Source organism: Ambystoma mexicanum, chromosome 2p, assembly GCF_040938575.1.
Source record: "Ambystoma mexicanum isolate Mex_15411 chromosome 2p, UKY_AmexF1_1, whole genome shotgun sequence".
Taxonomy (NCBI): domain Eukaryota; kingdom Metazoa; phylum Chordata; class Amphibia; order Caudata; family Ambystomatidae; genus Ambystoma; species Ambystoma mexicanum.
The window spans coordinates 1,312,424,164-1,312,496,252 of record NC_090923.1 but is presented as its reverse complement, the minus strand read 5'-3'; positions in this window follow the sequence as shown (position 1 = coordinate 1,312,496,252).

Here is a 72,089-nt window from a genome sequence, read left to right as displayed (position 1 = left end):
AAGGGGTTTCATCATTCCTAAACTCCATAAAGTGTAGAAAATTTGGTGGCCTAAAAAATGTGTCACAGAGCTCCATATATCCCAAAAATATTGGCAGCCCATAAAGGGCTTTAATCCGAATCCTAGACCCCTGAAATTCCACAAAATATATTTATCCCAGAAAATGCATCCTACACCCCTGAAGGTCCAGAAAATATTGGCAGGCCAAAAAGGTTTTTAAAACACATTTTAGGACTCCAAAAATCTCAAAAACTTTGGAGGCCTGAAGAAGGGGTTTACATGCATCCTACACCCCCGAAAGTGCAGAAAAAGTTGGTGGCCTAAAAAAGTGTCACAGAGCTCCAAATGTCCCAAAAATATGTGCAGCCTGTAAAGAACCTTAATCCGCTGTCAGGAATCGAGGGTGGAAGCTGTGGGATCGATGGACGCTCTAGTCCTCACCCATCATGGCTGCCTCCACTATAAATCTAGGCTCCACCCCCAGCTCGGCGCGTTGTATCTGTGTATTGCCTACACTTCTACCAGCGCTCTGAGTTGCTCGTAACTTTCTTTCAGAGTTTTCCTTCTCGCTCATGTTTTTGGCGTGAGCTTGCCTTTTCTCCTGTGTCCTTCTCTCCTACTGTCCACTCTGTGTTTCATTCTATTAGCCTTACTTGTTTTGTTTCGTACGCCATTTGTTTTTTCAACTAGTCTATGTGGTTTTCGTAACCGACTATCTTGTTCTGTCTTTTCCGCTCGCAATCCTTTTCGCACTCCGCTCCTTGCTCACCTTCCTGTTTACTTTCTCTCCGCTAGCGAAACCTCTCGCACTCTGCTTCTCACTCTGCCTTCCTGATACCTTTTCTCCGCTCGCGACCCCTTTCGCGCTCCGCTCCTTGTTTACCTTCCTGTTTACTTTTTCTCCGCTTGCGAAACCCTTTGCACTCTGCTCCCCGCTCTGCTTTCCTGATTCCTATTTCTCCGCTCGCGATCCCTTTCACGCTCCGCTCCTTGCTTACCTTCCTGTTTACTTTTTCTCTGCTAGCGAAACCTCTCGCACTCTGCTCCTCACTCTGTCATCCTGATACCATTTCTCTGCTCGCGATACCTTTCACGTTCCGCTCCTCTCTTTGTCTTCCAGTTAACCATTTCTCTGCTAGCGAAACCTTTGGAACTCAGCTCCTCGTTGTACCGTCCTGTACCGTATACTGATAGCGGCTCCTATCAGTTTCTGTGTCCGAGGCATAGGGCACTCCAGGCATTCTACAGTGTCTTGACTTTAGAGAAGGCCCTCGCTTTTCAATCCATCATTCCTGAATATTCATAATTTCAGCCTGGGAGAACCTGCCTGATACCTTGTCTTAAGAACCACTCCTTACCTCGCCTGCAGATCTTCATTCAAGGGTTTTTTCTGCCGTTCCGGCTTTTTCCCTTGGGCACCGAGGCTGGCCCACTGGGAGCCCCCCACGGCAGGTTTCCACTACTGCCAAGGTGGCCTGCGGAGGGGCCAGACCTTATTTACACGATAAGAAGGTTCGAACACCTAAGGATCTTATCTCAACCAAGAAGAAGGAACGTCCCAGAATCCGGACTACGGTAAAGGACTCAGTATCAGAAGATTCAGGTGAGGAGAAGGGGGAGGTGGAGCCGAAGTCTGACAGCATACAACGCACAACTACAAACATGGCATCCTTGGAACAATACCAGGATCTAGTAGCAGCTATACAGAACTTGACAGCTGAAGTACAATCCCCAAGGGCGGAAAACATAGTCCTTCGCCAACAAGTAGTATTGCGTCGAGATGACCACGGAGACCTACCCGCGATGCCACTCTCATTCGGTAAGTATGATGGTCATCCAGGAGGTCTCAAGGATTTCCTGGACGCCTGTAAGGTATACTTCACATTCAGGCCTCATGCATATGAGACCAGCCGTGCCAAGGTCGGATTCATAATTGCCAATCTCTCTGGGAATGCTTTATCATGGGCAACACCACTGGTCTCCAATGATGATCCATCCCTGAATGTCTACGACCAGTTTGTGACAGCCTTTAAGGATAGATTCGATAGACCTGAGGTTCTATACTCCTCTTTAGAAGCCATTCTTGATGTCCGTCAAGGAAATACTGACGTGCAAACATATATCTCACGCTTCCTCAGACTGGCTGCAAAGGCGGACTGGCCGGACTTGGCTCAACAGACGATCTTCAGAAGAGGACTTCAGGACGAGATCAAGGATGAGCTTGCGAGGATAGCCAGACCACAGTCATTTCGTGACTTGATGACCTTGTCTCTCCAGATCGAGTTCAGGCTGCATGAACGTCAACAAGAAAGGAGACGCCCACGGGGAACCTCACAGACGATAGGCCTACCCTCCCAGACTCCTGTCCAGAGACCGGTATCGTCCACCGAAGAGTCAATGCAGATTGGAGCAGCTTGTGGACCTCTGACTCCTGAAGAAAGGAGACGGCGCCGAGAGTATGGATTGTGCATGTATTGCGGATCCTCTAAACACCTATTGAGAAACTGTCCAGAAGTTCCTCCTAGGAAGAAAGAAAACTTCCACCCCCGGGCTGCTGCAAGGGAAGTCTCGGGGGACCTGCCAGTTACCCTTGCAACCACTCAAGAACCCTAGAAGAGGGCGAAGACAATAGTTTAATGGTTCTCAAGGTCCACGTGAAGTTATCTGAAGCAACATCAGTAGAGGTACTGGCAATGTTGGATTGTGGTGCCGCGGGTAACTTCATGGACCTTAACTGGGCTAAGGAGAACCTACTCTCTACCAGACCCAAGTCCAGACCCATACCTGTTGAAGGTGTTGATGGGGAACCTCTTTCTTCGGTACCTATCCTGAGGGAGTCGATTCCATTGCAGATGAGAGTGGGCAATCACCAAGAACTCCTGGTATTCGACCAGATACGTGCAGCACATTTTCCTTTAGTTCTGGGGATACCTTGGTTGAGGAGACATAATCCTCTTATCGATTGGTCTGCCAACAAAGTGTGCTTTGACTCCCAATTCTGCAAATCAAACTGTCTGATTACTGCTGCGGCTATGGTGGTGACTGGGGAAGGTCCCGAAGCTCCCGGCTCCTTAATTGTAGCAACAGTTCCGCCCCAATACCATGAATACACCGAAGTCTTTCTGGATACTCTTCCAAGCAGCTACCCCCACACCGGGCTGAGGACTGCTCTATCGACCTGGTGCCTGATTCTATCGTGCCTTTCGGAAGGATGTATCCCCTGTCCATTCCGGAACGAAGAGCCCTCAGAGAATATCTGGATGCTAATTTAAAGAACGGGCTGATTCAGGAATCCAAGTCATCCTGCGGTGCATCATTGTTTTTTATCCCCAAGAAGGATTCTGATGAATTGCGCCCATGCATAGACTTCAGAGGACTTAATGAGATCCCTATAAGGGATAGGTACCCCATGCCCCTGATACGAGACATCCTGGAGGCAGTTTAAGGGGCTAGGTATTTCACCAAGTTAGATCTAAGAGGGGCCTATCACCTCCTTAGGATCAAGGAGGGGGACGAATGGAAGACCGCCTTTCCCACTCCGTTCGGCTTGTATGAGTATAGAGTCATGCCGTTCGATCTTGTCAATGCCCCGGCAGTTTTCCAAAGGTATATGGACAAGGTGTTTGCTGACATGTTATACCTATCCGTGGTGGTCTACCTAGACGACATCCTCGTCTACTCCAAATCAATTGATGAACACAGAGCACAGGTCAAGAAGGTGTTGAGAAGACTCCTTATCCATCAGTTGTTGGTCAAGCCCGAAAAATGTCAGTTTGAAGCTACTTCTGTGTCCTACCTTGGGTTCATCCTTTCTCAAGAAGGTATCGAGATGGACCCAAGAAAGGTTAAGGCCAGTCACGATTGGAAGGAACCCGGAAACATAAAGGAGCTACAGAGTTTTCTGGGTTTAGCTAATTTTTATCGGCGCTTCATCCCCAACTTCTCACAAACTGTGCTCCCTCTTACCTCTCTACTTAAGAAGGGAGTACGGTTTTCTTTTGAAGGAGAACCTCAGAAGGCTTTCCAACTACTTAAAGAAAGATTCTCCACGGCTCCCATCCTGATCCAACCTGACCAGACAAAACGGTTCATCATGGAAACTGACGCCTCCATTGGAGCAGTGGGAGCCATACTCCTCCAAGAATCTGAGGACGATCTTGAACATCCTGTGGCTTATATTTTCGAGACCTTAACATGTAGCGAACGGAACTATTCCGTATTGGAAAGAGAGCTACTAGCCATCAAACTAGCTTGTCACGAATGGCGTCATCTCCTACAAGGAGCTGCTCATAGCTTCCTGATTCGCACCGATCACAGAAATCTCAGGGTACTCCAGCAGATGGAATGCACCAATGCCCGTCATGCCCGATGGGCCTATTTCTTTCTACAGTATGACTTTGTGATAACTTACATTCCGGGGACGGAGAACAAGAAGGCTGATGCCTTGTCTCGAAGTAAGGGGGAAGTGTCTGGATTATATCAAGGGCATGACTTGGTTCTCCCCAAGCTCAGGATTTTGGCCTCTACGACCACTTTTCTCAAGGAGCTTATACCCCAGTATCAGAGTTGCCCAGAGCTCGCGCCTACTATCACCAAGGGAAAGGATGGATTGTATTACCATGAGGAGGCGCTTTATGTTCCCACCAAAAAGCTTCAAAGAATGGTTCTTTCCTGGTGCCATGACTTACCCTTGACAGGTCATCCTGGCATCAGAAAGACATATGACTTATTAAGTAGGGGTTTCTGGTGGCCAACGCTAAGAAAAGACGTGAGTCAATACGTCTCTACTTGCTCTGTGTGTGCTGCTAACAAGTATCAGACGGGTAAGCCAATAGGTTTGTTGCAACAGCCTCCTCTAGCTAATCGCCCCTGGGAACATATTTCCATGGATTACATTGTGGATCTTCCGGTGTCTTCTGGTATGACTGTAATTATGGTCACTTCTGACTCCTACAGCAAGTTGGCACACTTTTCAGCTTTTCAGCAACTCCCTTCGGCTTCAGAGACAGCAACCGTTTTCCTCCGTGACGTAGTCCGCCTGCATGGTTTGCCTAGGACTGTAGTCTCTGATCGTGGTTCCCAATTCACCTCAAAATTCTGGGCCACTCTCTGTCGGGTTCTGGGAATCCATAGGGCTCTCTCCTCGGGCTATCACCCCCAAAGCAACGGCCAAACGGAAAGACTCAACGCCAGCTTGGAACAGTACCTTAGGTGCTTCTGTAGTTCACAGCAAGAGAGGTGGTTTGAATTTCTCTCCCAGGCCGAGTTTGCTTACAACAACGCAATTCACACCACTATACAGATGAGTCCGTTCTTTTGTACATACGGTTTCAACCCACACCATCTACCCTGGGTTAATACACGATCAACCAAAGTTCCGGCCTTAGATGAGGCTCTTAGAGATCTGCACGAGGTACAGGAGACAGCCAAGAAAGCTCATCCAGCCAACCAGGATGCCCAGAAGAAGTGGGCAGACAGGAGCAGACGCTCAAACCCCGACTGGAAGGTAGGACAATTGGTATGGCTGTCAACCAGATTTCTTCCCAGATGGATTCACAAGGGGAAGTTTTCTTCTAGATTTCTAGGACCCTTTCCCATAGTTCAACAGATCAATCCGGTGGCTTTCAAACTTAAACTCCCGGATTCCCTCAAGAGGATTCACCCTGTCTTTCACACTTCTCTTCTCAAGGCGTACAAGGAAGACCCATTTCAGAGGCCTGTTCATAAGGGACGCCCTAAGGTGGATCCTGCTCCGGACGAGTACGAGGTGGCTCGTTTGATCGATTCCCGGTATCGTAAGGGCAGGTTACAGTACCTAGTACATTGGAGGGGCTATCCTAAGGAGGAGAGAACCTGGGAGCCTGACTACCATATACATGCTCCTCATCTGGTGAAAAGGTTCCATCGTTTTCACCCAGGCAAGCCGGGTGGACCCCCAAGGAAGAGGGGGTATACTGTCAATAATCGAGGGTGGAAGCTGTGGGATCGATGGACGCTCTAGTCCTCACCCATCATGGCTGCCTCCACTATAAATCTAGGCTCCACCCCCAGCTCGGCGCGTTGTATCTGTGTATTGCCTACACTTCTACCAGCGCTCTGAGTTGCTCGTAACTTTCTTTCCGAGTTTTCCTTCTCGCTCACGTTTTTGGCGTGAGCTTGCCTTTTCTCCTGTGTCCCTCTCTCCTACTGTCCCCTCTGTGTTTCATTCTGTTGGCCTTACTTGTTTTGAGTTTTCCCTTCGTACGCCATTTGTTTTTTCAACTAGTCTATGTGGTTTTCGTAACCGACTATCTTGTTCTGTCTTTTCCGCTCGCGATCCTTTTCGCACTCCGCTCCTTGCTCACCTTCCTGTTTACTTTCTCTCCGCTAGCGAAACCTCTCGCACTCTGCTTCTCACTCCGCCTTCCTGATACCTTTTCTCCGCTTGTGACCCCTTTCGCGCTCCGCTCCTTGTTTACCTTCCTGTTTACTTTTTCTCCGCTTGCGAAACCCTTTGCACTCTGCTCCCCGCTCTGCCTTCCTGATTCCTATTTCTCCGCTCGCGATCCCTTTCGCGCTCTGCTCCTTGCTTACCTTCCTGTTTACTTTTTCTCTGCTAGCGAAACCTCTCGCACTCTGCTCCTCACTCTGTCATCCTGATACCATTTCTCTGCTCGCGATACCTTTCACGTTCCGCTCCTCTCTTTGTCTTCCAGTTAACCATTTCTCTGCTAGCGAAACCTTTGGAACTCAGCTCCTCGTTGTACTGTCCTGTACCGTATACTGATAGCGGCTCCTATCAATTTCTGTGTCCGAGGCATCTGGCACTCCAGGCATTCTACAGTGTCTTGACTTTAGAGAAGGCCCTCGCTTTTCAATCCATCATCCCTGAATATTCATAATTTCAGCCTGGGAGAACCTGCCTGATACCTTGTCTTAAGAACCACTCCTCACCTCGCTGCAGATCTTCATTCAAGGGTTTTTTCTGCCGTTCTGGCTTTTTCCCTTGGGCACCGAGGCTGGCCCACTGGGAGACCCCACGGCAGGTTTCCACTACTGCCAAGGTGGCCTCCGGAGGGGCCAGACCTTATTTACACGATAAGAAGGTTCGAACACCTAAGGATCTTATCTCAACGAAGAAGAAGGAACGTCCCAGAATCCGGACTACAGTAAAGGACTCAGTATCAGAAGATTCAGGTGAGGAGAAGGGGGAGGTGGAGCCGAAGTCTGACATCCGCATACTAGACCCCTGAAATTCACAAAAATATTTTTGGCCCAAAAAATGCATCCTACACCCGTGACGGTCCAGAAAATATTGGCAGGCCAAAAAGGGTTTTAAAACACATTTTAGGATTAAAAAAATCTCAAAAACTTTGGAGGCCTGAAAAAAGGGGTTTACATAATTCCAAAACCCCATAAAGTGCAGAAAAAGTTGGTGGCCAAAAAAATGTGTCACCGAGCTCCAAAAATATCGGCAGCATGTAAAGGGCTTTAATCCGCATCCTAGACCCCAGAAATTCACCCAAAATATGTTTGGCCTGAAAAATGAATCCTATACCCCTGATGGTCCAAAAAATATTGGCAGGCCAAAAAGGATGTTAAAACAAACACATCTTGGACTCAAAAAATCTGAAAAACTTTGGTGGCCTGAAAAAGGGGTTTACATACATCCTACACCACCTAAATTGCAAAACAAATTTGTGGCCCAAAAAAAGCGTCATAGACCTCCAAATGTCCCAGAATTATGGGCAGCCTGTAAAGAGCATTAATCCGCACCCTAGACCCCTTAAATTCCCCAAAATATTTTTGGCCCATAAAATGCATCCTATACTCCTGATGGTCTAGAAAATATTGGCAGGCCAAAAAGGGTCTTAAAACACATTTTAGGACTCAAAAAATCTGAATAACTTTGGAGGACTGAAAAAGGGGTTGACATGGATCCTACACCCGTAAAGTCCAGAAAAGGTTTGTGGCCTAAAAAATGTGTCACAGAGCTCCAAATGTCCCAAAAATATTGGCATCCTGTAAAGGGCTTTAATCTGCATCCTAGACCCCAGAAATTCACCCAAAATATGTTTGGCCTGAAAAATGAATCCTATACCCCTGATGGTCCAAAAAATATTGGCAGGCCAAAAAGGATCTTAAAACAAACACATCTTTGGACTCAAAAAATCTGAAAAACTTTGGTGGCCTGAAAAAGGGGTTTACATACATCCTACACCACCTAAATTGCAAAACAAATTTGTGGCCCAAAAAAAGCGTCACAGACCTCCAAATGTCCCAAAATTATGGGCAGCCTGTAAAGAGCATTAATCCGCACCCTAGACCCCATAAATTCACCCAAAATATGTTTGGCCCAAAAAATGCATCCTATACCCGTGACGGTCCAGAAAATATTGGCAGGCCAAAAAGGGTCTTAAAACAAATCTTAGGACTCAAAAAATCTCCAAAACTTTGGAGGCCTGAAAAAGGGGTTTACATGCATCCTACACCCCTTTAAGTCCAGAAAAGGTTTGTGGCCGAAACAAATGTGTCACACAGCTCCAAATGTCCCAAAAATATTGGCAGCATGTAAAGGGCCTTAATTCGCCTCCTAGATCTCTGAAATTCCCAAAAATATTTTTGGCACGAAAAATGCATCCTACACCCATGACAGTCCAGAAAATATTGGCAGGCCAAAAAGGGTCTTAAAACACATCTTAGGACTCAAAAAAACTCCAAAACCTTGGTGGCCTGAAAAAGGGGTTTACATACATCCTACACCACCTAAATTGCAGAAAGATTTTGTGGCCCAAAAAAAGCGTCATAGACCTCCAAATTTCCCAAAATTATGGGCAGCCTGTAAAGAGCATTAATCCGCACCCTAGACCCCTGAAATTCCCAAAAATATTATTGGCCCAAAAAATGCATCCTACACCTGTGAAGGTCCAGAAAATATTGGCAGGCCAAAAAGGTACGTTAAAACACATTTTAGGACTCAAAAAATCTTTAAAAATTTGGAGGCCCTAAAAAGGGGTTTACATAATTCCTTTACCCCCTGAAGTCCTGAAAAATGTTGTGGCAGACAAAATGGTTCACAGAGCTCCAAATGTCCCAAAAATATTGGCAGCCTGTAAAGGGCCTTAATCTGCACCCTAGATCCCTGAAATTCCCAAAAATATTTTTTTGCACGGAAAATGCATCCTACACCCATGACAGTCCAGAAAATATTGGCAGGCCAAAAAGGGTCTTAGAACACATTTTACGACTCAAAAAAACTCAAAAACTTTGGAGACCTGAAAAAGGAGTTTACATACATCCTACACCACCTAAATTGCAGTAAAACTTTGTGGCCCAAAAAAAGCGTCATAGAGCTCCAAATGTCCTAAAATTATGGGCAGCCTGTAAAGAGCATTAATCCGCACCATAGACCCCTGAAATTACCAAAATTATTTTTGGCACAAGAAATGCATCCTACAGCCGTGATGGTCCAGAAAATATTTGCAGGCCAAAAAGGGTCTTAAAACACAACTTAGGACTCAAAAAAACTCAAAAACTTTGGAGGCCTGAAAAAGGGGTTTACATGCATCCTACTCCCCCTAAAGTGCAGAAAAAGTTTGCGGCCTAAGAAATGGTTCACAGACCTCCTAATGTCCCAAAAATATCGGCAGCCTGTAAAGGGCTTTAATCCGTGTCCTAGACTCCCAAAATTCCCCAAAATATTTTTAGCCCACAAAATGCATCCTGCACCCCTGAAGGTCCAGAAAATATTGGCAGGCCAAAAAGGGTCTTAAAACACATTTTAGGACTCAAAAAATCTTGAAATCTTTGGAGGCCTGAAAAAGTGGTTTACATAATTCCTAGTCCCCCTAAAGTACAGACAAATTTTGTGGCCCAAATAAAGCGTCATAGAGCTCCAAATGTACCAAAATTATGGGCAGCCTGGAAAGAGCATTAATCCGCACCCTAGATCCGTGAAATTCCCAAAAATATTTTTGGCCCAGAAAATGCATCCTACACCCGTGAAGGTCCAGAAAATGTTGGCAAGCCAAAAAGAGCCTTAAAACACATCTTAACCCTCTAAAAATCTAGAAAACTTTGGAGGCCTGAAAAAGGGGTTTACAAATTGCGTAGAGCCCCTAAAGTCCAGGAAAAGTAGGTGGCCCAGAAAATGTGTCACAGAACTCTGAATGTCCCAAAAATATATCGCCAGCCTGTAAAGGGCCTTAATCTGCATCCTATATCCCTGAAATTCCCAAAACCATTTTTGGGCCAAAAAATGCATCCTACACCCCTGAGGTCCAGAAAATGTTGGCAAGCCAAAATGAGCCTTAAAACACATCTTAGCCCTACAAAAATCTAGAAATCTTTGGAGGCCCAAAAAAGGGGTTTACAAATTGCCTAGACCCCCTAAAGTCCAGGAAAAGTTGGTGGCTCAGAAAATGTGTCACAGACCTCTGAATGTCTCAAAAATATCACCAGCCTGTAAAGGGATATAATCCGCATTCTAGACCCCTGAAATTCCCAAAAACATTTTTGGCCCAAAAAATACATCCTACACCCCTGAGGTCCAGAAAATGTTGGCAAGCCAAAAGGAGCCTTAAAATATATCTTAGCCCTCCAAAAAATCTAGAAAACTGTGGAGGCCCGAAAAAGGGGTTTACAAATTGCCTAGACCCCCTAAAGTCCAGGAAAAGTTGGTGGCCCAGAAAATGTGTCACAGAGCTCTGAATGTCCCAAAAATATCACCAGCCTGTAAAGGACCTTAATCCACATCCTAGACCCCTGAAATTCCCAAAACCATTTTTGGGCCAAAAAAAACATCCTACACCCCTGAGGTCGAGAAAATGTTGGCAAGTCAAAAGGAGCCTTAAAACACATCTTAGCCCTCCAAAAATCTAGAAAACTGTGGAGGCCCGAAAAAGGGGTTTACAAATTGCCTAGACTCCCTAAAGTCCAGGAAAAGTTGGTGGGCCAGAAAATGTGTCACAGAGCTCTGAATGTCCTAAAAATATGACCAGTCTGTAAAGGACCTTAATCCGCATCCTATATCCCTGAAATTCCCAAAAACATTTTTGGCCCAAAAAATGCATCCTACATCCATGACGGTCCAAAAAAGGTTGGCAAGCCAAAAAGTGCCTTAAAACACATCTCAGCCCTCCAAAAATCTAGAAAACTTGGGAGGCCCGAAAAAGTGGTTTACAAATTGCCTAGACCCCCTAAAGTCCAGGAAAAGTTGGTGGCCCAGAAAATGTGTCACAGAACTCTGAATGTCCCAAAAATATCGCCAGCCTGTAAAGGGCCTTAATCCGCATCCTAGACCCCTGAAATTCCCAAAAACATTTTTGGCCCAAAAAATGCATCCTACACCCCTGAGGTCCAGAAAATGTTGGCAAGCCAAAAAGAGCCTTAAAACACATCTTAAGCATCTAAAAATCTACAAAATTTGGAGGCCTGAAAAAGGGGTTTACAAATTGCCTAGACCCCCTAAATCCAGGAAAGGTTGGTGGCCTAGGAAATGTGTCACAGAGCTCTGAATGTCCCAAAAATATCACCAGCCTGTAAAGGACCTTAATCCGCATCATATATCCCTGAAATTCCCAAAAAACATTTTTGGCCCAAAAAATACATCCTACATTCATGACGGTCCAGAAAATGTTGGCAAGCCAAAAGGTGCCTTAAAACACATCTTAGCCCACCAAAAATCTAGAAAACTTTTGGAGGCTCGAAAAAGGGGTTTACAAATAGCCTAGACCCCCTAAAGTCCAGAAAAGTTGGTGGCCCATAAAATGTGTCACAGACCTCCGACTGTCCCGAAAATATCAGCAGACTGTAAAAGGCCTTAATCTATACCCTAGACCCCTGGAATTCCCAAAAACATTTTTGGCTGAGAAAATGCATCCTACACCCCTGAGGTCCAGAAAATGTTGGCAAGCCGAAAAAGAAACTTAAAACACATTTTAGCCCTCCAAAAATCTAGAAAACTTTGGAGGCCTGAAGAAGGGGTTTACAAATTTCCTAGACCCCCTAAAGTCCAGGAAAAGTTGGTGGCCCAGAAAATGTGTCACAGAACTCTGAATGTCCCAAAAATATATCACCAGCCTGTAAAGGGCCTTAATCTGCATCCTAGACCCCTAAAATTCCCAAAAACATTTTTGGCAGAAAAAATGCATCCTTCACCCCTGAGGTCCAGAAAATGTTGGCAAGCCAAAAAGAGCCTTTGAAACATATCTTAGCCCTCCAAAAATCTAGAAAACTTTGTAGGCCTGAAAAAGGGGTTTACAAATTGCCTAGACCCCCTAAAGTCCAGGAAAAGTTGGTGGCCCAGAAAATGTGTCACAGACCTCCGAATGTCCCAAAACTATCGCCAGCCTGTAAAGGGCCTTAATCCGCATCCTAGACCCCTGAAATTCCCAAAAACATTTTTGGGCCAAAAAATGCATCCTACACTCCTGAGGTCCAGAAAATGTTGGCAAGCCAAAATGAGCCTTAAAACACATTTTAGCCCTCCAAAAATCTAGAAAACTTTGGAGGCCTGAAAAAGTGGTTTACAAATTGCGTAGACCCCCTAAAGTCCAGGAAAAGTTGGTGGCCCAGAAAATGTGCCACAGAGCTCTGAATGTCCCAAAAATATCACCAGCCTGTAAAGGACCTTAATCCGCATCCTAGACCCCTGAAATTCCCAAAAACATTTTTGGCCCAAAAAATGCATCCTACATCCATGATGGTCCAGAAAATGTTGGCAAGCCAAAACGTGCCTTAAAACACATCTCAGCCCTCCAAAAATCTAGAAAACTTTGAAGGCCCGAAAAAGGGGTTTACAAATTGCATAGACCCCCTAAAGTCCCAGAAAAGTTGGTGGCCCAGAAAAGGTGTCACAGGGCTCTGAATGTCCAAAAAATACCACCAGCCTGTAAAGGGCCTTAATCTGCATCGTATATCCCTGAAATTCCCAAAAACATTTTTGGCCCAAAAAATGTATCCTACACCCCTGAGGTCCAGAAAATGTTGGCAAGCCAAAAGGTGCCTTAAAACACATCTTAGCCCACCAAAAATCTAGAAAACTTTTGGAGGCCCGAAAAAGGGGTTTACAAATAGCCTAGACCCCCTAAAGTCCAGAAAAGTTGGTGGCCTAGAAAATGTGTCACAGACCTCCGACTGTCCTGAAAATATCGCCAGCCTGTAAAGGGCCTTAATCCGCATTGTATATCCCTGAAATTCCCAAAAACATTTTTGGCCCAGAAAATGCATCCTACACCCCTGAGGTCCAGAAAATGTTGGCAAGCCAAAAAGAGCCTTAAAAGACATCTTAGCCCTCCAAAAATCTAGAAATCTTTGGAGGCCCGAAAAAGGGGTTTACAAATTGCCTAGACCCCCTAAAGTCCAGGAAAAGATGGTGGCCCAGAAAATGTGTCACAAACCTCTGAATGACCCAAAACTATCGTAGCCTGTAAATGGCCTTAATCCGCATCCTAGACCCCTGAAATTCCCCAAAAACATTTTTGGCAGAAAAAATGCATCCTTCACCCCTGAGGTCCAGAAAATGTTGGCAAGCCAAAAAGAGCCTTAAAACATATCTTAGCCCTCCAAAAATCTAGAAAACTTTGTAGGCCTGAAAAAGGGGTTTACAAATTGCCTAGACCCCCTAAAGTCCAGGAAAGGTTGGTGGCCCAGAAAATGTGTCACAGACTTCCGAATGTCCCAAAAATATTGCAGCCTGTAAAGGGACTTAATCCGCATCCTAGACCCCTGAAATTCCCAAAAACATTTTTGGCCCAAAAAATGCATCCTACACCACTGAGGTCCAGATAATGTTGGCAAGCCAAAAAGAGCCTTAAAACACACCTTGGCCCGCTAAAAATCTAGAAAACTTTGGAGGCCCAAAACAGGGGTTTACAAATTGCCTAGACCCCTAAAGTCCAGGAAAAGTTGGTGTCCCAGAAAATGTGTCACAGACCTCTGAATGTCTCAAAAATATCGCCAGCCTGTAAAGGGACTTAATCCGCATCCTAGACCCCTGAAATTCCCAAAAACATTTTTGGCCCAAAAAATGCATCCTACACCCCTGAGGTCCAGAAAATGTTGGCAAGCCAAAAAGAGCCTTAAAACATATCTTAGCCCTCCAAAAATCTAGAAAACTTTGGAGGCCCAAAACAGGGGTTTACAAATTGCCTAGACCCCTAAAGTCCAGGAAAAGATGGTGGCCCAGAAAATGTGTCACAGACCTCCGACTGTCCCGAAAATATCAGCAGACTGTAAAGGGCCTTAATCTATACCCTAGACCCCTGAAATTCCCAATAACATTTTTGGCTGAGAAAATGCATCCTACACCCCTGAGATCCAGAAAATATTGGCAAGCCAAAAAGAACCTTAAAACACATTTTAGCCCTCCAAAAATCTAGAAAACTTTGGAGGCCTGAAGAAGGGGTTTACAAATTGCCTAGACCCCCTAAGTCCAGGAAAAGTTGGTGGCTCAGAAAATGTGTCACAGAACTCTGAATGTCCCAAAAATATCGCCAGCATGTAAGGGCCTTATTCCGCATCCTATACCCCTGAAATTCCCAAAAATATTTTTGGCCCAAAAAATGCATCCTACACCCCTGAGGTCCAGAAAATGTTGGCAAGCCAAAAAGAGCCGTAAAACACATCTTAGCCCTCCAAAAATCTAGAAAACTTTGGAGGCCCGAAAAAGGGGTTTACAAATTGCCTAGACCCCCTAAAGTCCAGGAAAAGATGGTGGCCCAGAAAATGTGTCACAAACCTCTGAATGTCCCAAAACTATCGCCAGCCTGTAAAGGGCCTTAATCCGCATCCTAGACCCCTGAAATTCCCCAAAAAGATTTTTGGCCCAAAAAATGCATCCTACACCCCTGAGGTCCAGAAAATGTTGGCAAGCCAAAAAGAGCCTTAAAACATATTTTAGCCCTCCAAAAATCTAGAAAACTTTGGAGGCCTGAAAAAGGGGTTTACAAATTGCCTCGACCCCCTAAAGTCCAGGAAAAGTTGGTGGCCCAGAAAATGTGGCACAGACCTCCGAAAGTCCCAAAAATATTGCAGACTGTAAAGGGCCTTAATCCGCATCCCTGACCCCTGAAATTCCCAAAAACATTTTTGGCCCAAAAAATGCATCCTACACCCCTGAGGTCCAGAAAATGTTGGCAAGCCAAAAAGAGCCTTAAAACACATTTTAGCCCTCCAAAAATCTAGAAAATGTTGGCAGCCTGAAAAAGGGGTTTACAAATTGCCTAGACCCCCTAAAGTCCAGGAAAAGTTGGTGGCCCAGAAAATGTGTCACAGAGCTCTGAATGTCCCAAAAATATCGGCAGCCTATAAAGGGACTTAATCCGCATCCTAGACCCCTGAAATTCCCAAAAACATTTCTAGCCCAAAAAATGCATCCTACACCACTGAGGTCCAGAAAATGTTGGCAAGCCAAAAAGAGCCTTAAAACACATCTTAGCCCTCCAAAAATCTAGAAAACTTTGGAGGCCCGAAAAAGGGGTTTAGAAATTGCCTAGACCCCCTAAAATCCAGGAAAAGTTGGTGGCCCACAAAATGTGTCACAGACCTCATAATGTTGCAAAAATATTGCCAGCCTGTAAAGGGCCTTAATCTGCATCCTAGACCCCTGAAATTCCCAAAAATTATTTTGGGGAATAAAAATGCATCCTACACCCCTGAGGCCCAGAAAATGTTGGCAAACCAAAAAGAGCCTTAAAACACATCTTAACCCTCCAAAAATCTAGAAAACTTTGGAGGCCTGAAAAAGGGGTTTACAAATTGCCTAGACCCCCTAAAGTCCAGAAAAGTTGGTGGCCCAGAAAATGTGTCACAGACCTCCGACTGTCCCGAAAATATCAGCAGACTGTAAAGGGCCTTAATCTATACCCTAGACCCCTGGAATTCCCAAAAACATTTTTGGCTGAGAAAATGCATCCTACACCCCTGAGGTCCAGAAAATGTTGGCAAGCCGAAAAAGAACGTTAAAACACATTTTAGCCCTCCAAAAATCTAGAAAACTTTGGAGGCCTGAAGAAGGGGTTTACAAATTGCCTAGACCCCCTAAAGTCCAGGAAAAGTTGGTGGCCCTGAAAATGTGTCACAGAACTCTGAATGTCCCAAAAATATCGCCAGCATGTAAGGGCCTTATTCCGCATCCTAGACCCCTGAAATTCCCAAAAATATTTTTGGCCCAAAAAATGCATCCTACACCCCTGAGGTCCAGAAAATGTTGGCAAGCCAATAAGAGCCGTAAAACACATCTTAGCCCTCCAAAAATCTAGAAAACTTTGGAGGCCCGAAAAAGGGGTTTACAAAATGCCTAGACCCCTAACGTCCAGGAAAAGATGGTGGCCCAGAAAATGTGTCACAAACCTCTGAATGTCCCAAAACTATCGCCAGCCTGTAAAGGGCCTTAATCCGCATCCTAGACCCCTGAAATTCCCCAAAAAGATTTTTGGCCCAAAAAATGCATCCTACACCCATGAGGTCCAGAAAATGTTGGCAAGCCAAAAAGAGCCTTAAAACATATTTTAGCCCTCCAAAAATCTAGAAAACTTTGGAGGCCTGAAAAAGGGGTTTACAAATTGCCTCAACCCCCTAAAGTCCAGGAAAAGTTGGTGGCCCACAAAATGTGTCACAGACCTCAGAATGTTGCAAAAATATTGCCAGCCTGTAAAGGGCCTTAATCTGCATCCTAGACCCCTGAAATTCCCAAAAATATTTTTGGGGAAAAAAAATGCATCCTACACCCCTGAGGCCCAGAAAATGTTGGCAAACCAAAAAGAGCCTTAAAACACATCTTAACCCTCCAAAAATCTAGAAAAGTTTGGAGGCCTGAAAAAGGGGTTTACAAATTGCCTAGACCCCCTAAAGTCCAGAAAAGTTGGTGGCCCAGAAAATGTGTCACAGACCTCCGACTGTCCCGAAAATATCGGCAGCCTATAAAGGGACTTAATCCGCATCCTAGACCCCTGAAATTCCCAAAAACATTTCTAGCCCAAAAAATGCATCCTACACCATTGAGGTCCAGAAAATGTTGGCAAGTCAAAAAGAGCCTTAAAACACATCTTAGCCCTCCAAAAATCTAGAAAACTTTGGAGGCCCGAAAAAGGGGTTTACAAATTGCCTAGACCCCCTAAAATCCAGGAAAAGTTGGTTGCCCACAAAATGTGTCACAGACCTCAGAATGTTGCAAAAATATTGCCAGCCTGTAAAGGGCCTTAATCTGCATCCTAGACCCCTGAAATTCCCAAAAATATTTTTGGGGAAAAAAAATGCATCCTACACCCCTGAGGCCCAGAAAATGTTGGCAAACCAAAAAGAGCCTTAAAACACATCTTAACCCTCCAAAAATCTAGAAAAGTTTGGAGGCCTGAAAAAGGGGTTTACAAATTGCCTAGACCCCCTAAAGTCCAGAAAAGTTGGTGGCCCAGAAAATGTGTCACAGACCTCCGACTGTCCCGAAAATATCGGCAGCCTATAAAGGGACTTAATCCGCATCCTAGACCCCTGAAATTCCCAAAAACATTTCTAGCCCAAAAAATGCATCCTACACCATTGAGGTCCAGAAAATGTTGGCAAGTCAAAAAGAGCCTTGAAACACATCTTAGCCCTCCAAAAATCTAGAAAACTTTGGAGGCCCGAAAAAGGGGTTTACAAATTGCCTAGACCCCCTAAAATCCAGGAAAAGTTGGTGGCCCACAAAATGTGTCACAGACCTCAGAATGTTGCAAAAATATTGCCAGCCTGTAAAGGGCCTTAATCTGCATCCTAGACCCCTGAAATTCCCAAAAATATTTTTGGGGAAAAAAAATGCATCCTACACCCCTGAGGCCCAGAAAATGTTGGCAAACCAAAAAGAGCCTTAAAACACATCTTAACCCTCCAAAAATCTAGAAAAGTTTGGAGGCCTGAAAAAGGGGTTTACAAATTGCCTAGACCCCCTAAAGTCCAGAAAAGTTGGTGGCCCAGAAAATGTGTCACAGACCTCCGACTGTCCCGAAAATATCAGCAGACTGTAAAGGGCCTTAATCTATACCCTAGACCCCTGGAATTCCCAAAAACATTTTTGGCTGAGAAAATGCATCCTACACCCCTGAGTTCCAGAAAATGTTGGCAAGCCGAAAAAGAACGTTAAAACACATTTTAGCCCTCCAAAAATCTAGAAAACTTTGGAGGCCTGAAGAAGGGGTTTACAAATTGCCTAGACCCCCTAAAGTCCAGGAAAAGTTGGTGGCCCTGAAAATGTGTCACAGAACTCTGAATGTCCCAAAAATATCGCCAGCATGTAAGGGCCTTATTCCGCATCCTAGACTCCTGAAATTCCCAAAAATATTTTTGGCCCAAAAAATGCATCCTACACCCCTGAGGTCCAGAAAATGTTGGCAAGCCAATAAGAGCCTTAAAACACATCTTAGCCCTCCAAAAATCTAGAAAACTTTGGAGGCCCGAAAAAGGGGTTTACAAAATGCCTAGACCCCTAACGTCCAGGAAAAGATGGTGGCCCAGAAAATGTGTCACAAACCTCTGAATGTCCCAAAACTATCGCCAGCCTGTAAAGGGCCTTAATCCGCATCCTAGACCCCTGAAATTCCCCAAAAAGATTTTTGGCCCAAAAAATGCATCCTACACCCATGAGGTCCAGAAAATGTTGGCAAGCCAAAAAGAGCCTTAAAACATATTTTAGCCCTCCAAAAATCTAGAAAACTTTGGAGGCCTGAAAAAGGGGTTTACAAATTGCCTCAACCCCCTAAAGTCCAGGAAAAGTTGGTGGCCCAGAAAATGTGGCACAGACCTCCGAATGTCCCAAAAATATTGCAGACTGTAAAGGGCCACAATCCGCATCCCTGACCCCTGAAATTCCCAAAAACATTTTTGGCCCAAAAAATGCATCCTACACCCCTGAGGTCCAGAAAATGTTGGCAAGCCAAAAAGAGCCTTAAAACACATCTTAGCCCTCCAAAAATCTAGAAAATGTTGGCGGCCTGAAAAAGGGGTTTACAAATTGCCTAGACCCCCTAAAGTCCAGGAAAAGTTGGTGGCCCAGAAAATGTGTCACAGAGCTCTGAATGTCCCAAAAATATCGGCAGCCTATAAAGGGACTTAATCCGCATCCTAGACCCCTGAAATTCCCAAAAACATTTCTAGCCCAAAAAATGCATCCTACACCATTGAGGTCCAGAAAATGTTGGCAAGTCAAAAAGAGCCTTAAAACACACCTTAGCCCTCCAAAAATCTAGAAAACTTTGGAGGCCCGAAAAAGGGGTTTACAAAATGCCTAGACCCCTAACGTCCAGGAAAAGATGGTGGCCCAGAAAATGTGTCACAAACCTCTGAATGTCCCAAAACTATCGCCAGCCTGTAAAGGGCCTTAATCCGCATCCTAGACCCCTGAAATTCCCCAAAAAGATTTTTGGCCCAAAAAATGCATCCTACACCCATGAGGTCCAGAAAATGTTGGCAAGCCAAAAAGAGCCTTAAAACATATTTTAGCCCTCCAAAAATCTAGAAAACTTTGGAGGCCTGAAAAAGGGGTTTACAAATTGCCTCAACCCCCTAAAGTCCAGGAAAAGTTGGTGGCCCACAAAATGTGTCACAGACCTCAGAATGTTGCAAAAATATTGCCAGCCTGTAAAGGGCCTTAATCTGCATCCTAGACCCCTGAAATTCCCAAAAATATTTTTGGGGAAAAAAAATGCATCCTACACCCCTGAGGCCCAGAAAATGTTGGCAAACCAAAAAGAGCCTTAAAACACATCTTAACCCTCCAAAAATCTAGAAAAGTTTGGAGGCCTGAAAAAGGGGTTTACAAATTGCCTAGACCCCCTAAAGTCCAGAAAAGTTGGTGGCCCAGAAAATGTGTCACAGACCTCAGAATGTTGCAAAAATATTGCCAGCCTGTAAAGGGCCTTAATCTGCATCCTAGACCCCTGAAATTCCCAAAAATATTTTTGGGGAAAAAAAATGCATCCTACACCCCTGAGGCCCAGAAAATGTTGGCAAACCAAAAAGAGCCTTAAAACACATCTTAACCCTCCAAAAATCTAGAAAAGTTTGGAGGCCTGAAGAAGGGGTTTACAAATTGCCTAGACCCCCTAAAGTCCAGGAAAAGTTGGTGGCCCTGAAAATGTGTCACAGAACTCTGAATGTCCCAAAAATATCGCCAGCATGTAAGGGCCTTATTCCGCATCCTAGACTCCTGAAATTCCCAAAAATATTTTTGGCCCAAAAAATGCATCCTACACCCCTGAGGTCCAGAAAATGTTGGCAAGCCAATAAGAGCCTTAAAACACATCTTAGCCCTCCAAAAATCTAGAAAACTTTGGAGGCCCGAAAAAGGGGTTTACAAAATGCCTAGACCCCTAACGTCCAGGAAAAGATGGTGGCCCAGAAAATGTGTCACAAACCTCTGAATGTCCCAAAACTATCGCCAGCCTGTAAAGGGCCTTAATCCGCATCCTAGACCCCTGAAATTCCCCAAAAAGATTTTTGGCCCAAAAAATGCATCCTACACCCATGAGGTCCAGAAAATGTTGGCAAGCCAAAAAGAGCCTTAAAACATATTTTAGCCCTCCAAAAATCTAGAAAACTTTGGAGGCCTGAAAAAGGGGTTTACAAATTGCCTCAACCCCCTAAAGTCCAGGAAAAGTTGGTGGCCCACAAAATGTGTCACAGACCTCAGAATGTTGCAAAAATATTGCCAGCCTGTAAAGGGCCTTAATCTGCATCCTAGACCCCTGAAATTCCCAAAAATATTTTTGGGGAAAAAAAATGCATCCTACACCCCTGAGGCCCAGAAAATGTTGGCAAACCAAAAAGAGCCTTAAAACACATCTTAACCCTCCAAAAATCTAGAAAAGTTTGGAGGCCTGAAAAAGGGGTTTACAAATTGCCTAGACCCCCTAAAGTCCAGAAAAGTTGGTGGCCCAGAAAATGTGTCACAGACCTCCGACTGTCCCGAAAATATCGGCAGCCTATAAAGGGACTTAATCCGCATCCTAGACCCCTGAAATTCCCAAAAACATTTCTAGCCCAAAAAATGCATCCTACACCATTGAGGTCCAGAAAATGTTGGCAAGTCAAAAAGAGCCTTAAAACACATCTTAGCCCTCCAAAAATCTAGAAAACTTTGGAGGCCCGAAAAAGGGGTTTACAAATTGCCTAGACCCCCTAAAATCCAGGAAAAGTTGGTTGCCCACAAAATGTGTCACAGACCTCAGAATGTTGCAAAAATATTGCCAGCCTGTAAAGGGCCTTAATCTGCATCCTAGACCCCTGAAATTCCCAAAAATATTTTTGGGGAAAAAAAATGCATCCTACACCCCTGAGGCCCAGAAAATGTTGGCAAACCAAAAAGAGCCTTAAAACACATCTTAACCCTCCAAAAATCTAGAAAAGTTTGGAGGCCTGAAAAAGGGGTTTACAAATTGCCTAGACCCCCTAAAGTCCAGAAAAGTTGGTGGCCCAGAAAATGTGTCACAGACCTCCGACTGTCCCGAAAATATCGGCAGCCTATAAAGGGACTTAATCCGCATCCTAGACCCCTGAAATTCCCAAAAACATTTCTAGCCCAAAAAATGCATCCTACACCATTGAGGTCCAGAAAATGTTGGCAAGTCAAAAAGAGCCTTGAAACACATCTTAGCCCTCCAAAAATCTAGAAAACTTTGGAGGCCCGAAAAAGGGGTTTACAAATTGCCTAGACCCCCTAAAATCCAGGAAAAGTTGGTGGCCCACAAAATGTGTCACAGACCTCAGAATGTTGCAAAAATATTGCCAGCCTGTAAAGGGCCTTAATCTGCATCCTAGACCCCTGAAATTCCCAAAAATATTTTTGGGGAAAAAAAATGCATCCTACACCCCTGAGGCCCAGAAAATGTTGGCAAACCAAAAAGAGCCTTAAAACACATCTTAACCCTCCAAAAATCTAGAAAAGTTTGGAGGCCTGAAAAAGGGGTTTACAAATTGCCTAGACCCCCTAAAGTCCAGAAAAGTTGGTGGCCCAGAAAATGTGTCACAGACCTCCGACTGTCCCGAAAATATCAGCAGACTGTAAAGGGCCTTAATCTATACCCTAGACCCCTGGAATTCCCAAAAACATTTTTGGCTGAGAAAATGCATCCTACACCCCTGAGTTCCAGAAAATGTTGGCAAGCCGAAAAAGAACGTTAAAACACATTTTAGCCCTCCAAAAATCTAGAAAACTTTGGAGGCCTGAAGAAGGGGTTTACAAATTGCCTAGACCCCCTAAAGTCCAGGAAAAGTTGGTGGCCCTGAAAATGTGTCACAGAACTCTGAATGTCCCAAAAATATCGCCAGCATGTAAGGGCCTTATTCCGCATCCTAGACTCCTGAAATTCCCAAAAATATTTTTGGCCCAAAAAATGCATCCTACACCCCTGAGGTCCAGAAAATGTTGGCAAGCCAATAAGAGCCTTAAAACACATCTTAGCCCTCCAAAAATCTAGAAAACTTTGGAGGCCCGAAAAAGGGGTTTACAAAATGCCTAGACCCCTAACGTCCAGGAAAAGATGGTGGCCCAGAAAATGTGTCACAAACCTCTGAATGTCCCAAAACTATCGCCAGCCTGTAAAGGGCCTTAATCCGCATCCTAGACCCCTGAAATTCCCCAAAAAGATTTTTGGCCCAAAAAATGCATCCTACACCCATGAGGTCCAGAAAATGTTGGCAAGCCAAAAAGAGCCTTAAAACATATTTTAGCCCTCCAAAAATCTAGAAAACTTTGGAGGCCTGAAAAAGGGGTTTACAAATTGCCTCAACCCCCTAAAGTCCAGGAAAAGTTGGTGGCCCAGAAAATGTGGCACAGACCTCCGAATGTCCCAAAAATATTGCAGACTGTAAAGGGCCACAATCCGCATCCCTGACCCCTGAAATTCCCAAAAACATTTTTGGCCCAAAAAATGCATCCTACACCCCTGAGGTCCAGAAAATGTTGGCAAGCCAAAAAGAGCCTTAAAACACATCTTAGCCCTCCAAAAATCTAGAAAATGTTGGCGGCCTGAAAAAGGGGTTTACAAATTGCCTAGACCCCCTAAAGTCCAGGAAAAGTTGGTGGCCCAGAAAATGTGTCACAGAGCTCTGAATGTCCCAAAAATATCGGCAGCCTATAAAGGGACTTAATCCGCATCCTAGACCCCTGAAATTCCCAAAAACATTTCTAGCCCAAAAAATGCATCCTACACCATTGAGGTCCAGAAAATGTTGGCAAGTCAAAAAGAGCCTTAAAACACACCTTAGCCCTCCAAAAATCTAGAAAACTTTGGAGGCCCGAAAAAGGGGTTTACAAATTGCCTAGACCCCCTAAAATCCAGGAAAAGTTGGTGGCCCACAAAATGTGTCACAGACCTCAGAATGTTGCAAAAATATTGCCAGCCTGTAAAGGGCCTTAATCTGCATCCTAGACCCCTGAAATTCCCAAAAATATTTTTGGGGAAAAAAAATGCATCCTACACCCCTGAGGCCCAGAAAATGTTGGCAAACCAAAAAGAGCCTTAAAACACATCTTAACCCTCCAAAAATCTAGAAAAGTTTGGAGGCCTGAAAAAGGGGTTTACAAATTGCCTAGACCCCCTAAAGTCCAGAAAAGTTGGTGGCCCAGAAAATGTGCCACAGACCTCCGACTGTCCCGAAAATATCAGCAGACTGTAAAGGGCCTTAATCTATACCCTAGACCCCTGGAATTCCCAAAAACATTTTTGGCTGAGAAAATGCATCCTACACCCCTGAGGTCCAGAAAATGTTGGCAAGCCGAAAAAGAATGTTAAAACACATTTTAGCCCTCCAAAAATCTAGAAAACTTTGGAGGCCTGAAGAAGGGGTTTACAAATTGCCTAGACCCCCTAAAGTCCAGGAAAAGTTGGTGGCCCTGAAAATGTGTCACAGAACTCTGAATGTCCCAAAAATATATCGCCAGCCTGTAAAGGGCCTTAAACTGCATCCTAGACCCCTGAAATTCCCAAAAACATTTTTGGGCCTGAAGTGGGAGAATGGAAGACCAGGCTCCCGACCTTCCCCTCTCGCGCTTGGCCTAAAGGATCACGGCCCAGGCACCCGCCACGAGAAGAGTTTGCCCATCTACCAGACGACCAAATACCCTGGTACAGGAACATACGGATGTGTCCATCTGCCTGCCCAGCAGCCCGCCCTGGCCATGCCGACACCTGCGGCACCGATCAACTAGACTAAAACCTACACGTCGTTAGAGATGCCATGACGACCTAGCCAACGGTCAGCACACCTGTGCAAATATACACACCGGACACTCCCGCACCAATCTACACGAAGAATATACTCAGTGCTATGACGTAGGCGACAGACATACTCACGGACGTGCATCTTTATTATTTTCCACACAGGCTCTCAAAATGCAGAAACGCAAGACGCATCATGAACCCATCTAAAGAGCTTGCTTACGCTTCTCCTAAAACCAGGTGCCATTATGAGAAATATAACGAAGACACGATACTGGTCATAAGACAATATGATACTATAACCTAAAGCGCCTGTGCACCAAACGGTTCCACCTATACACCAGGCCTAAGTAGGCCGCCAGCAAGAGCTTCCATGGAAGTTAAAAGAACAAGAGTCAGGTTGCTGATCCTGCAGAATGAGCCCGGCAAAAGCAGACAGCCAAGGTCTCAATGTTGCAAACCCACATTCCGAAAGCAGACCATCAAGGGCACGATGTTGCAACCTCGCACGCCGCACACCAACGTCAAAGTCACACCTGCAAATTAAACCAGGCACACAGTGGAAAAACAATATTAATTGTGCAGAATTCTGCCTCAAACACGGTCCCACCTCACGTGACCAAGCCGAACCTGACAGGATGCCAAGGCCAGAAAAGGCGTCTGGATCCCTCGTTACAAGACACAAGACAGATACAATTAAAAGGCTCAATGGACATCTGCGACAGTGGGAGTAGTCGGCCTTCCAGCTTATGAATAAGTCCTCACATTGTCTGCACGTACTCATAGTGAAACATTGCTGCAAATGACAGGTACACCGAGAGCTGGGAACTGCGATGGTCCCAGACTGGGAAGCTCTCAGGCGCACCAATCAAAACATGGGGCTCTTAACACTGACGCCATTAACATTAACCAATCATCAGGGGTCTTCATGTAACAATTATCATGTATCTAATTGTAGGGACAACCCAGATATATCACCTGACTAACCCTTGACCACTAACATTGTTCTCTATACGTATGCTATACTAACCCTACCACTCGAGCAACCAATTAAGAGTGGCGATAGGTTTTTTGCTAACTTTCCAAGGTGACGCAAGTAGCGCGTCATACTAAGGTAAAAAGGGCCTGCGAGCCCCACGATTGTGTGTGTGTCAGGACGGACGCGTACGATCCTTGACCCATCCCTGCCGTTTTTGTCTAATAAACAGCAGAGTCACCTTGATTCTTGCGTGTGTCTCATACTCTATCTCTTTTGGGATATACGGGAGGAGTTGGGGCCTCCCTGCCCGGAGGTCTGCGGATGGCCCGGCCGACCCCGGCAGAATTTTCCCCCCGACAAGTTGGAGGCACTGCTGAGATCTGTTTAAGATCCGCCTTTTTATTTTGACTTTTTTCCAGGTACTCCCGTTGCGAGGAGGCCCGGCGGCGCGGCCCCCTCTGCCGTTGCCCCCTTCTGAGGACTACAGGACCATCGCGGAGCTGCGAGAAGACCGGACAGCGCAATCCGGATATTGGCCCTCGGGAGCCGGTTGAGAAGTATCCCGCCCGCGGTTGGCGAGTGTCCAGACGTGGTCCAGACAAGGGGAGGTGGCGAGCCGCTTGGAGGGGTGCACGCAGTCGAGCGGCCCCGCATCAAGAGAACTTGGTGAGCATGCCACGCACAACAAGCAATGTGAGATTGTGAGGGAGGGGGGAGGAATTAAATACGGGAGGTGGGAGGTGTTGCACAGGTGCGCGGCGAAGGTTTGACAATTTAGTGTAGGCAATGAAATGAATGGTAGCCGAACAAGTGCGAGAGCAGTCGGTTACGTTATGCGAGAGAAGGGGGCGGAGCACGAAAACATCACGTGCGGCCACTCGTAGACACTGATTGGCCTAGGTCGCGACAACGTGTAAGGGTGTGTGTGTGTGTGGTTTCCTACGATTTGGCATTTATTGATCAATGAGTAGATGAGGATCCCTATTGTTCGAGCAAGAAACTCGATAGGTAGATGACTTTTCCCTGAAGGCGGTAGCTAGTTAGTTGCCCAATACGGAAGATAATTGGCTGGTTAAGCCCTCCTGTCGAGGGGCGTATCACACGCGAGGCGACGCAGCGTGCGCAGTCCGATTATATTATTGATTACCTTGTTCCAGGAGTGACAGGAAGACAGCTGTAAGGTTAACGGGGGTAGATTGCAAGTGTATTTTGAACTTAAAGAATATATGAAGAACTTACCAGTAGCTCGAAGAGATCGGTGACGTCACCAGTAGGGCTTTCATAGGATATCGCGAGCACAAGGCATCTTCGTTTTGAGAGTGGTGGGGAAGAGAAGTGTGGTAAGGGAGTGGAAACGGAGATAAACGGTAAATGAGTTGATCGGGGAAAGGCGAAACGGGGGACGTGGCTGCGCACGGAGAACGCCGGCCACGGCAAGTGTAGAAGAAGGAGGAGGAGCACGTGAAAATAGGACGACTGTATGAGAACGTCATAAGGGGTACGCAGCCGCAGGGGGCTACGTGCGCCTCGGCCGAAGGGGGCCGTAAGGGTGTCGTATAAAGAAAGAAAGACAGAAGAAAATATACAAATGTAAAATACTATATTTTTATAATTTTCCTTAGCAGACTATCGCAAGTCCCCAAACTTACGGGGCCAGGTAACGATATAAGGCTGTGTATTGTAAACTGCTAGTGAGATAACCACTACCAGATAGGGGAAGGGTAACAAGTGGAGCGCTACTATGTCATACGGGACAAGATCGAGAGGGTAGGGGAACACCCTCACTACCCCACTACAACACATATGTACAACACTGCCACCCCATAGGGAGAAACTGATTAAGTATAGCATAGAATGGACCTAGGGGACGGATAACAAAATGATAACACCGTGGCCGCCTAATGGTAGCTTCGATCCATATGCCCAACATTCACTATTAAGCCATCTGCACAATACATACAAAGGGAAGAAGTTGGCAAACCACGTGGAGGTGTTTAACTTATGGAGGATGTTCCAAGGGTCCCGACCAGGATCAAATGGAATGTTCACTGTGGGGGAAATACCGGAAGAAAAAGAGATTAAGGAGGAAGGAGAGGATGGGAAAAAGGGGAGTGAAGACCCAAAGAACACGGGGAACGGAGGAGAGGGAGGAGAAAAGAATAATACATCAGATGAAATAAAAAAGGAACCGAGCAACGATATACCCCTAGCAAAGGGAGTGAAAACAGAGGGAGGGGGTTGTACCCTTTAAGAGAATTAGGAGAAATAGAAAGAGGACAGTTAAGGGCGGCTGAGGGATACTCGAACCCGGCATACAGCCCTCCACCATATGTGGCTCATAGGAAGATGCCAGCAGGGGAGGGGAGAACTGGAGAAGAACAAACTGTGGACATAGGAAATGATGAGTGGGTAGCTGCACAGATATTATAAAAATTACGAGGTTCATTAACAGGAGAAGAGAAGGAGGTAGTAAAGAAAACAGACGAGGATAATACCAGGGAGAGTGAAATGAGGGGGGAAGAGCTGTTACGACAAAAGGAAGAGATTTTGGAGGAACGACTAGCAAAGTTAAGGGATGAGCAGAATGAATTGATCAAGCAGCTCGAGAGGGAGGAGAGAGAGAGAGCGAGGAAAAGGAAAGAAGGTAAGAACGAATTGGAAAAAATAAGGGAACGAAATGAGGAGCAAAGGAGAGAAGCCGAAAGGGTAAAAGCAGCAGCAGAAAGGGTATCAAGAGTAGTGCTGCGAGAAAAGAAAAGGGAAGAAGAAGAAAAAGAAAAATAAATGGCAATGTGGAAGACGAGATTACTATCAGAAACAACTAAGAAATACGAAGAAGGGAGGGTGATAGAGAGTATAGTAGAAAGGGAAAGGGTGAAATGGGAAAGGAAGAAAGAGGATGAAAGAATATTGGAACAGATGAGCAGTGAAGTGATGGAGGAATTAAAAAGGAAAAGAGAGGAAAATAGTAGGGAGATGGAGGAGAGAAATGAAGGAGAAAGAGAAGATAGGAGAAGGGAGAGTGAAGAATGGGGGGATGTATATAGAAACACAGAAGTAGCAACAACATCAGCACAAAGGGGATCGGTTGATAAAGGAGAAAAAGGAGAACTGGACCTAATAGACTTACAAACAGTAACAATTAAGGGGAAAAAGACCGAGTGGGGGGTGCCGTTTATGACTGACTTTTGTAGTGAGGAAGAAGAAGGAGTGGAGAAGGAAGGAAGAAACAGTGAAAGGGAAAGCTTAGATAAACTATACATCACCCGGACCAACACAGACTCACCATGGATCCGTAGGAGAAAGGATGAGCTGGAGAGAAGTGAGGAGGGAGAGCAAGGAATAGCGGAAAGACAGACACATGAGGCCGCACCATCCCCATCACGCCCTCCCCCCACGGACATGCGCCCTCCCCCATCGCACCCTACATGCTCAACCACCTCACGCTCGTTACGCACAATAAAACTCGCGCCCTTCACAGACGAACTGACACCCTATGCATGTCGGCTTAGGGACCTCCCTAGACGCAGGCAGGAAAGACGAATACACATGCCCACATTAAATACAGGAAATGATGGAAGAAGGGGAAAAGATGGAGAAGAAAGAGTTACGAGCAGGGGAAATACGGACGAAATTGACCATGTAGAAGAAAGGGAAGATGAGGAAGGGTGTGAGGACTCGATATTATGGAACACAAAGGGTAAAACAAGACATAACTTAATGCCACTTCTGGAGAGAGGAGGGGTTAGACCACAGTATGTCCCTTGGAAGCATACAGATAAAGAAAATATAAAATGCAGGCTCCCAACATTAAGTGGAGGTGCGGGTAAGTGGATATATGAAATGGAAAAACACACCGCAGGACAGAAACTGGCAGTAGGAGATGTAAAGGGCCTTCTAATATCGATATTAGGGGATACAGCGGATGACATTTGGAAGAGAGCGGGATTCCCTGGGGTAACAATAACAAACACATCGCATGATGGGGCACCATTCGCAAACTGAAGACATGCACTATGGCAGGCACTGAGGGTACAGTACCCAGACACATCAGACATAGGAGCAATTACCTTCCGCAAGATGCGTGAGAATGAAGATCTTGTTGATTATATCCAGGAAATCCAAGAGAAGTGGCGCATGGAAACTAGAGAGCAATGGGATAAAACACCAGCAATATTTTATCATATACTAGTACAAGGGCTCCCAGAAGGAGTTCAGAAACAACTAAAGAAAGTAGTGGGAATGGAAGCAAAACCATGGCCAGAAAATACAACTGACTATAGTGCATCATTGCAGGACATGGCAAGGAAAAATGAAACAAAAGGAAGAGGACAGGAAAACGGAAGAGGCTAAACTAGTACAGAAAAAGCTTACTAAATACACAATGGAAGGGGCACTAATAACTACGCCTACAACAATGACCCAAAGCCCCACACAAGTAGTGGCTGCACAAGATTCCTCCCAAATACCACCTTCACAGACTATAACACAACAGGCGCCGCCACTCCAACCATACACGACCAACATGGGAGGAGGACACCCAATGCCAGGAGCTGGGTATTATAATTATAACAGGGGGAGAGGAGGAATTATGAGAGGGAGAGGATACGGATATAACACCCAACAGCAGGTGGGAGGACTTAGAAATTCCTACCCCACAGGGCAACCAGTATACCAGGACAACACAGGGAGCTTTCCATGGCAGAGTAGGGAACCACCGGTGTGTTGGAGTTGTGGACTATTAGGGCACATGTCACGCACGTGTAGAGTTAGACCAGGAACACCATCATGGAGTGAGCAGGGACAACCAAGGCCCTCACAGGAACAGCAGGGCATACAGCAACAGCAGACGTTGCAACAGGGAAATGAACAACAACAACTAATAACACAACAACAGCCACAGACATATTCACTGCCACAACAACAGGTAGCGATGACACAACAACCCCAAGCACAACAAACACAACTGGGTAGGGTGACGGTCTTGGGACACAACCCTTACACAGGAAATGGCCAATCGTTGTACCCTCAATAGGACAGCCCACAGACGGCCTTGGTGTGTCCCATCCTGTCAGTAACACCTAATAGTGCGGAGGAACCACGCATAGAGGTAACGATAGGTGACAAAAAATTATCATTCCTTGTTGACACCGGGGCGACCCGGTCTTGCATAAGGGAAGGTAAATTTAAGATGTCAGGCGAAGCCATGAACACCCAAGGATTCTCTGGGGCTAGAGGGTTGGTTCCCTTTACTGATAACATTCCCTTATCTATTGGAGATTATGACCTGTCAGTTCCACTTCTATATTATAGTGCCTCACCAGTAAATATACTGGGGAGAGACATAATGAACAGGTTGAATATGATGATCTCCTTTACTGAGGACGGCATAATTTGCTCTACTCCAGGGATTAACATGCTCACAGCACGACAGATTATGCAAGCATACTGCGGACAGACAGCGATTAGGGCGGAGCCAGTAGATGGCGAACTATTCCAATATGGGACAGATATGGCATTTGCATGGATGCCAGGGATAGAAGGGAAAATATGGAGGAGGCCAGCAGCCTATCTGTTCAGACCAGAAACACCTGTTAATGAACCAGAAGGAAAGGTGGTTCTAATGGACATTGAGAGCATTATTGCAACAGCTGATTACATTGCTGTACATGCCCAAGACAGAGAAGGAAGAGCATGGAGGGCAGTGATAGCATTAGCAGAAGGATGTAGGCTCACCCAGGTGTCAGATGAGGAGCTGTTCTCAGAAGAAAAGGAGGAAGGTGAAATGGTGTTTATGATGAGTGTGGAAATATGGCTAAGAGTGGCTTACAAACAAGTAGCACAGAAAATTGCAATGGCACTTGAGGCACCCGCATGCACCCCAGTCCCCTTCTTTAAGGAGGATATGTCAAAGGTACCCAAATCATTGTGGACTACTAGCCCCTATGACGTGGGGTGCATAAAAAGTATAGGGGGAGTAAGGATAACATTGAAAAAAGGTGCAATACTCCCCAGAGTGAAACAGTACCCACTATCAAAAGAGGCAGATGAGGGCATATATGAAACCATAACGGCCCTTATAAATAATGGCATATTGGTCCCCTCAGAATCACCATGTAACACGGCTGTATACCCAGTGCGCAAGGCTAAAGGGGGGTCTTGGCGCTTCATACAGGATCTCAGGCCCTTGAACAACATAGTAGAAGCAGAATATCCCATAGCAGCAAACCCGGCCACAATATTGTGTGGCATTCCAGCAGAAGCATCACGATTTACAGTGATCGACCTTAAAAATGCTTTTTTCTCAATACCATTGCACCCAGACTCACAAGATCTGACAAGCGTCACTTACAGAAACACAAAGTGGAAGCACACCAGATTGCCACAAGGGTATTGCGAATCACCCTCAATTTTCAACAGAGTAATACAGATGGATTTGGGTAACATTGAAGTGGAAAGCACAGTGTTGCAGTATGTGGATGACATAATAATTTGCAGTATAAACGAAAGAACATGCAGAGAGGACTCCTTAAAGATGTTGACAATATTGGCTGAAAAAGGTTACAAGGTAGACATGGAAAAGATACAGCACTGTCAAGAACAGGTACTTTACATTGGTCAGCTTATATCCTAACATGGAAGAAAGATTGCACCACAAAGAGCACAGGCCATTTCAAACACTCCAATGCCACAAACAGTGAGGGAACTGCAGCAGTTCCTGGGGCTGTGCAACTACTGTAGAGCATGGGTATTTGATTACAGTTCGTACATAGGACCCCTGCTTGAGGCATTAAGGGAAGCTAATAAAGGGGAGAAAAAGCTGGGGTGGACGATGGAAATGAAAGAGGCTTTTGATGAATTAAAAGATGCAATATCAACTGCTCCGGTACTGGCATCCCCAGACTATGAGCGACAATTTTTTATATTTTCACATTGCGATTCAGCAGTAATGAAAGCAGTGTTGGCTCAAAAAACAAGCATGGGCTACAAACCAGTAGCATTTTACAGTGGCCACTTGGATCCTGTGATGTTAGGTCATTTCCCTTGCGAACAAGGTCTTGCCGCAGCTGCTTTTGCGGTGGAAAAAGCATCAGCAATAACCATGGGGTGCCCTACTATACTGTTTGTGGAGCATGCACTATTTGCAATATTGAATAAACCTAAGTCCACCCTAACCACGCAGAGGGCATCAGGTTATGAGATCATCCTATCCAGAGCTGAACTATCAATTGTTAGATGTAGCACGGTCAACCCTGCAAGGTTCCTGGCAGAAGTACTTGAGGAAGGAGGTTATGCCCACGATTGTACGCAAATAACTGAAATGTACTCATGTACTAGAAAGGTTGAAGAAAACGCACTAGAGGGAGGTGAGCTCCTGTTTATTGATGGGTCATCAACTATCGACCAAAGGGATGGTATAAGGAGGACTGGGGCAGCAGTGGTAAAAATGATGGAGGTACCGGTGTGTGTGGCCATGAAATGTGTACAATTACCACAGCATTACTCCGCTCAAGCAGCGGAATTAGTTGCACTGATCTTGGCGTTGAAGGAAAGCTTTGACAAACGAGTGACCATATACTCCGACAGCGCATATGTTACATCCACTGTCCACTCAGGGCTGTCGAAATGGAGAAGAAGAGGGTTTAGGAGAGCTGATGGCACTCCAGTGCAACATGCCCTCTTATTGGCTGAACTAATTGAAGTAATAAATGACCCCCAAGAATTGGCTTTAGTAAAATGCACCGCACACACCAATGGTGAAGACCACGTCTCGAAAGGGAATGCAGCAGCAGACGCACATGCGAAGTATGCTGCATACTTTGGTGAGATATGGAACCCCCCAGAGTCACAGAGAGGGAGAGGGAGGGGAATGGCTAAGGAGATGTTGATAAGAGAAGGGTACACCCATCTCCCAGCCATACAGATTATGGAGCTACAAGCGGCTGCACCAATGGCCGAAAAAGAAATATGGGCAAAAAGAGGATGCACAATGTCACCAACCGACGCACTATGGCGCCAGGGTGGCACTAGAAAGGTTGTAATACCATTGGCACTTTTGAACACCGCCCTGAGCCAACTACATCATCCAGCCCACACAGGCAAGGAAGTAATTGCAGCACGAATTAGGGAAGACTGGTTCTGCCCCGAGTTAAATTCTCATGTGTCAAATTTTATCAGCAATTGTCTCACATGTCAACAGTTTACGGCCGGCCATACTCTAAAGGTGACAAGAGGTACTATACCCCGGCCAGAGGGACCTTTCCGGCATCTCCATATTGACTATGTTGATATGATCAACATATGTCAAGGAAATAGGTATATGATTGTAGTAGTATGCCCATTCTCGAGGTGGATTGAAGCAGGGCCCTGTTCACACCCAGATGCATTTAGAGCAGCTAAATTCCTAGTGAGGGAGGTCTTCCCCAGGTGGGGAGTGTGCGAGGTGTTAAGGTCAGACAATGGCCCACATTTCGCAAACGAAATGTTCCAGCACATCACATCCTTGCTGAACATCAAGCATAAATTTGCATGTGCATACCACCCACAGGCCAACGGTGTATGTGAACGCCTGAATGGCCTATTAAAGGAGGCAATTGCAAAGATACAGCAAACAACAAAGAATAGTTGGTTATAATGCCTTCCATTAGCCCTATTTGTGCTAAGGAATACACCAGGGTCCGACCACCACCTCACCCCTCACGAGGTGGTTACCGGACGTCAAATGCGCCTTCCCCTAACGCCAACATCGACCACGAGAGTACTGCGAGTGTTCTTTGTGATGAAATGTACTAATATGTGTCTTCTTTGATTACTAGTGTAGTGTTTGTGTCTCAACAGCTCGAGGGCACGCGGGGCGGGTCTAACAGCAATCAACAAGAAGACGTGGATAAAGAATTGGAAAAGGAAAGACTGTGTAAAGTTGCTAAAGGTGACCACGTACTACTTTGCAATTTCAACAGGAAGTGGAACAGTCCACGATTCACTGGCCCCCATCTGGTAGAGGAGGTATCAACGAGAGCAGTAAAGCTACAGGACAAGCGTGCCTGGAACCACCTACATGATGTAAAGATCTACAAACTCCAGACCCGCCCCAGCGCCACCGACAGGTCCATTGGGAGAACAACAACAACATCACCAACGGAGGAAGAGAGTTCTGCCACAGCTAACGGCCTAAGTGTTCCCATACCCTGTCACTCCCCAGATTCCCCAGAGACAATAACTGAAGAAGAAAGGGGTGATCCCCATACTGCCCACCCCATGGTCACACGCTCAAAGAGTAAAGATACTTCCGCCAGTTGAGCCCCAAACCCCCTGCCCATTGACCCCTATCCCCGCTGCAGTAATAACTGAACTGAAGGACATTGTCTTGCACACGTACACATGTAAACACGTGAATGCTCTCTTTTCTTTTCTCTCGCACATGCAGGAACTGCGTATTATTGTACTGCTAAGAAAATAGATAACTAACAAATTCACTGCCCAGGAGTAGATGGTACCCTCAGACGATAACTACCCAGAAGAATTGTCACACCAATTTGTATATGAAATAAAAAGGCCAACATACCTGAAAAGGAGAAGGGTACGTGTCTACTACACAGCATTCCTCTTGGCCATAGAATATTCAATGCCCCACCTCCACCCATACTTGCCTGTCCTAAGAGATAGATCGCTTAGATTAGCGTGGGAACAGCTCTTCGCCTGGGCACTGAATGACTATTTGGTAGGGAGAGCTTAAAAAAAACAACAACTTACGTTTAATAACCAGCATATTGAGAATTTTCAGGCGGGCAACTTTAACGTCGCAAGAATACTCTGCCGGACTGCAGCAAGGTAAGAGCAAAATGCCGGTGAAATTAGCATGTGTAATAAAAATAATAGGGATTTTGATGATCACCGGGTTCTTGGCTGCCTCTGTATGGCAGTACAGCTATGCTATCAATCTTATTGCTGTACCCAAACCTAATACACCCCCATCCCCAGCTGCAACAGGTGTTACGTCAGGTGATACTAGTAAAATTGCACACAAGCAAAATAGAGTTCAACACAGCACATACTCAGATAATAAAGGTATTGACAATTATATACAAGATTCAGCACACGTCTCAAACAACATATGGTACCAACACATGACCCGCATCGGTAAGCAGACAACAGAAGACAGCTGCTACGTTTGCTCATTTAATACCATACGCCATGAGCGCTTCTCGAACATTCGTTGCCACAGAAATAGATGAAAAGACAGCACGATGCATAATATACTTGGCACTGTTCCAAACGAAAGGAAGATTTCAAGGGACAGTGGTGCATATGGTGTGGAAAACACGAGACTCATACCCATATGAAAACAACTTCCTCAAGACTTATTTGAGTTACCACAAGAGCAGTTTACATGCTGAAACATTCAGATACATAACAAGTGGTCCTGAAAAAGGGGAAACAAAGAAAGTAACACTGCAGTATTTACCATGTGATTGGTACGCCACTGAAGTTCCTGGTAAACCAGGATGTTGGGAGAGGCCACTGGTGACGATAACGGGGAAGGTGTACATGGACAACAAATGGGAGATAGGAGTGATTGGCAGCAACATGCTAACAAAAGAAACTATTTCAACTATCGATGCACACAACCACAGATGTTGGACGACTTGGATCAAGTACGTACCCATGCTCACGTGGATAGAGACGGATGAAGACCCAATAACAATACTGCCGCTGACTGCGCCTAAGGTATGCTACCAACATAAAGGAGAGGTGGATGTAGGATAGAACACCAACTGTGCAAGCGTGATGGAGTTACCTGAGGGGGGAGCAGGAACAGCAGTGATAATGGACCACTACTGGGCCTGTGGAGAAAAGGCATACCACACACTGCCCCCTCTGTGGAATGGTGTATGCACGATGGTGCACGTCAATGTACCATCACTAGTGGTACCCAAGAAGCATGTGAATGTGGCGAACTTTCCCAAAATGGATGAAGGGGACAAGAGGAAGAAGAGATCTGCACCACCTCAGGAGGGGCTAGGGAACAGGAACAACGGCAATGATACTGTCCTAAATAGAAGGAAAAGACAAGGAGAACCTCTGACAGGAAATTACCTATGGGGAAGGTCGGAAACGGCACTCACTTCAATTCCGCCAGAACACAGACTATTCAGCAGAGCAGCAATGTTCTTCTCCTCAATAATACATCCGGGACTGCAGGCTTACGCAAACGCAAAATGGCTCCAGATAACTAGATGGGAACTAATGATGACCATCAATTCTACAGTAAATGGATTTAACGCAATAAAAGAGGAGCTGCGAGCTATAAGGATGGTAGCACTTCCGAACAGATATGTATTGGACCTCCTCACAGCCATGGAAGGAGGAGTCTGCGCAAAGATAGGACAATCATGCTGCACGTTCATTCCTGCCAACGATGCTGACAACGGTACACTGACAGAAGCAGTTTCACAATTGGCCCATATGCACTCCAAAATGATGGATGAAAGTAAAGGTGTGAAAAAGGATGAGAGCTGGTTTTCAATATTATGGTCATGGATGCCATCTTGGCTGTCAGATGGACTGAAAATTATAGTTGGTTGTACTATTTTGGCTGGAGCTACACTGATCATAATAAGATTTTGGAAGGCCCGGAAGGCACGCACCACTGACGAGTTGCTTGAAATGGTCGGTATGCACCCCTTGATGCCAGCAGATGACGGCCAACACACAGGCACAATCATACAAGAGAGAGAGAAGTTGCGCAACCAGATCATCACCAACCACCTGGACCCACCATCTGTGAAGATCGAGAACCCAAGAAACCCCAGGAGTTACATAGGGAAATGGGTATACTGTACTCCTGGAGGAACCTGTGAATATATGTATTGGTCATTTGAAGATCATGTGAACCACTATGGACATTTAGGAGGAATAACTAAGATATGGAGAGTAAGAGGAGATAACGAAAAGGATATGTTTGTGGTTGACAAGTCGACCAGAGGGGGGACTGAAGTGGGAGAATGGAAGACCAGGCTCCCGACCTTCCCCTCTCGCGCTTGGCCTAAAGGATCAAGGCCCAGGCACCCGCCACGAGAAGAGTTTGCCCATCTACCAGACGACCAAATACCCTGGTACAGGAACATACGGATGTGTCCATCTGCCTGCCCAGCAGCCCGCCCTGGCCATGCCGACACCTGCGGCACGGATCAACTAGACTAAAACCTACACGTCGTTAGAGATGCCATGACGACCTAGCCAACGGTCAGCACACCTGTGCAAATATACACACCGGACACTCCCGCACCAATCTACACGAAGAATATACTCAGTGCTATGACGTAGGCGACAGACACACTCACGGACGTGCATCTTTATTATTTTCCACATAGGCTCTCAAAATGCAGAAACGCAAGACGCATCATGAACCAATCTAAAGAGCTTGCTTACGCTTCTCCTAAAACCAGGTGCCATAATGAGAAATATAACGAAGACACGATACTGGTCATAAGACAATATGATACTATAACCTAAAGCGCCTGTGCACCAAACGGTTCCACCTATACACCAGGCCTAAGTAGGTCGCAAGCAAGAGCTTCCATGGACGTTAAAAAAACAAGAGTCAGGTTGCTGATCCTGCAGAATGAGCCCGGCGAAAGCAGACAGCCAAGGTCGCAATGTTGCAAACCCACATTCCGAAAGCAGACCATCAAGGGCACGATGTTGCAACCTCGCACGCCGCACACCAACGTCAAAGTCACACCTGCAAATTAAACCAGGCACACAGTGGAAAAACAATATTAATTATGCAGAATTCCCCGGCAGAATTTCCCCCCCGACAGGCCAAAAAATGCATCCTACACCCCTGAGGTCCAGAAAATGTTGGCAAGCCGAAATGAGCCTTAAAACACATCTTAGCCAGCCAAAAATCCAGAAAACTTGGGAGGCCCGAAAAAGGGGTTTACAAATTGCCTAGACCCCCTAAAGTCCAGGAAAAGTTGGTGGCCCATAAAATGTGTCACAGAACTCTGAATGTCCAAAAAATATATTGCCAGCCTGTAAAGGGCCTTAATCTGCATCCTAGACCCCTGAAATTCCCAAAAACATTTTTGGGCCAAAAAATGCATCCTACACCCCTGAGGTCCAGAAAATGTTGGCAAGCCAAAAAGAGCCTTAAAACACATCTTAACCCTCTAAAAATCTACAAAGCTTTGGAGGCCTGAAAAAGTGGTTTACAAATTGCCTAGACCCCCTAAAGTCCAGGAAAAGTTGGTGGCCCAGAAAATGTGTCGCAGAGCTCTGAATGTCCCAAAAATATCGGCAGCCTATGAAGGGACTTAATCCGCATCCTAGACCCCTGGAATTCCCAAAAACATTTTTGGCTGAGAAAATGCATCCTACACCCCTGAGGTCCAGAAAATGTTGGCAAGCCGAAAAAGAACATTAAAACACATTTTAGCCCTCCAAAAATCTAGAAAACTTTGGAGGCCTGAAGAAGGGGTTTACAAATTGCCTAGACCCCCTAAAGTCCAGGAAACGTTGGTGGCCCACAAAATGTGTCACAGACCTCAGAATGTTGCAAAAATATTGCCAGCCTGTAAAGGGCCTTAATCCGCATCCTAGACCCCTGAAATTCCCAAAAATATTTTTGGGGAAAAAAAATGCATCCTACACCCCTGAGGCCCAGAAAATGTTGGCAAACCAAAAAGAGCCTTAAAACACATCTTAACCCTCCAAAAATCTAGAAAACCTTGGAGGCCTGAAAAAGGGGTTTACAAATTGCCAAGATCCCCTAAAGTCCTGAAAAGTTGGTGGCCCAGAAAATGTGTCACAGACCTCCGACTGTCCCGAAAATATCAGCAGACTGTAAAGGGCCTTAATCTATACCCTAGACCCCTGGAATTCCCAAAAACATTTTTGGCTGAGAAAATGCATCTTACACCCCTGAGGTCCAGAAAATGTTGGCAAGCCGAAAAAGAACGTTAAAACACATTTTAGCCCTCCAAAAATCTAGAAAACTTTGGAGGCCTGAAGATGGGGTTTACAAATTGCCTAGACCCCCTAAAGTCCAGGAAAAGTTGGTGGCCCAGAAAATGTGTCACAGAACTCTGAATGTCCCAAAAATATATCGCCAGCCTGTAAAGGGCTTTAAACTGCATCCTAGACCCCTGAAATTCCCAAAAACATTTTTGGGCCAAAAAATGCATCCTACACCCCTGAGGTCCAGAAAATGTTGGCAAGCCGAAATGAGCCTTAAAACACATCTTAGCCAGCCAAAAATCCAGAAAACTTGGGAGGCCCGAAAAAGGGGTTTACAAATTGCCTAGACCCCCTAAAGTCCAGGAAAAGTTGGTGGCTCAGAAAATGTGTCACAGACCTCTGAATGTCTCAAAAATATCACCAGCCTGTAAAGGGACATAATCCGCATTCTAGACCCCTGAAATTCCCAAAAACATTTTTGGCCCAAAAAATACATCCTACACCCCTGAGGTCCAGAAAATGTTGGCAAGCCAAAAGGAGCCTTAAAACACATCTTAGCCCTCCAAAAATCTAGAAAACTGTGGAGGCCCGAAAAAGGGGTTTACAAATTGCCTAGACCCCCTAAAGTCCAGGAAAAGTTGGTGGCCCAGAAAATGTGTCACAGAGCTCTGAATGTCCCAAAAATATGACCAGCCTGTAAAGGACCTTAATCCGCATCCTATATCCCTGAAATTCCCAAAAACATTTTTGGCCCAAAAAATGCATCCTACATCCATGACGGTCCAAAAAAGGTTGGCAAGCCAAAAAGTGCCTTAAAACACATCTTAGCCCACCAAAAATCTAGAAAACTGTTGGAGGCCCTAAAAAGGGGTTTACAAATAGCCTAGACCCCCTAAAGTCCAGAAAAGTTGGTGGCCCAGAAAATGTGTCACAGACCTCCGACTGTCCTGAAAATATCGCCAGCCTGTAAAGGGACTTCATCCGCATCCTAGACCCCTGAAATTCCCAAAAACATTTTTGACCCAAAAAATGCATCCTACACCACTGAGGTCCAGAAAATGTTGGCAAGCCAAAAAGAGCCTTAAAACATATCTTAGCCCTCCAAAAATCTAGAAAACTTTGTAGGCCTGAAAAAGGGGTTTACAAATTGCCTAGACCCCCTAAAGTCCAGGAAAAGTTGGTGGCCCAGAAAATGTGTCACAGATCTCTGAATGTCCCAAAAATATATCGCCAGCCTGTAAAGGGCCTTAATCTGCATCCTAGACCCCTGAAATTCCCAAAAACATTTTTGGGCCAAAAAATGCATCCTACACTCCTGAGGTTCAGAAAATGTTGGCAAGCCAAAATGAGCCTTAAAACACATTTTAGCCCTCCAAAAATCTAGAAAACTTGGGAGGCCCGAAAAAGGGGTTTACAAATTGCCTAGACCCCCTAAAGTCCAGGAAAAGTTGGTGGCCCATAAAATGTGTCACAGAACTCTGAATGTCCCAAAAATATATCGCCAGCCTGTAAAGGGCCTTAATCTGCATCCTAGACCCCTGAAATTCCCAAAAACATTTTTGGGCCAAAAAATGCATCCTACACCCCTGAGGTCCAGAAAATGTTGGCAAGCCAAAAAGAGCCTTAAAACACATCTTAACCCTCTAGAAATCTACAAAACTTTGGAGGCCTGAAAAAGTGGTTTACAAATTGCCTAGACCCCCTAAAGTCCAGGAAAAGTTGGTGGCCCAGAAAATGTGTCACAGAGCTCTGAATGTCCCAAAAATATCACCAGCCTGTAAAGGACCTTAATCCGCATCCTATATCCCTGAAATTCCCAAAAACATTTTTGGCCCAAAAAATGCATCCTACATCCATGATGGTCCAGAAAATGTTGGCAAGCCAAAAAGTGCCTTAAAACACATCTCAGCCCTCCAAAAATCTAGAAAACTTTTGGAGGCCCGAAAAAGGGGTTTACAAATAGCCTAGACCCCCTAAAGTCCAGAAAAGTTGGTGGCCCAGAAAATGTGTCACAGACCTCCGACTGTCCTGAAAATATCGCCAGCCTGTAAAGGGCCTTAATCCGCATCGTATATCCCTGAAATTCCCAAAAACATTTTTGGCCCAAAAAATGCATCCTACACCCCTGAGGTCCAGAAAATGTTGGCAAGCCAAAAAGAGCCTTAAAAGACACCTTAGCCCTCCAAAAATCTAGAAATCTCTTTGGAGGCCCGAAAAAGGGGTTTACAAATTGCCTAGACCCCCCTAAAGTCCAGGAAGAGTTGGTGTCACAAATGTGTCACAGAGCTCTGAATGTCCCAAAAATATCGCCAGCCTATAAAGGGACGTAATCCGCATCCTAGACCCCTGAAATTCCCAAAAACATTTTTGGCCCAAAAAATGCATCCTACACCCCTGAGGTCCAGAAAATGTTGGCAAGCCGAAATGAGCCTTAAAACACATTTTAGCCCTCCAAAAATCTAGAAAACTTTGGAGGCCCAAAAAAGGGGTTTACAAATTGCCAAGACCCCTAAAGTCCAGGAAAAGATGGTGGCCCAGAAAATGTGTCACAGACCTCCAACTATCCCGAAAATATCAGCAGACTGTAAAGGGCCTTAATCTATACCCTAGACCCCTGAAATTCCCAAAAACATTTTTGGCTGACAAAATGCATCCTACACCCCTGAGGTCCAGAAAATGTTGGCAAGCCAAAAAGAACCTTAAAACACATTTTAGCCCTCCAAAAATCTAAAAAACTTTGGAGGCCTGAATAAGGGGTTTATAAATTGCCTAGACCCCCTAAGTCCAGGAAAAGTTGGTGGCTCAGAAAATGTGTCACAGAACTCTGAATGTCTCAAAAATATCGCCAGCCTGTAAGGGCCTTATTCCGCATCCTAGACCCCTGAAATTCCCAAAAATATTTTTGGCCCAAAAAATGCATCTACACCCCTGAGGTCCAGAAAATGTTGGCAAGCCAAAAAGAGCCTTAAAACACATCTTAGCACTCGAAAAATCTAGAACACTTTGGAGGCCCGAAAAAGGGGTTTACAAATTGCCTAGACCCCCTAAAGTCCAGGAAAAGATGGTGGCCCAGAAAATGTGTCACAAACCTCTGAATGTCCCAAAACTATCGCCAGCCTGTAAAGGGCCTTAATCCGCATCCTAGACCCCTGAAATTCCCCAAAAAGATTTATGGCCCAAAAAATGCATCCTACACCCCTGAGGTCCAGAAAATGTTGGCAAGCCAAAAAGAGCCTTAAAACATATTTTAGCCCTCCAAAAATCTAGAAAACTTTGGAGGCCTGAAAAAGGGGTTTACAAATTGCCTAGACCCCCTAAAGTCCAGTAAAAGTTGGTGGCCCAGAAAATGTGGCACAGACCTCCGAATGTCCCAAAAATATTGCAGACTGTAAAGGGCCTTAATCCGCATCCCTGACCCTTGAAATTACCAAAAACATTTTTGGCCCAAAAAATGCATCCTACACCCCTGAGGTCCAGAAAATGTTGGCAAGCCAAAAAGAGCCTTAAAACACATCTTAGCCCTCCAAAATTCTAGAAAATGTTGGCGGCCTGAAAAAGGGGTTTACAAATTGCCTAGACCCCCTAAAGTCCAGGAAAAGTTGGTGGCCCAGAAAATGTGTCACAGAGCTCTGAATGTCCCAAATATATCGGCAGCCTATAAAGGGACTTAATCCGCATCCTAGACCCCTGAAATTCCCAAAAACATTTCTAGCCCAAAAAATGCATACTACACCACTGAGGTCCAGAAAATGTTGGCAAGCCAAAAAGAGCCTTAAAACACATCTTAGCCCTCCAAAAATCTAGAAAACTTTGGAGGCCCGAAAAAGGGGTTTACACATTGCCTAGACCCCCTAAAATCCAGGAAAAGTTGGTGGCCCACAAAATGTGTCACAGACCTCCGACTGTCCCGAAAATATCAGCAGACTGTAAAGGGCCTTAATCTGTACCCTAGACCCCTGGAATTCCCAAAAACATTTTTGGCTGAGAAAATGCATCCTACACCCCTGAGGTCCAGAAAATGTTGGCAAGCCGAAAAAGAACCTTAAAACACATTTTAGCCCTCCAAAAATCTAGAAAACTTTGGAGGCCTGAAAAAGGGGTTTACAAATTGCCTAGACCCCCTAAAGTCCAGAAAAGTTGGTGGCCCAGAAAATGTGTCACAGACCTCCGACTGTCCCGAAAATATCAGCAGACTGTAAAGGGCCTTAATCTATACCCTAGACCCCTGGAATTCCCAAAAACATTTTTGGCTGAGAAAATGCATCCTACACCCCTGAGGTCCAGAAAATGTTGGCAAGCCGAAAAAGAACCTTAAAACACATTTTAGCCCTCCAAAAATCTAGAAAACTTTGGAGGCCTGAAGAAGGGGTTTACAAATTGCCTAGACCCCCTAAAGTCCAGGAAAAGTTGGTGGCCCAGAAAATGTGTCACAGAACTCTGAATGTCCCAAAAATATATCGCCAGCCTGTAAAGGGCCTTAATCTGCATCCTAGACCCCTGAAATTCCCAAAAACATTTTTGGGCCAAAAAATGCATCCTACACCCCTGAGGTCCAGAAAATGTTGGCAAGCCAAAATGAGCCTTAAAACACATCTTAGCCCGCCAAAAATCCAGAATACTTGGAAGGCCCGAAAAAGGGGTTTACAAATTGCCTAGACCCCCTAAAGTCCAGGAAAATTTGGTGGCCCATAAAATGTGTCACAGAACTCTGAATGTCCCAAAAATATATCGCCAGCCTGTAAAGGGCCTTAATCTGCATCCTAGACCCCTGAAATTCCCAAAAACATTTTTGGCCCAAAAAATGCATCCTACACCCCTGAGGTCCAGAAAATGTTGGCAAGCCAAAAAGAGCCTTAAAACACATCTTAGCCCTCCAAAAATCTAGAAATCTTTGGAGGCCCGAAAAAGGGGTTTACAAATTGCCTAGACCCCCTAAAGTCCAGGAAAAGATGGTGGCCCAGAAAATGTGTCACAAACCTCTGAATGTCCCAAAACTATCGTAGCCTGTAAATGGCCTTAATCCGCATCCTAGACCCCTAAAATTCCCAAAAACATTTTTGGACGAAAAAATGCATCCTTCACCCCTGAGGTCCAGAAAATGTTGGCAAGCCAAAAAGAGCCTTAAAACATATCTTAGCCCTCCAAAAATCTAGAAAACTTTGTAGGCCTGAAAAAGGGTTTACAAATTGCCTATACCCCCTAAAGTCCAGGAAAAGTTGGTGGCCCAGAAAATGTGTCACAGACCTCCGAATGTCCCAAAAATATTGCAGCCTGTAAAGGGACTTAATCCGCATCCTAGACCCCTGAAATTCCCAAAAACATGTTTGGCCCAAAAAATGCATCCTACACCCCTGAGGTCCAGAAAATGTTGGCAAGCCAAAATGAGCCTTAAAACATACCTTGGCCCGCCAAAAATCTAGAAAACTTTGGAGGCCCGAAAAAGGGGTTTACAAATTGCCTAGACCCCCCTAAAGTCCAGGAAGAGTTGGTGGCCCTGAAAATTTGTCACAGAGCTCTGAATGTCCCAAAAATATTGCCAGCCTATAAAGGGACGTAATACGCATCCTAGACCCCTGAAATTCCCAAAAACATTTTTGGTCCGAAAAATGCATCCTACACCCCTGAGGTCCAGAAAATGTTGGCAAGCCAAAAAGAGCCTTAAAACATATCTTAGCCCTCCAAAAATCTAGAAAACTTTGTAGGCCTGAAAAAGGGTTTACAAATTGCCTATACCCCCTAAAGTCCAGGAAAAGTTGGTGGCCCAGAAAATGTGTCACAGACCTCCGAATGTCCCAAAAATATTGCAGCCTGTAAAGGGACGTAATACGCATCCTAGACCCCTGAAATTCCCAAAAACATTTTTGGCCCGAAAAATGCATCCTACACCCCTGAGGTCCAGAAAATGTTGGCAAGCCAAAAAGAGCCTTAAAACATATCTTAGCCCTCCAAAAATCTTGAAAACTTTGGAGGCCCAAAAAAGGGGTTTACAAATTGCCTAGACCCCTAAAGTCCAGGAAAAGATGGTGGCCCAGAAAATGTGTCACAGACCTCTGACTGTCCCGAAAATATCAGCAGACTGTAAAGGGCCTTAATCTGTACCCTAGACCCCTGAAATTCCCAAAAACATTTTTGGCTGAGAAAATGCATCCTACACCCCTGAGGTCCAGAAAATGTAGGCAAGCCAAAAAGAACCTTAAAACACATTTTAGCCCTCCAAAAATCTAAAAAACTTTGGAGGCCTGAAGAAGGGGTTTACAAATTGCCTAGACGCCCTAAGTCCAGGAAAAGTTGGTGGCTCAGAAAATGTGTCACAGAACTCTGAATGTCCCAAAAATATCGCCAGCCTGTAAAGGGCCTTATTCCGCATCCTAGACCCCTTAAATTCCCAAAAATATTTTTGGCCCATAAAATGCATCCTATACTCCTGATGGTCTAGAAAATATTGGCAGGCCAAAAAGGGTCTTAAAACACATTTTAGGACTCAAAAAATCTGAATAACTTTGGAGGACTGAAAAAGGGGTTGACATGGATCCTACACCCGTAAAGTCCAGAAAAGGTTTGTGGCCTAAAAAATGTGTCACAGAGCTCCAAATGTCCCAAAAATATTGGCATCCTGTAAAGGGCTTTAATCTGCATCCTAGACCCCAGAAATTCACCCAAAATATGTTTGGCCTGAAAAATGAATCCTATACCCCTGATGGTCCAAAAAATATTGGCAGGCCAAAAAGGATCTTAAAACAAACACATCTTTGGACTCAAAAAATCTGAAAAACTTTGGTGGCCTGAAAAAGGGGTTTACATACATCCTACACCACCTAAATTGCAAAACAAATTTGTGGCCCAAAAAAAGCGTCATAGACCTCCAAATGTCCCAAAATTATGGGCAGCCTGTAAAGAGCATTAATCCGCACCCTAGACCCCTTAAATTCACCCAAAATATGTTTGGCCCAAAAAATGCATCCTATACCCATGAAGGTCCATAAAATATTGGCAGGTCAAAAAGGTTCTTAAAACACATCTTAGGACTCAAAAGATCTTGAAAACTTTGGAGGCCCAAAAAAGGGGTTTACATAATTCCTTTAACCCCTGAAGTCCTGAAAAAATTGGTGGCACACAAAATGTGTCACAGAGCTCCAAATGTCCCACAAATATCGACAGCCTGTAAAAAGCCTTAATCCACATCCTAGACCCCTGAAATGCCCCAAAATATTTTTTGCCCGAAAAATGCATCCTACACCCGTGACGGTCCGGAAAATATTGGCAGGCCAAAAAGCGTCTTAAAACACATTTTAGGACTCAGAACATTTTGAAATCTTTGGAGGCCTGAAAAAGTTGTTTACATAATTCCTAGACCCCCTAAAATACAGAAAAATTGTGTGGCCCGAAAAAAAGCATCATAGAGCTCCAAATGTCCCAAAATTATGGGCAGCCTGTAAAGAGCATTAATCCGCACCCTAGACCCCTGAAATTCCCAAAAATATTTTTGGCCCAAAAAATGCATCCTACACCCGTGAAGGTCCAGAAAATATTGGCAGGCCAAAAAGGGTCTTAAAACACATTTTAGGACTCAGAACATTTTGAAATCTTTGGAGGCCTGAAAAAGTTGTTTACATAATTCCTAGACCCCCTAAAATACAGAAAAACTGTGTGGCCCGAAAAAAAGCATCATAGAGCTCCAAATGTCCCAAAATTATGGGCAGCCTGTAAAGAGCATTAATCCGCACCCTAGACCCCTGAAATTCCCAAAAATATGTTTGGCCCAAAAAATGCATCCTACACCCGTGAAGGTCCAGAAAATATTGGCAGGCCAAAAAGGGTCTTAAAACAAATCTTAGGACTCAAAAAATCTCCAAAACTTTGGAGGCCAGAAAAAGGGGTTTACATGCATCCTACACCCCTTTAAGTCCAGAAAATGTTTGTGGCCGAAACAAATGTGTCACACAGCTCCAAATGTCCCAAAAATATTGGCAGCATGTAAAGGGCCTTAATTCGCACCCTAGATCCCTGAAATTCCCAAAAATATTTTTGGCACGAAAAATGCATCCTACACCCATGACGGTCCAGAAAATATTGGCAGGCCAAAAAAGGGTCTTAAAACACATCTTAGCACTCAAAAAAACTCCAAAACCTTGGTGGCCTGAAAAAGGGGTTTACATACATCCTACACCACCTAAATTGCAGAAAGATTTTGTGGCCCAAAAAAAGCGTCATAGACCTCCAAATGTCCCAAAATTATGGGCAGCCTGTAAAGAGCATTAATCCGCACCCTAGACCCCTGAAATTCCCAAAAATATTATTGGCCCAAAAAATGCATCCTACACCTGTGAAGGTCCAGAAAATATTGGCAGGCCAAAAAGGTACTTTAAAACACATTTTAGGACTCAAAAAATCTTAAAAACTTTGGAGGCCCTAAAAAGGGGTTTACATAATTCCTTTACCCCCTGAAGTCCTGAAAAATTTTGTGGCAGACAAAATGGTTCACAGAGCTCCAAATGTCCCAAAAATATTGGCAGCCTGTAAAGGGCCTTAATCTGCACCCTAGATCCCTGAAATTCCCAAAAATATTTTTTGCACGGAAAATGCATCCTACACCCATGACAGTCCAGAAAATATTGGCAGGCCAAAAAGGGTCTTAAAACACATTTTAGGACTCAAAAAAACTCAAAAACTTTGGAGACCTGAAAAAGGAGTTTACATACATCCTACACCACCTAAATTGCAGTAAAACTTTGTGGCCCAAAAAAAGCGTCATAGAGCTCCAAATGTCCTAAAATTATGGGCAGCCTGTAAAGAGCATTAATCCGCACCCTAGACCCCTGAAATTACCAAAATTATTTTTGGCACAAGAAATGCATCCTACACCCGTGATGGTCCAGAAAATATTTGCAGGCCAAAAAGGGTCTTAAAACACAACTTAGGACTCAAAAAAACTCAAAAACTTTGGAGGCCTGAAAAAGGGGTTTACATGCATCCTACTCCCCCTAAAGTGCAGAAAAAGTTTGCGGCCTAAGAAATGGTTCACAGACCTCCTAATGTCCCAAAAATATCGGCAGCCTGTAAAGGGCTTTAATCCGTGTCCTAGACTCCCAAAATTCCCCAAAATATTTTTAGCCCACAAAATGTATCCTACACCCCTGAAGGTCCAGAAAATATTGGCAGGCCAAAAAGGGTCTTAAAACACATTTTAGGACTCAAAAAATCTTGAAATCTTTGGAGGCCTGAAAAAGTGGTTTACATAATTCCTAGTCCCCCCAAAGTACAGACAAATTTTGTGGCCCAAATAAAGCGTCATAGAGCTCCAAATGTCCCAAAATTATGGGCAGCCTGGAAAGAGCATTAATCCGCATTCTAGACCCCTGAAATTCCCAAAAACATTTTTGGCCCAAAAAATACATCCTACACCCCTGAGGTCCAGAAAATGTTGGCAAGCCAAAAGGAGCCTTAAAACATATCTTAGCCCTCCAAAAATCTAGAAAACTGTGGAGGCCCGAAAAAGGAGTTTACAAATTGCCTAGACCCCCTAAAGTCCAGGAAAAGTTGGTGGCCCAGAAAATGTGTCACAGAGCTCTGAATGTCCCAAAAATATCACCAGCCTGTAAAGGACCTTAATCCGCATCCTAGACCCCTGAAATTCCCAAAACCATTTTTGGCCCAAAAAAAACATCCTACAAACCTGAGGTCGAGAAAATGTTGGCAAGCCAAAAGGAGCCTTAAAACACATCTTAGCCCTCCAAAAATCTAGAAAACTGTGGAGGCCCGAAAAAGGGGTTTACAAATTGCCTAGGCCCCCTAAAGTCCAGGAAAAGTTGGTGGGCCATAAAATGTGTCACAGAGCTCTGAATGTCCCAAAAATATGACCAGTCTGTAAAGGACCTTAATCCGCATCCTAGACCCCTGAAATTCCCCAAAAAGATTTTTGGCCCAAAAAATGCATCCTACACCCCTGAGGTCCAGAAAATGTTGGCAAGCCAAAATGAGCCTTAAAACACATCTTAGCCCGCCAAAAATCCAGAAAACTTGGGAGGCCCGAAAAAGGGGTTTACAAATTGCCTAGACCCCCTAAAGTCCAGGAAAAGTTGGTGGCCCATAAAATGTGTCACAGAACTCTGAATGTCCCAAAAATATATCGCCAGCCTGTAAAGGGCTTTAATCTGCATCCTAGACCCCTGAAATTCCCAAAAACATTTTTGGGCCAAAAAATGCATCCTTTACTCCTGAGGTCCAGAAAATGTTGGCAAGCCAAAAAGAGCCTTAAAACACATCTTAACCCTTTAGAAATCTACAAAACTTTGGAGGCCTGAAAAAGTGGTTTACAAATTGCCTAGACCCCCTAAAGTCCAGGAAAAGTTGGTGGCCCAGAAAATGTGTCACAGAGCTCTGAATGTCCCAAAAATATCACCAGCCTGTAAAGGACTTTAATCCGCATCCTAGACCCCTGAAATTCCCAAAAACATTTTTGGCCCAAAAAATGCATCCTACATCCATGATGGTCCAGAAAATGTTGGCAAGCCAAAAAGTGCCTTAAAACACATCTCAGCCCTCCAAAAATCTAGAAAACTTTGAAGGCCCGAAAAAGGGGTTTACAAATTGCATAGACCCCCTAAAGTCCAGGAAAAGTTGGTAGCCCAGAAAAGGTGTCACAGGGCTCTGAATGTCCAAAAAATACCACCAGCCTGTAAAGGGCCTTAATCTGCATCGTATATCCCAGAAATTCCCAAAAACATTTTTGGCCCAAAAAATGTATCCTACACCCCTGAGGTCCAGAAAATGTTGGCAAGCCAAAAGGTGCCTAAAAACACATCTTAGCCCACCAAAAATCTAGAAAACTTTTGGAGGCCCGAAAAAGGGGTTTACAAATAGCCTAGACCCCTAAAGTCCAGAAAAGTTGGTGGCCCAGAAAATGTGTCACAAACCTCTGAATGTCCCAAAACTATCGTAGCCTGTAAATGGCCTTAATCCGCATCCTAGACCCCTGAAATTCCCAAAAACATTTTTGGCCCAGAAAATGCATCCTACACCCCTGAGGTCCAGAAAATGTTGGCAAGCCAAAAAGAGCCTTAAAACATATCATAGCCCTCCAAAAATCTAGAAAACTGTGTAGGCCTGAAAAAGGGGTTTACAAATTGCCTAGACCCCCTAAAGTCCAGGAAAAGTTGGTGGCCCAGAAAATGTGTCACAGACCTCCGAATGTCCCAAAAATATTGCAGCCTGTAAAGGGACTTAATCCGCATCCTAGACCCCTGAAATTCCCAAAAACATTTTAGGCCCAAAAAATGCATCCTACACCCCTGAGGTCCAGAAAATGTTGGCAAGCCAAAAAGAGCCTTAAAACATATCTTAGCCCTCCAAAAATCTAGAAAACTTTGGAGGCCCAAAACAGGGGTTTACAAATTGCCTAGACCCCTAAAGTCCAGGAAAAGATGGTGGCCCAGAAAATGTGTCACAGACCTCCGACTGTCCCGAAAATATCAGCAGACTGTAAAGGGCCTTAATCTATACCCTAGACCCCTGAAATTCCCAAAAACATTTTTGGCTGAGAAAATGCATCCTACACCCCTGAGGTCCAGAAAATGTTGGCAAGCCAAAAAGAACCTTAAAACACATTTTAGCCCTCCAAAAATCTAGAAAACTTTGGAGGCCTGAAGAAGGGGTTTACAAATTGCCTAGACTCCCTAAGTCCAGGAAAAGTTGGTGGCTCAGAAAATGTGTCACAGAACTCTGAATGTCCCAAAAATATCGCCAGCCTGTAAAGGGCCTTATTCCGCATCCTAGACCCCTTAAATTCCTAAAAATATTTTTGGCCCATAAAATGCATCCTATACTCCTGATGGTCTAGAAAATATTGGCAGGCCAAAAAGGGTCTTAAAACACATTTTAGGACTCAAAAAAATCTGAATAACTTTGGAGGACTGAAAAAGGGGTTGACATGGATCCTACACCCGTAAAGTCCAGAAAAGGTTTGTGGCCTAAAAAATGTGTCACAGAGCTCCAAATGTCCCAAAAATATTGGCATCCTGTAAAGGGCTTTAATCTGCATCCTAGACCCCAGAAATTCACCCAAAATATGTTTGGCCTGAAAAATGAATCCTATACCCCTGATGGTCCAAAAAATATTGGCAGGCCAAAAAGGATCTTAAAACAAACACATCTTTGGACTCAAAAAATCTGAAAAACTTTGGTGGCCTGAAAAAGGGGTTTACATACATCCTACACCACCTAAATTGCAAAACAAATTTGTGGCCCAAAAAAAGCGTCATAGACCTCCAAATGTCCCAAAATTATGGGCAGCCTGTAAAGAGCATTAATCCACACCCTAGACCCCTTAAATTCACCCAAAATATGTTTGGCCCAAAAAATGCATCCTATACCCATGAAGGTCCATAAAATATTGGCAGGTCAAAAAGGTTCTTAAAACACATCTTAGGACTCAAAAGATCTTGAAAACTTTGGAGGCCCAAAAAAGGGGTTTACATAATTCCTTTAACCCCTGAAGTCCTGAAAAAATTGGTGGCACACAAAATGTGTCACAGAGCTCCAAATGTCCCACAAATATCGACAGCCTGTAAAAAGCCTTAATCCACATCCTAGACCCCTGAAATGCCCCAAAATATTTTTTGCCCGAAAAATGCATCCTACACCCGTGACGGTCCGGAAAATATTGGCAGGCCAAAAAGGGTCTTAAAACACATTTTAGGACTCAGAACATTTTGAAATCTTTGGAGGCCTGAAAAAGTTGTTTACATAATTCCTAGACCCCCTAAAATACAGAAAAATTGTGTGGCCCGAAAAAAAGCATCATAGAGCTCCAAATGTCCCAAAATTATGGGCAGCCTGTAAAGAGCATTAATCCGCACCCTAGACCCCTGAAATTCCCAAAAATATTTTTGGCCCAAAAAATGCATCCTACACCCGTGAAGGTCCAGAAAATATTGGCAGGCCAAAAAGGTTCTTAAAACACGTTTAAGGACTCAAAAAATCTTGAAAACTTTGGAGGCCCAAAAAAGGGGTTTACATAATTCCTTTACCCCCTGAAATCCTGAAAGATTTGGTGGCACACAAAATGTATCACAGAGCTCCAAATGTCCCAAAAATATCGACAGCCTGTAAAAAGCCTTAATCCACATCCTAGACCCCTGAAATTCCCTAAAATATTTTTTGCCCGAAAAATGCATCCTACACCCGTGACGGTCCAGAAAATATTGGCAGGCCAAAAAGGGTCTTAAAACAAATCTTAGGACTCAAAAAATCTCCAAAACTTTGGAGGCCAGAAAAAGGGGTTTACATGCATCCTACACCCCTTTAAGTCCAGAAAATGTTTGTGGCCGAAACAAATGTGTCACACAGCTCCAAATGTCCCAAAAATATTGGCAGCATGTAAAGGGCCTTAATTCGCACCCTAGATCCCTGAAATTCCCAAAAATATTTTTGGCACGAAAAATGCATCCTACACCCATGACGGTCCAGAAAATATTGGCAGGCCAAAAAAGGGTCTTAAAACACATCTTAGCACTCAAAAAAACTCCAAAACCTTGGTGGCCTGAAAAAGGGGTTTACATACATCCTACACCACCTAAATTGCAGAAAGATTTTGTGGCCCAAAAAAAGCGTCATAGACCTCCAAATGTCCCAAAATTATGGGCAGCCTGTAAAGAGCATTAATCCGCACCCTAGACCCCTGAAATTCCCAAAAATATTATTGGCCCAAAAAATGCATCCTACACCTGTGAAGGTCCAGAAAATATTGGCAGGCCAAAAAGGTACTTTAAAACACATTTTAGGACTCAAAAAATCTTAAAAACTTTGGAGGCCCTAAAAAGGGGTTTACATAATTCCTTTACCCCCTGAAGTCCTGAAAAATTTTGTGGCAGACAAAATGGTTCACAGAGCTCCAAATGTCCCAAAAATATTGGCAGCCTGTAAAGGGCCTTAATCTGCACCCTAGATCCCTGAAATTCCCAAAAATATTTTTTGCACGGAAAATGCATCCTACACCCATGACAGTCCAGAAAATATTGGCAGGCCAAAAAGGGTCTTAGAACACATTTTAGGACTCAAAAAAACTCAAAAACTTTGGAGACCTGAAAAAGGAGTTTACATACATCCTACACCACCTAAATTGCAGTAAAACTTTGTGGCCCAAAAAAAGCGTCATAGAGCTCCAAATGTCCTAAAATTATGGGCAGCCTGTAAAGAGCATTAATCCGCACCCTAGACCCCTGAAATTACCAAAATTATTTTTGGCACAAGAAATGCATCCTACACCCGTGATGGTCCAGAAAATATTTGCAGGCCAAAAAGGGTCTTAAAACACAACTTAGGACTCAAAAAAACTCAAAAACTTTGGAGGCCTGAAAAAGGGGTTTACATGCATCCTACTCCCCCTAAAGTGCAGAAAAAGTTTGCGGCCTAAGAAATGGTTCACAGACCTCCTAATGTCCCAAAAATATCGGCAGCCTGTAAAGGGCTTTAATCCGTGTCCTAGACTCCCAAAATTCCCCAAAATATTTTTAGCCCACAAAATGTATCCTACACCCCTGAAGGTCCAGAAAATATTGGCAGGCCAAAAAGGGTCTTAAAACACATTTTAGGACTCAAAAAATCTTGAAATCTTTGGAGGCCTGAAAAAGTGGTTTACATAATTCCTAGTCCCCCCAAAGTACAGACAAATTTTGTGGCCCAAATAAAGCGTCATAGAGCTCCAAATGTCCCAAAATTATGGGCAGCCTGGAAAGAGCATTAATCCGCATTCTAGACCCCTGAAATTCCCAAAAACATTTTTGGCCCAAAAAATACATCCTACACCCCTGAGGTCCAGAAAATGTTGGCAAGCCAAAAGGAGCCTTAAAACATATCTTAGCCCTCCAAAAATCTAGAAAACTGTGGAGGCCCGAAAAAGGAGTTTACAAATTGCCTAGACCCCCTAAAGTCCAGGAAAAGTTGGTGGCCCAGAAAATGTGTCACAGAGCTCTGAATGTCCCAAAAATATCACCAGCCTGTAAAGGACCTTAATCCGCATCCTAGACCCCTGAAATTCCCAAAACCATTTTTGGCCCAAAAAAAACATCCTACACCCCTGAGGTCGAGAAAATGTTGGCAAGCCAAAAGGAGCCTTAAAACACATCTTAGCCCTCCAAAAATCTAGAAAACTGTGGAGGCCCGAAAAAGGGGTTTACAAATTGCCTAGACCCCCTAAAGTCCAGGAAAAGTTGGTGGGCCATAAAATGTGTCACAGAGCTCTGAATGTCCCAAAAATATGACCAGTCTGTAAAGGACCTTAATCCGCATCCTAGACCCCTGAAATTCCCCAAAAAGATTTTTGGCCCAAAAAATGCATCCTACACCCCTGAGGTCCAGAAAATGTTGGCAAGCCAAAATGAGCCTTAAAACACATCTTAGCCCGCCAAAAATCCAGAAAACTTGGGAGGCCCGAAAAAGGGGTTTACAAATAGCCTAGACCCCTAAAGTCCAGGAAAAGTTGGTGGGCCATAAAATGTGTCACAGAGCTCTGAATGTCCCAAAAATATGACCAGTCTGTAAAGGACCTTAATCCGCATCCTAGACCCCTGAAATTCCCAAAAACATTTTTGGGCCAAAAAATGCATCCTTTACTCCTGAGGTCCAGAAAATGTTGGCAAGCCAAAAAGAGCCTTAAAACACATCTTAACCCTCTAGAAATCTACAAAACTTTGGAGGCCTGAAAAAGTGGTTTACAAATTGCCTAGACCCCCTAAAGTCCAGGAAAAGTTGGTGGCCCAGAAAATGTGTCACAGAGCTCTGAATGTCCCAAAAATATCACCAGCCTGTAAAGGGCCTTAATCTGCATCGTATATCCCAGAAATTCCCAAAAACATTTTTGGCCCAAAAAATGTATCCTACACCCCTGAGGTCCAGAAAATGTTGGCAAGCCAAAAGGTGCCTAAAAACACATCTTAGCCCACCAAAAATCTAGAAAACTTTTGGAGGCCCGAAAAAGGGGTTTACAAATAGCCTAGACCCCTAAAGTCCAGAAAAGTTGGTGGCCCAGAAAATGTGTCACAAACCTCTGAATATCCCAAAACTATCGTAGCCTGTAAATGGCCTTAATCCGCATCCTAGACCCCTGAAATTCCCAAAAACATTTTTGGCCCAGAAAATGCATCCTACACCCCTGAGGTCCAGAAAATGTTGGCAAGCCAAAAAGAGCCTTAAAACATATCATAGCCCTCCAAAAATCTAGAAAACTGTGTAGGCCTGAAAAAGGGGTTTACAAATTGCCTAGACCCCCTAAAGTCCAGGAAAAGTTGGTGGCCCAGAAAATGTGTCACAGACCTCCGAATGTCCCAAAAATATTGCAGCCTGTAAAGGGACTTAATCCGCATCCTAGACCCCTGAAATTCCCAAAAACATTTTTGGCCCAAAAAATGCATCCTACACCACTGAGGTCCAGAAAATGTTGGCAAGCCAAAAAGAGCCTTAAAACACACCTTGGCCCGCCAAAAATCTAGAAAACTTTGGAGGCCTGAAAAAGGGGTTTACAAATTGCCTAGACCCCCTAAAGTCCAGGAAAAGTTGGTGTCCCAGAAAATGTGTCACAGACCTCTGAATGTCTCAAAAATATCGCCAGCCTGTAAAGGGACTTAATCCGCATCCTAGACCCCTGAAATTCCCAAAAACATTTTAGGCCCAAAAAATGCATCCTACACCCCTGAGGTCCAGAAAATGTTGGCAAGCCAAAAAGAGCCTTAAAACATATCTTAGCCCTCCAAAAATCTAGAAAACTTTGGAGGCCCAAAACAGGGGTTTACAAATTGCCTAGACCCCTAAAGTCCAGGAAAAGATGGTGGCCCAGAAAATGTGTCACAGACCTCCGACTGTCCCGAAAATATCAGCAGACTGTAAAGGGCCTTAATCTATACCCTAGACCCCTGAAATTCCCAAAAACATTTTTGGCTGAGAAAATGCATCCTACACCCCTGAGGTCCAGAAAATGTTGGCAAGCCAAAAAGAACCTTAAAACACATTTTAGCCCTCCAAAAATCTAGAAAACTTTGGAGGCCTGAAGAAGGGGTTTACAAATTGCCTAGACCCCCTAAGTCCAGGAAAAGTTGGTGGCTCAGAAAATGTGTCACAGAACTCTGAATGTCCCAAAAATATCGCCAGCCTGTAAAGGGCCTTATTCCGCATCCTAGACCCCTTAAATTCCCAAAAATATTTTTGGCCCATAAAATGCATCCTATACTCCTGATGGTCTAGAAAATATTGGCAGCCCAAAAAGGGTCTTAAAACACATTTTAGGACTCAAAAAATCTGAATAACTTTGGAGGACTGAAAAAGGGGTTGACATGGATCCTACACCCGTAAAGTCCAGAAAAGGTTTGTGGCCTAAAAAATGTGTCACAGAGCTCCAAATGTCCCAAAAATATTGGCATCCTGTAAAGGGCTTTAATCTGCATCCTAGACCCCAGAAATTCACCCAAAATATGTTTGGCCTGAAAAATGAATCCTATACCCCTGATGGTCCAAAAAATATTGGCAGGCCAAAAAGGATCTTAAAACAAACACATCTTTGGACTCAAAAAATCTGAAAAACTTTGGTGGCCTGAAAAAGGGGTTTACATACATCCTACACCACCTAAATTGCAAAACAAATTTGTGGCCCAAAAAAAGCGTCATAGACCTCCAAATGTCCCAAAATTATGGGCAGCCTGTAAAGAGCATTAATCCACACCCTAGACCCCTTAAATTCACCCAAAATATGTTTGGCCCAAAAAATGCATCCTATACCCATGAAGGTCCATAAAATATTGGCAGGTCAAAAAGGTTCTTAAAACACATCTTAGGACTCAAAAGATCTTGAAAACTTTGGAGGCCCAAAAAAGGGGTTTACATAATTCCTTTAACCCCTGAAGTCCTGAAAAAATTGGTGGCACACAAAATGTGTCACAGAGCTCCAAATGTCCCACAAATATCGACAGCCTGTAAAAAGCCTTAATCCACATCCTAGACCCCTGAAATGCCCCAAAATATTTTTTGCCCGAAAAATGCATCCTACACCCGTGACGGTCCGGAAAATATTGGCAGGCCAAAAAGGGTCTTAAAACACATTTTAGGACTCAGAACATTTTGAAATCTTTGGAGGCCTGAAAAAGTTGTTTACATAATTCCTAGACCCCCTAAAATACAGAAAAATTGTGTGGCCCGAAAAAAAGCATCATAGAGCTCCAAATGTCCCAAAATTATGGGCAGCCTGTAAAGAGCATTAATCCGCACCCTAGACCCCTGAAATTCCCAAAAATATTTTTGGCCCAAAAAATGCATCCTACACCCGTGAAGGTCCAGAAAATATTGGCAGGCCAAAAAGGTTCTTAAAACACGTTTAAGGACTCAAAAAATCTTGAAAACTTTGGAGGCCCAAAAAAGGGGTTTACATAATTCCTTTACCCCCTGAAATCCTGAAAGATTTGGTGGCACACAAAATGTATCACAGAGCTCCAAATGTCCCAAAAATATCGACAGCCTGTAAAAAGCCTTAATCCACATCCTAGACCCCTGAAATTCCCTAAAATATTTTTTGCCCGAAAAATGCATCCTACACCCGTGACGGTCCAGAAAATATTGGCAGGCCAAAAAGGGTCTTAAAACAAATCTTAGGACTCAAAAAATCTCCAAAACTTTGGAGGCCAGAAAAAGGGGTTTACATGCATCCTACACCCCTTTAAGTCCAGAAAATGTTTGTGGCCGAAACAAATGTGTCACACAGCTCCAAATGTCCCAAAAATATTGGCAGCATGTAAAGGGCCTTAATTCGCACCCTAGATCCCTGAAATTCCCAAAAATATTTTTGGCACGAAAAATGCATCCTACACCCATGACGGTCCAGAAAATATTGGCAGGCCAAAAAAGGGTCTTAAAACACATCTTAGGACTCAAAAAAACTCCAAAACCTTGGTGGCCTGAAAAAGGGGTTTACATACATCCTACACCACCTAAATTGCAGAAAGATTTTGTGTCCCAAAAAAAGCGTCATAGACCTCCAAATGTCCCAAAATTATGGGCAGCCTGTAAAGAGCATTAATCCGCACCATAGACCCCTGAAATTCCCAAAAATATTATTGGCCCAAAAAATGCATCCTACACCTGTGAAGGTCCAGAAAATATTGGCAGGCCAAAAAGGTACTTTAAAACACATTTTAGGACTCAAAAAATCTTAAAAACTTTGGAGGCCCTAAAAAGGGGTTTACATAATTCCTTTACCCCCTGAAGTCCTGAAAAATTTTGTGGCAGACAAAATGGTTCACAGAGCTCCAAATGTCCCAAAAATATTGGCAGCCTGTAAAGGGCCTTAATCTGCACCCTAGATCCCTGAAATTCCCAAAAATATTTTTTGCACGGAAAATGCATCCTACACCCATGACAGTCCAGAAAATATTGGCAGGCCAAAAAGGGTCTTAGAACACATTTTAGGACTCAAAAAAACTCAAAAACTTTGGAGACCTGAAAAAGGAGTTTACATACATCCTACACCACCTAAATTGCAGTAAAACTTTGTGGCCCAAAAAAAGCGTCATAGAGCTCCAAATGTCCTAAAATTATGGGCAGCCTGTAAAGAGCATTAATCCGCACCCTAGACCCCTGAAATTACCAAAATTATTTTTGGCACAAGAAATGTATCCTACACCCGTGATGGTCCAGAAAATATTTGCAGGCCAAAAAGGGTCTTAAAACACAACTTAGGACTCAAAAAAACTCAAAAACTTTGGAGGCCTGAAAAAGGGGTTTACATGCATCCTACTCCCCCTAAAGTGCAGAAAAAGTTTGCGGCCTAAGAAATGGTTCACAGACCTCCTAATGTCCCAAAAATATCGGCAGCCTGTAAAGGGCTTTAATCCGTGTCCTAGACTCCCAAAATTCCCCAAAATATTTTTAGCCCACAAAATGTATCCTACACCCCTGAAGGTCCAGAAAATATTGGCAGGCCAAAAAGGGTCTTAAAACACATTTTAGGACTCAAAAAATCTTGAAATCTTTGGAGGCCTGAAAAAGTGGTTTACATAATTCCTAGTCCCCCCAAAGTACAGACAAATTTTGTGGCCCAAATAAAGCGTCATAGAGCTCCAAATGTCCCAAAATTATGGGCAGCCTGGAAAGAGCATTAATCTGCATTCTAGACCCCTGAAATTCCCAAAAACATTTTTGGCCCAAAAAATACATCCTACACCCCTGAGGTCCAGAAAATGTTGGCAAGCCAAAAGGAGCCTTAAAACATATCTTAGCCCTCCAAAAATCTAGAAAACTGTGGAGGCCCGAAAAAGGAGTTTACAAATTGCCTAGACCCCCTAAAGTCCAGGAAAAGTTGGTGGCCCAGAAAATGTGTCACAGAGCTCTGAATGTCCCAAAAATATCACCAGCCTGTAAAGGACCTTAATCCGCATCCTAGACCCCTGAAATTCCCAAAACCATTTTTGGCCCAAAAAAAACATCCTACACCCCTGAGGTCGAGAAAATGTTGGCAAGCCAAAAGGAGCCTTAAAACACATCTTAGCCCTCCAAAAATCTAGAAAACTGTGGAGGCCCGAAAAAGGGGTTTACAAATTGCCTAGACCCCCTAAAGTCCAGGAAAAGTTGGTGGGCCATAAAATGTGTCACAGAGCTCTGAATGTCCCAAAAATATGACCAGTCTGTAAAGGACCTTAATCCGCATCCTATATCCCTGAAATTCCCAAAAACATTTTTGGCCCAAAAAATGCATCCTACATCCATGACGGTCCAAAAAAGGTTGGCAAGCCAAAAAGTGCCTTAAAACACATCTCAGCCCTCCAAAAATCTAGAAAACTTGGGAGGCCCGAAAAAGTGGTTTACAAATTGCCTAGACCCCCTAAAGTCCAGGAAAAGTTGGTGGCCCAGAAAATGTGTCACAGAACTCTGAATGTCCCAAAAATATCGCCAGCCAGTAAAGGACCTTAATCCGCATCCTAGACCCCTGAAATTCCCAAAAACATTTTTGGCCCAAAAAATACATCCTACATTCATGACGGTCCAGAAAATGTTGGCAAGCCAAAAGGTGCCTTAAAACACATCTTAGCCCACCAAAAATCTAGAAAACTTTTGGAGGCTCGAAAAAGGGGTTTACAAATAGCCTAGACCCCCTAAAGTCCAGAAAAGTTGGTGGCCCATAAAATGTGTCACAGACCTCCGACTGTCCCGAAAATATCAGCAGACTGTAAAGGGCCTTAATCTATACCCTAGACCCCTGGAATTCCCAAAATCATTTTTGGCTGAGAAAATGCATCCTACACCCCTGAGGTCCAGAAAATGTTGGCAAGGCGAAAAAGAAACTTAAAACACATTTTATCCCGCCAAAAATCCAGAAAACTTGGGAGGCCAGAAAAAGGGGTTTATAAATTGTCTAGACCCCCTAAAGTCCAGGAAAGGTTGGTGGCCCAGAAAATGTGTCACAGAACTCTAAATGTCCCAAAAATATCACCAGCCTGTAAAGGACCTTAATCCGCATTATATATCCCTGAAATTCCCAAAAACATTTTTGGCCCAAAAAATACATCCTACATTCATGACGGTCCAGAAAATGTTGGCAAGCCAAAAAGAGCCTTAAAACATATCTTAGCCCTCCAAAAATCTAGAAAACTTTGTAGGCCTGAAAAAGGGGTTTACAAATTGCCTAGACCCCCTAAAGTCCAGGAAAAGTTGGTGGCCCAGAAAATGTGTCACAGACCTCCGAATATCCCAAAGCTATCGCCAGCCTGTAAAGGGCCTTAATCCGCATCCTAGACCCCTGAAATTCCCCAAAAAGATTTTTGGCATAAAAAAAATGCATCCTACACCCCTGAGGTCCAGAAAATGTTGGCAAGCCAAAATGAGCCTTAAAACACATCTTAGCCCGCCAAAAATCCAGAAAACTTGGGAGGCCCGAAAAAGGGGTTTACAAATTGCCTAGACCCCCTAAAGTCCAGGAAAAGTTGGTGGCCCATAAAATGTGTCACAGAACTCTGAATGTCCCAAAAATATATCGCCAGCCTGTAAAGGGCTTTAATCTGCATCCTAGACCCCTGAAATTCCCAAAAACATTTTTGGGCCAAAAAATGCATCCTTTACTCCTGAGGTCCAGAAAATGTTGGCAAGCCAAAAAGAGCCTTAAAACACATCTTAACCCTCTAGAAATCTACAAAACTTTGGAGGCCTGAAAAAGTGGTTTACAAATTGCCTAGACCCCCTAAAGTCCAGGAAAAGTTGGTGGCCCAGAAAATGTGTCACAGAGCTCTGAATGTCCCAAAAATATCACCAGCCTGTAAAGGACTTTAATCCGCATCCTAGACCCCTGAAATTCCCAAAAACATTTTTGGCCCAAAAAATACATCCTACATTCATGACGGTCCAGAAAATGTTGGCAAGCCAAAAGGTGCCTTAAAACACATCTTAGCCCACCAAAAATCTAGAAAACTTTTGGAGGCTCGAAAAAGGGGTTTACAAATAGCCTAGACCCCCTAAAGTCCAGAAAAGTTGGTGGCCCATAAAATGTGTCACAGACCTCCGACTGTCCCGAAAATATCAGCAGACTGTAAAGGGCCTTAATCTATACCCTAGACCCCTGGAATTCCCAAAATCATTTTTGGCTGAGAAAATGCATCCTACACCCCTGAGGTCCAGAAAATGTTGGCAAGGCGAAAAAGAAACTTAAAACACATTTTATCCCGCCAAAAATCCAGAAAACTTGGGAGGCCAGAAAAAGGGGTTTATAAATTGTCTAGACCCCCTAAAGTCCAGGAAAGGTTGGTGGCCCAGAAAATGTGTCACAGAACTCTAAATGTCCCAAAAATATCACCAGCCTGTAAAGGACCTTAATCCGCATTATATATCCCTGAAATTCCCAAAAACATTTTTGGCCCAAAAAATACATCCTACATTCATGACGGTCCAGAAAATGTTGGCAAGCCAAAAAGAGCCTTAAAACATATCTTAGCCCTCCAAAAATCTAGAAAACTTTGTAGGCCTGAAAAAGGGGTTTACAAATTGCCTAGACCCCCTAAAGTCCAGGAAAAGTTGGTGGCCCAGAAAATGTGTCACAGACCTCCGAATATCCCAAAGCTATCGCCAGCCTGTAAAGGGCCTTAATCCGCATCCTAGACCCCTGAAATTCCCCAAAAAGATTTTTGGCATAAAAAAAATGCATCCTACACCCCTGAGGTCCAGAAAATGTTGGCAAGCCAAAATGAGCCTTAAAACACATCTTAGCCCGCCAAAAATCCAGAAAACTTGGGAGGCCCGAAAAAGGGGTTTACAAATTGCCTAGACCCCCTAAAGTCCAGGAAAAGTTGGTGGCCCATAAAATGTGTCACAGAACTCTGAATGTCCCAAAAATATATCGCCAGCCTGTAAAGGGCTTTAATCTGCATCCTAGACCCCTGAAATTCCCAAAAACATTTTTGGGCCAAAAAATGCATCCTTTACTCCTGAGGTCCAGAAAATGTTGGCAAGCCAAAAAGAGCCTTAAAACACATCTTAACCCTCTAGAAATCTACAAAACTTTGGAGGCCTGAAAAAGTGGTTTACAAATTGCCTAGACCCCCTAAAGTCCAGGAAAAGTTGGTGGCCCAGAAAATGTGTCACAGAGCTCTGAATGTCCCAAAAATATCACCAGCCTGTAAAGGACTTTAATCCGCATCCTAGACCCCTGAAATTCCCAAAAACATTTTTGGCCCAAAAAATGCATCCTACATCCATGATGGTCCAGAAAATGTTGGCAAGCCAAAAAGTGACTTAAAACACATCTCAGCCCTCCAAAAATCTAGAAAACTTTGAAGGCCCGAAAAAGGGGTTTACAAATTGCATAGACCCCCTAAAGTCCAGGAAAATTTGGTGGCCCAGAAAAGGTGTCACAGGGCTCTGAATGTCCAAAAAATACCACCAGCCTGTAAAGGGCCTTAATCTGCATCGTATATCCCAGAAATTCCCAAAAACATTTTTGGCCCAAAAAATGTATCCTACACCCCTGAGGTCCAGAAAATGTTGGCAAGCCAAAAGGTGCCTAAAAACACATCTTAGCCCACCAAAAATCTAGAAAACTTTTGGAGGCCCGAAAAAGGGGTTTACAAATAGCCTAGACCCCTAAAGTCCAGAAAAGTTGGTGGCCCAGAAAATGTGTCACAAACCTCTGAATGTCCCAAAACTATTGTAGCCTGTAAATGGCCTTAATCCGCATCCTAGACCCCTGAAATTCCCAAAAACATTTTTGGCCCAGAAAATGCATCCTACACCCCTGAGGTCCAGAAAATGTTGGCAAGCCAAAAAGAGCCTTAAAACATATCTTAGCCCTCCAAAAATCTAGAAAACTGTGTAGGCCTGAAAAAGGGGTTTACAAATTGCCTAGACCCCCTAAAGTCCAGGAAAAGTTGGTGGCCCAGAAAATGTGTCACAGACCTCCGAATGTCCCAAAAATATTGCAGCCTGTAAAGGGACTTAATCCGCATCCTAGACCCCTGAAATTCCCAAAAACATTTTTGGCCCAAAAAATGCATCCTATACCACTGAGGTCCAGAAAATGTTGGCAAGCCAAAAAGAGCCTTAAAACACACCTTGGCCCGCCAAAAAACTAGAAAACTTTGGAGGCCTGAAAAAGGGGTTTACAAATTGCCTAGACCTCCTAAAGTCCAGGAAAAGTTGGTGTCCCAGAAAATGTGTCACAGACCTCTGAATGTCTCAAAAATATCGCCAGCCTGTAAAGGGACTTAATCCGCATCCTAGACCCCTGAAATTCCCAAAAACATTTTAGGCCCAAAAAATGCATCCTACACCCCTGAGGTCCAGAAAATGTTGGCAAGCCAAAAAGAGCCTTAAAACATATCTTAGCCCTCCAAAAATCTAGAAAACTTTGGAGGCCCAAAACAGGGGTTTACAAATTGCCTAGACCCCTAAAGTCCAGGAAAAGATGGTGGCCCAGAAAATGTGTCACAGACCTCCGACTGTCCCGAAAATATCAGCAGACTGTAAAGGGCCTTAATCTATACCCTAGACCCCTGAAATTCCCAAAAACATTTTTGGCTGAGAAAATGCATCCTACACCCCTGAGGTCCAGAAAATGTTGGCAAGCCAAAAAGAACCTTAAAACACATTTTAGCCCTCCAAAAATCTAGAAAGCTTTGGAGGCCTGAAGAAGGGGTTTACAAATTGCCTAGACCCCCTAAGTCCAGGAAAAGTTGGTGGCTCAGAAAATGTGTCACAGAACTCTGAATGTCCCAAAAATATCGCCAGCATGTAAGGGCCTTATTCCGCATCCTAAACCCCTGAAATTCCCAAAAATATTTTTGGCCCAAAAAATGCATCCTACACCCCTGAGGTCCAGAAAATGTTGGCAAGCCAAAAAGAGCCTTAAAACATATTATTTATTTATTTTTTTATTGTGTTTGGTTTATACAAACCTTTACAATCATTAGAGTAAAAAATAAAGATTAAAACATCCAGCACAATAACAATTTCACAATGAGTTAAAAACATACATAACATTTGTAAGGATAATATTTCCATACCACAGTTTATGCTTAATATATCAAATTCGAATTCTCATATTGGAAGTGTAGGAAATTCATTTAGTTTAACTTCAATAATCGACAATAATTCTATCAATTTCAAATTGAATGACAAACTATTACTACACATACAACGGTTCCAAAGTGCTTCCATACTAATGTCTGTTTGGAATTGAGCGTTTAAATTGAAGTTTTTTTTACGGAATGGTGTGAAAAAGGGACAAGCAGTGACCACATGTTTAAGTGTCTCATCTGTTTCCGGAGCTTCACAGAATCGACATACAGTAGAAAAGCCGGCCTGAAATGATGTGTTCCAATTTTTTGTTTTGGATAGAGTTCGAAATTGATTCAAACGAAAGCGGATTAGAAGATTTCTACCCACTGCAGAGGGAAATTGAGTCTAATAAAATGCACGATCACCCCACTTTCTGCGAAATTGGTTGTATTCAGAATACGATGGGTAAGTTCCCATTTTATCTGTAAGCTTACACCAAAAGTAGAGTTCATATTTTTTTTTTTGAGCAGGAAGCAGCAAGGTCATACTTTCAGGGGTTTCATTAATAGCATTTAAAATTGCATTTAATTTGTTTGTGAATACTTTGAGTGAGTAAATACTTGAATTCTCAAGTAATTTATTCAAGTTAACATATAAGGAGTTTGCCGGAGGGTCCAGCATTTTAATATAGTTTTTTATATTTCGCCAATTTCTTTTTACGGACAGAGGCAGCAGATTGATTTCATGGCATATAAAAACATTTGGTATGGACTGGGCTAAACCCAGGGCAGACTTCCACATTTTTCCCTGTATTGTATCAAGAAAAGAATCGATTTCATATAAACATATGTCCAAAGGGTATAATAAGCAGGGTTCAACTTTGAGTAAGTAAAAATGAATAAGAGGTAATAAAGAGAATAAACAATATTTATGGAATATGATTTTCATCTGAGCGGCTAAAATTTTGGCTTTATTGTTAAGAAATGTTTGCCACATACTTAAAGAATAAGAGTCCATCAGTGGGTAGCCCAAATAGCGGATGGATGAAGTGTAGCAAAGTTCGACTCCTTGCAAGAGCCATGAAAATTTATTTACCTTGCATCGCCCATCATAGAAGGTAAGAATTGAAGATTTAGTTGGATTAACTATAAGATTCAGATTGTGAGCAAATTTTGCAAATAGATCAAGTTTGTTCTGAAGGCCAAACGGGGTGCGATCAAAAAAGAGAAGATCGTCTGCAAAACCGATCCAATCAAGCCTAAGTGCACCCAATTTAGCAGGAAATACATGCTGATCTTTCCAAAGAGAGTCAATCCCATAAAGATATAAATTGAATAGGACTGCCGCCATATTGCATCCTTGCTTAACACCAATTTCGGTGCTGATTGGATTAGTTAAGGCACCATTACGATTTAAACGAATTCGATAAGAGGTCTTGCAGTGCAACATGGCGATCAGTGCAACCAACGAATAAGGGATACCGATTTCGATCAGTTTGGCCCAGAGGATTTCTCGAATTACACTGTCAAATGCAGCTGTCAGATCCAGACTTGCCATATACATGGGCCCCATGTGTGCATTTTTCGTCTGTGCATAGAGATGTGCCAGAATTGTTGCATTCAAGGGACAGCCAATGAGCTTTCTAAAACCTACCTGAAATATTGAGAGCAAGTTATTACGTGTGATATACGTTTGAAGCTCCTGCAAGAGTAAAAGAGAGAAAATTTTGGATGAAGCATCAGTAAGTGCAATGGGGCGATAATTACATGGCAATTCAGGGGGGCCTTTTTTATAAATAGGTATTATATGTGCTGAGTGCCATGTTGCAGGAATTTCTCCGGTTTGTAAAATCAAATCAAATCGGATCTTTAAGATGTATGCCCAAAAAAGGGGATCCGATTTATACACACACGGGGGGATCCCATCTGGACCTGGAGCTTTTGAGTTATTGAGTTTGTTGATTACACCAATGATATCATTAACCGTCCATCCAGATCTTGTATTACGAATGAACGTTGGATAATAGTTTTTGACAAAAGAAAAACGATCGGGCAGTTTAAATTTTTGTGTTATAAAGTTAGTCCATGCATCAGCAGAAATTACACATTGCGGATCAGATTGTTGGCCCGATTTTAAGGAGCGTAGTAATGACCAAGATTGCCTTGTATTATATTTTAATAGGTGATACATCATGTTTTGATTATAAGTAATGTACATTGAAATTTTCAAAGATTTAATTCTGTTTTTGTAGACTTGTTTTATTCGATTTAGCGCAATTGACCTGCAAAGAGAGGGAGACATAGATCTCATGATCTCCCTGATTTTTTTGTACTTCTCTTTTTTTGAGTCAGCAACCAACTTATTGAATTTGTGTATGTGGTTTGGATTAGATTCGGTTGTGAAGCCTTTAATCAAGGCAATTTTTGATAAGTGGAATTGAATACGTTTCGTATTAAGCTCTTCAACTTTACATAAGGAGAAATTACAATCACGGAGGTCAGTAGAGATGAGCGGATCCGCCGCAATCATTTGCAACAGTTTACAACACACTTTTGTATTCCATCGTATAGATAATAGATGTCAATCAGATTCAAGTAAAGTTAAACTAGGCATAGCGTCAAAACGAGCAGTAAATAATCAAATAGATAGGGAAATTAACATATGATCCCCAAGTTCAGGGTCAGAAATAATAACCGGTTTGATAGAGGAATATAAACATGTTGATACAAAGAAAAAATCAATCAAAGATTTAGAGTTACCCCTGTGCCAAGAAAAATTAAATGGATTTAGTAATACAGGAGCTGGTTGAATGTCCCATTCCAAAAAAAAATCAAGCCAAGTTTGTCCATTTCGTACAGAATTAAGAGAATGGCTGGGAACCAGATTCCTTTTACTTAATGATAAATCATAACATAATGCATTAAAATCACCACCAACAATTATTTTGAGATCTGAGTTTCGTGCAAAAGCTGCTACTAATAGTGAATTCAATTCATCAATGATAATATCAAGAGGAGAAGACAATTTATTCCAATAAATGCAAACCAACAGTAGGGCATCTTTAGACAAATTTATGGCTGTTAATTCAACAGCCATGATGCTTTGAGTGCAACATATATATTTCGCGACACATTTGGTTAAAGTATTAATTAAAATAGCAATTCCTCCTGATGGCCGGCCCATAGGACCCTGCGAGGCCGCATGTGAGAAAACATAAAAACCCTCAATTAGGAATGGATAGCAGCACATTGTTTCCTGTAAAAAGACAACATCTGGCTGAGGGCGATTCTTTTTATTAATCCATGACCGGAAGTTGTTAAGACCGCAGGAGTTCCAGGACACAATCAAGAGATCCCTCAAGCTAGGATCGTCCTAGTGCTCCAGAGTTGGAGTTGGGTGCGACCACGGTAGTACCTGCAGATTGTATTCCCTTGAGAGCAGATACAATTGCCATCAATTGTGTAAGGGTACTCGCATCAAGGTCTAAAGCTACCCCTTGATCTTTTAATACAGCCGGAGTTTGAATTGCAGGAATCAGAGTGTTGACGAAGCTTTCTGCGTCGTCGATGTTGGAAAATAATGTAGGTACTAGACCTATGGAAAGTAGATCCGCCTTTTGGTCCCAGATCAATTTTAAGATTAGTGGAGAATTGTATCTACAAATCATTCTATTATTGTTTACAGTTGCAAGTGTGATCCAGTTAATATCGTTGGATCTGGTCAATCTCAAGGCCGGAACAGCTTGCAAGGTTGAGATAAAGCAGGAGCGGTTAAGCCTTGCCTTACCATGAAATTCAACATTACTCTCCCATCCCATAACGACAGTCCCTTTTAGTTCATCAGCTGTGTTTATCATGGCTGTTACCTTTTTGCTCTCAGGTGATGGGGAACCGTTCGCAATTGGAGGGATGGGTGTTAATTTCTCACCTTGCCTTTCCCGACTCGAGTTTACAATCAGTGAATCAATCTCTTTTTTATTCCCCAAGCTTTCAATATTGCTGCTCCGATTTTCAACCGGGTTAGACACAGCCACTTTTGGCATTTGTGTCAGGGAGTTTTGCTGGTTTTTCGACATTGCATCATTGCATGCACCTTGAATAACTCTATCAGTTTTTTTTATGGCTAGCAGAGGATAAAAGTTAGCTTGTTTTGCAGTCAAATGCGGCTCTTCGAGTGTAAATATCGAGGAAGGCATTTCTATTTCCTCACATGAGTTGCTTTTCAATTGCAATTTTTTTTTTTCGGCGATTGTTTGCACATTTGTTTGTTGCATTTTAGGCGAGCCTCTTTTACACATGCATCAGGTAAATTAGGAGTAAGTGGCTGTGGTATAGAAAGGTTGAGCACCGCTTTAGATTCCGCATTTAGCTGATTCAAGTCAATAGTACCCTCCCCGCCTGACAGATTGCATATTTCTTTTATGTTTATATTATGACGATCTAGTTTAGGGGCACTCTGATTCTTGTTTTTTTTTTTTTTCTTCCTTTTGTTTGAGTCTTTTATCAACCCCTTTTCTTTTTTCAGCTCTCTGTTGTGCTCTTTTTTGTTTTCTAGTAAGAACCATTGGGGGAACTTCATCGGACGATAATGATGCAATTGATTTGTCACATGCCAAAACTAAATCGATCACATTTTCCGATAGCGCAAGTAGATCAGTAAGTGCAGAAGGACTATCAGGAAAAGAGAGCTTAGGACATTCAACTGAATTTTGGCCCACGTCGTTGTTTGAATTAGTAACTAGTAGTAAAGTTGACTGAATTTCCCCGAGGGCCAACAATAATTTCTCAATGTTAGCCGCATTTGTTTCCACTAATTGTTCCAAAAAGAGCCTTAAAACACATCTTAACCCTCCAAAAATCTAGAAAAGTTTGGAGGCCTGAAAAAGGGGTTTACAAATTGCCTAGACCCCCTAAAGTCCAGAAAAAGTTGGTGGCCCAGAAAATGTGTCACAGACCTCCGACTGTCCCGAAAATATCAGCAGACTGTAAAGGGCCTTAATCTATACCCTAGACCCCTGGAATTCCCAAAAACATTTTTGGCTGAGAAAATGCATCCTACACCCCTGAGGTCCAGAAAATGTTGGCAAGCCGAAAAAGAACGTTAAAACACATTTTAGCCCTCCAAAAATCTAGAAAACTTTGGAGGCCTGAAGAAGGGGTTTACAAATTGCCTAGACCCCCTAAAGTCCAGGAAAAGTTGGTGGCCCTGAAAATGTGTCACAGAACTCTGAATGTCCCAAAAATATCGCCAGCATGTAAGGGCCTTATTCCGCATCCTAGACTCCTGAAATTCCCAAAAATATTTTTGGCCCAAAAAATGCATCCTACACCCCTGAGGTCCAGAAAAATGTTGGCAAGCCAATAAGAGCCTTAAAACACATCTTAGCCCTCCAAAAATCTAGAAAACTTTGGAGGCCCGAAAAAGGGGTTTACAAAATGCCTAGACCCCTAACGTCCAGGAAAAGATGGTGGCCCAGAAAATGTGTCACAAACCTCTGAATGTCCCAAAACTATCGCCAGCCTGTAAAGGGCCTTAATCCGCATCCTAGACCCCTGAAATTCCCCAAAAAGATTTTTGGCCCAAAAAATGCATCCTACACCCATGAGGTCCAGAAAATGTTGGCAAGCCAAAAAGAGCCTTAAAACATATTTTAGCCCTCCAAAAATCTAGAAAACTTTGGAGGCCTGAAAAAGGGGTTTACAAATTGCCTCAACCCCCTAAAGTCCAGGAAAAGTTGGTGGCCCAGAAAATGTGGCACAGACCTCCGAATGTCCCAAAAATATTGCAGACTGTAAAGGGCCACAATCCGCATCCCTGACCCCTGAAATTCCCAAAAACATTTTTGGCCCAAAAAATGCATCCTACACCCCTGAGGTCCAGAAAATGTTGGCAAGCCAAAAAGAGCCTTAAAACACATCTTAGCCCTCCAAAAATCTAGAAAATGTTGGCGGCCTGAAAAAGGGGTTTACAAATTGCCTAGACCCCCTAAAGTCCAGGAAAAGTTGGTGGCCCAGAAAATGTGTCACAGAGCTCTGAATGTCCCAAAAATATCGGCAGCCTATAAAGGGACTTAATCCGCATCCTAGACCCCTGAAATTCCCAAAAACATTTCTAGCCCAAAAAATGCATCCTACACCATTGAGGTCCAGAAAATGTTGGCAAGTCAAAAAGAGCCTTAAAACACATCTTAGCCCTCCAAAAATCTAGAAAACTTTGGAGGCCCGAAAAAGGGGTTTACAAATTGCCTAGACCCCCTAAAATCCAGGAAAAGTTGGTGGCCCACAAAATGTGTCACAGACCTCAGAATGTTGCAAAAATATTGCCAGCCTGTAAAGGGCCTTAATCTGCATCCTAGACCCCTGAAATTCCCAAAAATATTTTTGGGGAAAAAAAATGCATCCTACACCCCTGAGGCCCAGAAAATGTTGGCAAACCAAAAAGAGCCTTAAAACACATCTTAACCCTCCAAAAATCTAGAAAAGTTTGGAGGCCTGAAAAAGGGGTTTACAAATTGCCTAGACCCCCTAAAGTCCAGAAAAGTTGGTGGCCCAGAAAATGTGTCACAGACGTCCGACTGTCCCGAAAATATCAGCAGACTGTAAAGGGCCTTAATCTATACCCTAGACCCCTGGAATTCCCAAAAACATTTTTGGCTGAGAAAATGCATCCTACACCCCTGAGGTCCAGAAAATGTTGGCAAGCCGAAAAAGAATGTTAAAACACATTTTAGCCCTCCAAAAATCTAGAAAACTTTGGAGGCCTGAAGAAGGGGTTTACAAATTGCCTAGACCCCCTAAAGTCCAGGAAAAGTTGGTGGCCCTGAAAATGTGTCACAGAACTCTGAATGTCCCAAAAATATATCGCCAGCCTGTAAAGGGCCTTAAACTGCATCCTAGACCCCTGAAATTCCCAAAAACATTTTTGTGCCTGAAGTGGGAGAATGGAAGACCAGGCTCCCGACCTTCCCCTCTCGCGCTTGGCCTAAAGGATCACGGCCCAGGCACCCGCCACGAGAAGAGTTTGCCCATCTACCAGACGACCAAATACCCTGGTACAGGAACATACGGATGTGTCCATCTGCCTGCCCAGCAGCCCGCCCTGGCCATGCCGACACCTGCGGCACGGATCAACTAGACTAAAACCTACACGTCATTAGAGATGCCATGACGACCTAGCCAACGGTCAGCACACCTGTGCAAATATACACACCGGACACTCCCGCACCAATCTACACGAAGAATATACTCAGTGCTATGACGTAGGCGACAGACATACTCACGGACGTGCATCTTTATTATTTTCCACATAGGCTCTCAAAATGCAGAAACGCAAGACGCATCATGAACCCATCTAAAGAGCTTGCTTACGCTTCTCCTAAAACCAGGTGCCATAATGAGAAATATAACGAAGACACGATACTGGTCATAAGACAATATGATACTATAACCTAAAGCGCCTGTGCACCA